A 71,779-nucleotide genomic window follows, 5' to 3' on the forward strand; every position below is an offset into this window, starting at 1 on the left:
CCTATGCGAATAATTTTTATAATTTTTATATGTATACATTTGTATACTTGACTGTATGTTAAAAATATCGATCTTACTCCAAACTTAAATTCGGAAGTCGTACTAAAAAAGTTGCTTAATTTACAGGGTACTAAAAGAATAATAATAGGAATGAAGTTCCTACAATTTAGGTGGTGAATTACTAACATTTTCCACCACACGACGTGTTACGGTCTAATATATGCATATAATTAAAAGGATTAAAAATAAAACTATTTTTTAAATATGGAAATTTAATCCCAAGGAGTGGTAGATTGACGCTGAAGAAGTCTTCGAACAATCAGGATACTATGTAAGACTATTAAGCTTTGGCGAGAAGAAAACGAAATTTTACGACTGCAGGTAAACTGCCAGCAGATAAAAAGTCATGAAAGCCTCGAAATGCAGAACGAATATGATGTTCATAGAAAAGGCGTTTAGTACACAGGCAACTGAAATGACGACCGGTATTTCGTTCTGCCTAATTCTTTAACTGGATAATATCAATATATAATAATAAAAGCGTTTGGTCGTATTGCTAAGCGACAAAGGGAGAACGCCAAATGTTAGAGCCCTTCTTTATACTATTTTTTAATGTTGTGTGATGTTATGAAATAGTGGTTCTGCTACTGCAGTATACTTAATCAAATCATAAATAAATCACAGCATTCCAAAGTATCTTTTATCCCTTGAACTATGCACTCATTGAAGTTTTAAACTTTTTCGAAAAATGTTGCTGTGGGCAAAAAATAGTTAGACTTTTTGGTTTGTGTGACAGTCAGTGACATCTGAGTCAAATGTCATATCAAAAAATCATTAGTGCTTAGTATACGCTTGTCTTTCTGAAGTACATAAAATGCGTTCGGCGATTCTTGGGATGAGTGAAATTATTCAACAAAGTAGTTCCGTTAAATTTTGTATGCAGATTCAAGTTTCTGTTGCCAAAATGTTCAACATGTTGGAAAAGGTCTTCGGTAATAGTTTTTTGTCGCGAGCGATTGTTTTTAATTGGTATGAATTATTCAAAGAGGATCCAGAACGTGTTAACGATGAACCACATTCAGGACGGCCATCAACATCAACTGTTAGTAAAATATAGGAATTGGTGCTTGAGAATCGACGAATAACAGTCAGAGATCTTACTGACAACGCTAAAATATCGGAAAGATGAGTGAAAACCATTTTGAAAGATAATTTGAACCTAAGAAAAGGGACAGCACGATTGGTTCCAGACCATTCTATTTTTTCGAAAAACACCGCCGCGTTAACGTCTGTGAAACAATGCTTTCCGACTACCAATATGATCAATCGGCCCAATATCGTGACAAAGGTAAGCCGAAGCCGAAAGGTGAAGGGGGACGACATAGTTTTTGAAGAACAAAGAATTTTAAAATTATGAACAAAGTCTTACTATTTTTTGTTCATAGTAGAGTACAAATGTATACTTGTATACTCCTCTATATAATGATCTACCAGTTTATTTGATTGGATCTATTGGTATGCTAAAAACAACCAACATTTTGGGTAATTAAATAATTTTTTTTTGTAATTCTCAAAAATCGCCTTTTAATAGGCTGCAATACTAGATGTGCCTCTTAAACAAACACTTGAGAAAAAAACGTTAATTATGTAAAGATTAAAATAAATCTCCTGAGATTTTTAAAACAGACAATTATACTATATTACACTCCAATAATTTATTTTTCGGTATGTTGAAGTAAGTGTTCGTTTAAAGGTTTGGTTAAACTGCCATCTTAAATAATAAACACAAAATGAGGTCATAAAAGATCTATAACATATTTCATAAAGAAAAATTTCATAAAAAATTTAAGATATATTATTCTCTATTTAATCACCTCACAACTACTGAATATCAATGAACTTAAATTTTAATGGCGCATTTGGCATGTTAATTAACATATTCTTGAAGACATTATCTGTCGGATAATGAAATTCAATTTGGAAATTTCGCACCAATCTGGCAATACCCAATTCAATTTCTAAATCACTAATTCTACGACCCAAACAAGCTCTCGGACCCACACCAAAGGGCAGAAACGCAAAGGGGCTACTGGCTTTCCACTGTTTAGTGTCTTCAATCGCTGCGCACCCTGGTTCCTCAACAGTTTCGCTACTTGGTCGCAGCCAACGTTCGGGTAGGTATTCCAATGGACGCGCGTAATGTTCCTCACTTTTTAGTAGCGTTGAGTGAATCATACTAATCACGGTGCCTTTAGGTACTCTATAACCGCTCAACACAACGTCTTTCTGTGGCACACGGCTATTTCCAATAGTCACTGGGTACATGCGTAGTGCTTCCTTCAAGCAGGCGCGTAAATATGGTATTTTACTTAGCGTATCAGCAGCGAAATCACCATTCTTTTGTGGTAGTATACGCTTTACTTCCTCGCGTAGTTTTTCCTGTTTGTCGGGATTCTTGGCCAAACAGAGTAGGACACCAACGGTGAGTGAAGTAGTCTATAATATAGAAATAAAAATATAACTCTTCGATTATTTTAAAATTTTAAAACTTACTGTATCGACACCGCCTAGCAGTAGATCCATTGCCATTACTGTGGCGATTTTCCTATCGATTTTCAGCAATTTCTCCAAAATGCTCTTTTCATTCTCTTCACGCTCGATACCGCGTTGTTGCTCCTCTTCTAGTTTGGCAATCGCCTCCATGGTATACTTCGATGTTACATCTTGTATGTCATCCAAAGCTCGCATCAAGCGTTTAAACTTCGGCGTTGCCACAATACGCCAAAGCGATGGTGTGTATTCTAAATCTAGTGTAAGATACATCCATTCCGTTAACGCTGCAAAAAGTTTTGAAGCATCGGCGAAATTTTCACTATTTTCACGCAGCAACCCGAGCTGCTTGTCCAGTGCCACCAGAGCCACCGATTCGAGTGTCCAATGCTGTATGTTCTCTTTAAAGTCGTCGGGCATTTCCAGAGTTTTAGTATCGCGTATCAAGCGGATTCTGCGGTAGTTAAAATATTAGGTATATAAAATGCCATTCGAAAGTACTTCTTAAAATACTTACCTCTCTACGAATTCTTGATTCACCTGCGCCATTTTGTTGAGATATATTTTAATATTTTTCGGCTGCATTAGCAATGGATTAACGACCGTTCGAAATGAGCTCCATTGCTCACCATGGCTGTTTAGTAGAAGAATGAACCGAATTTGTATGAAAAGTTCACCTTTAGGGGTTTGAGAAGGGTACTACTTTTGTTTTACTTATAGTTAGTAACTACCTACTTCGGAATTTCATATATTTTTGCAAGGCTTTGTCTTTAGCGAAATAGGTCAAAGAATGTTTTTTTGTTTTTTAAACAGTAACAAATCGAAGGTAGACTGGTCTCAGAATAGTACCTTTAGGTGGAAAACTAAAGTAGTTAATGGCTTATGATCATAACGTAGCTCACTGGAACAGTTTTGTGAGGTCTAAACTCAGTCTCTATGGAATATAGATGATAGTACTTGTCAAGAGAACACATCGTCCGTTATCAGATGGGTTAAATATAGGACGTCGTCCGTTATGGGATTTTTAAAATTTCGGACGTCGTCAATGTGGGTTAGTAAGGTGCTATAAGTGAACCTAGAAAATAGTATTGCTTCAAGTTATTGTCTGCAGGGATGAAAAGCTTTACTTACTCATCTTAATTGTTTAAATTTTTTTCATTAAAATGTGGTACAGATTATTGGACTATATCGACCATACACGTTAGCTTTGGTTGCGCCGAAGGGTAGTCCAAAAAACCGTAAGAACTTGATAATGATCGGTAGGTCTGTGTGGGATCTATGTTTATGCTATAGTAATCCGATCTAAATAATTTATTCAGATATTGTTGGACAATAATCCATGTCAAATAGCGCATAAGTATCTTGTCAAATAAAAAAGTTTTCGCTTTTGGATTAGTTCGATATACAAACCATAAGTCGGACGATTTAGTTCATCACGCTGATCATTTATACATGTATAAGTTTAAGGAGGGTCTCCGACGTTTCCTTTTGGGTATTAAAAACTACGTGGCAAAATGTGGAGGAGAGCTTAAAAGCGCTATAAGAGCTCTCGCATAACTATTAAGATCACATACATACATATGTATGTATTTCCAAAATACCAAAAACGACAGGAAATATGGTAGACTTTGTCTACTTTTTACTCTTATTAATTATATTGGTCTACTAACTATTACTCTTTTATATAATTTTACCAAATTAAATACCACCTCATTTTCACCTCAACCTGCAAACTTGTTTACCATCTAAATTTTCAATAATTACGTTGCAAGTATTCCCTCGACGTCCCCATAGAAATCAGCGCGCAATTTGTTACGATGATAACGCAGTGTCACCGAATTGGGTCTTATCGGCCAGACGCCCTCATTGCGAAAGACACGTTCGAAGTCAGCTGGATTGTGTGTATATAAGGCGTCAGGTCGGCCGAACATGCCAGGCATTATATAAATATCGCCATAGTCCTCTTGCATTGCCTTCAGCAATTGCGCGGAGTCTAATTTGTAATATCGGCCACCGGGCAGCAATTGCCGGAGAAATTTAAAAACGCTTCCTCTCGGCAACTGATTGAAGGGACGTGCTTGCTGCCACTCCGTAGTCGAATCAGCTGATTTGTCTGAAGGCGTGTGTGTGATTGCGTCGGCGGCAGTGCATTTGTGTGCGAGCTGTTGTGATAATGAGACGGCACGTGTTAAATATTTCGCAATGCATATGCATTCATTCGTAGCGCAGGGTTTATTCAACCACGCAAATATTTTTTTTTTTTGAGTAAAATATTTAAATATAAGCATATAATATCAGCTTATTTCTTCTTCCTTAATGTGCCGTGCTTGATACTCACATTTTGTATATTCAACCAAGAACTTGCGTTGGCGCCAATGACGCGTTTGCCGAGCAATACACGATTCGGATTGTAAGCGCGCATTTTGCGTTTGCCTTCTCATATGAACAACACGATACCACTGTTCTTGACAGACTAAAGTTTTATTTCGCTTCTTCGTGTTGATATCTATAAAAACTCAAATTCTCTTAAATATTTTTTGTTTGAAAAAAAAAAAAAACTTAACCCACTGTGCAACCATACTGTTTACAAGACAATATTACTCGTGTGTGTACTATATGCTTTTCTTCATACATACATATGTAAATAAATATAAAAAGTGAAGCATTTTCTATATTCGTTCCAAACCAAACTAAGTAAATGTTTAAAAACATAAACGAGTTCTGATGATTTTTACCGTTAATATTGACAGTGAATTTTAAGGAATTCGGACTGTCAATAACCCTAAGATTTTAGGTGTGACACTCGAAAGCCTAAACTCTTCACTCCTCACATGACCCCGACTATTGCCAAAGTACACACCTGAAACAAAACTCTCAAGTCGCTAGCCGGCAGCACATGGGGAAAAGGCAAAGAAACGATGTTGGCAACATGCAAGACAATTGGCCGGCCAGTCCTTAACTACCCCTCACCAATATGAATGCCCGGATGCAGTGAAACGCAGACGAGGAAGCATCAGACATGCCAGAACACTGCACTCCGGACTATAATGGGATGCTTCTTGATGTTTTCTTGCGAATACCTGCACAGTGACACCTATTTGCTCCCAGTTAAGAAGCATAGTGAACTTCTTTCCAAGCAGTTTCTGCTGGAGTGTTTTCATAGAAATCATCACTGCAGTCACCTGCTTAAAGCGGAACCTCCTAGGAGATTCAAGAGGTCCTTCATCAACTACGTCGACGACATAAGACGATGCTCCGACCAGATTTCGGATGCAACCAACTTCAGACATGCACTGACCGCCATTCATAATGGAACCATAAATACCTTCATCGACTTCCTAACACACTTACCGATCCAAACGGGGTTAGATCGCCGAAATAACAGCCCTTGGCCGGATAAAATCCGGGTCAATTCCGCTGTGTAAAACCGACTGTCGTGTTCATCGACTCCCTCTCAGTGAATGGCGTACTTGGAGTCAAACCAACACCCATTGCAGATGACAAGCTCGAGTTGCCAAGACTCGAGAGCGACCCTTGCACAACTTCGTTTTGTCTAGCGTGCAACGAGTCACCGCATGAGCACCATTCTGCAAGCCCAGCTAACCCTACACATCTGACACCCCTTTCCATATGATCCGACTCCGTCGAAACAGCACGTTCCCTGGGCCTACCGTTGGATGACCTTGATGACAACTTATCTTAACGTTATCACCCTAACGGGGCCAAATAACCGTTACAACAACAAAAAAATTGATTTAAGGAGTTTTACAAAAGGGCGACTTCCCAAAAAAGTTTCTACAAGGGTATGATGAAATTTACATTTTAGAACTGAAATTTTTATAAAAAGTAAAAGCCATTTTTCTTTCGTTAATCTTATTTGAAAAATAGTGTCAAAATTTTAATCAATAAATAATTGGTGGAGTTAAGGAAAGTGGTCTCTTTTTACCCTGCTACGAGAGGGTGAAACCTTGAGGTTTTTCAGTGGTTCCGTTTTAATCTCCTAAAATTATCAACTTTGATGCCTAAGCCATCTGCCAATTTTCTGTCTAGTGACTCCATGAATTTTCAAGACTAATTGAATAATGTCTTTAATAATATCATTGGCATCTTCTAGGCATTCATAGATAACTTTGCCAACAACTCAATTGCCTTAGAGGATTTTTTTACAAAGCCAGACCCTTTAAAAACTCAAAAACTTTTTTTGCGATTTTTTTCATATTTATTTGTTCAATAAACCATTATTGTTTATGAAAATAGATCTTAGTTAAAGTAAAAGCAAATAGCAGTATGTAAAAATTTCTTCAACATTTACAGTTAAGGTAAAAAAATCAGCTTTAGTCTCTAATAAAAATCTCTTAAAACCACCTTTTTACAAAATTTTATACGTTAAATCATTTTTTTTATAAAATAACAAAATATTGTTTATAGAATCTATTCAATATCCGAAAATTTAAATTTTAACGGTATATTTGGCATATTAACAAACATACTTTTAAATGGCTTATCGATTGGATGATTAAACTCAATTTGGAAATTTCTAACCAATCTGGCAATACCCAATTCTATTTCCAACTCACTTACTCTGCGGCCTAAACAAACCCTCGGACCAAAACCGAACGGTAAATATACAAAAGGATTACTCGGACGCAACCCTTGAGTACTCGCTACGGCTGACTTCTGCTCTCCGCCTTCTTCTATTGCACCCGAGCGCAGCCAACGTTCGGGTAAATATTCTTTTGGGCGTGCAAAGTAGTTTTCATTCGTGAATAACGATGTGAATACCATATTCACCACACTGCCTTTGGGTACTCTATAACCACTGAGAACCAGATCACTTTGTGTCACGCGTACGATGCTGACAGTCAGAGGATATATACGTATGGCTTCTTTGATGCAGGCGCGCAGATAGGATATGTTGTTCAACGCATCGGCTGTGAAATCGCCGTCTTTCTGTGGCAACACACGCATCAATTCCTTCCGTAGAATTTGTTGCTTTTCGGGATTTTTCGCCAGACAAAGTAAAATCGCTGTCGCGAATGAGGTGGTCTGCAATATAATTTAATAAAAAAACTTATAATATTTGTAGAAAATATGTCTTATTAATAATATTGTATAATTTTTACCGTATTAATGCCTGCTAGGAATAGATCTAAGCACATCACTGTCGCTATTTTCTTGTCGATCTTCAGTAGTCTCTCAAATGCGCTCATTTCATTCTCCGGCCTCACGATACCCAATTTCTTTTCGGCCTCCAGATTGGCGATTGCTTCGTCTACATATTTCAATGTGACCGTTTGCATGTCGTCTAACGCCTGTAAAAAACGTCTGAACTTTGGTGTGCGCACACGACGCCACAGTGAGGGTTTCCACTCCAAGTCAAAGCCGACTGTAAATATGGTGTTTAAGGCGGCCAATAATTTCAGCGCGTCCTCGTAATTTTCACTGTGATCACGCAGCAAACCGAGTTGTTTCCCCAGTGTGACAATGGAGAGAGACTCCAACAGCCAACACTGCAGATAATCTTCAAAGTTGTTCGGCATCTCTTGAGTGTCACGATCGCGTATTGCACGTATTCTGTAGAAGGCGACTTTTAGAAAATGAGATCTACGAAGTATCATGAATACTTGCTTACCTTTCGACAAATTCCTGGTTCACTTGCGCCATTTTGCCGAGGTACATTTGCACATTCTTGGGTTGCATTAGTAATGGATTGACGGCCGAGCGGAATGTGCTCCAACGCTCACCTTGTCTGTGAAAATATCACGAAACAATTAGTATTTCAAGCAAATGAAATGTGAACTTACGTTGTTAGCACCCCTTCGACCTGCTTAAAGAAATCGGCCTGCAATTTACTTCGATAATAACGTAATGTCGCAAACGGTCTTATCGGCGACACGCCCTCATTACGAAACACGCGTGCGAAATCTTCTGGATTGTGTATCACCACGGTGCTGGGTCGACCCATAAAAGCGGGCACTACAAAAATATCCCCATGGTCCTCTTTCATTGCCATTTCCAGGGCATTTGAGTCTAAATTTTTGTAACGGCCACCGGGTAAAAACTTAGTTAACAATCTGAAAACGCTATCTTGTGGTAACTCGCTGTATGGACGTGCTCGTTGCCACTCAAGGCTTGCATCTGTCGGCTGTTCCAAGCTAATGGTGGATTGTGCCGGGCAAACAGGGTCCTCTAGCTGTTGATATAGTCTAAATGATTAGTTTGCTTACATTTTTTTGTTTGGGTACACAGTTCTTATTGACATCAAACATATAGAAAGTCTACCATATTTACATACATGGTGACAAAATAGCACCCGGTAATTCTAAATAAAACGCAAAATATTTAATTATTTATAAATATTTATTTTGCCGCCTTCAAAGTAATCCCCGCCAGATGCAGTACACTTATGCCAACCCGGTCCTCGAAACACTTTTCATAAGCACTTTTTGGGATGGTCTTTAGCTTCTTCAGCGAATTTTGTTTTATCTCTTCGATCGACTGAAATCGGATTCCACGGAGTGGCAATTCCAGTTTAGTGAACGACACACGGAGCTAAATTTGGCTTTAAATTCGGTCACAATCGTCCTCTTTAAAAAAAAAAAGTAAGCTTTATAGAGACGCGTGGAACAAGACAGCGTTTCATACTCAAAATATCCATCAAAATCATTTAAAATGGACTCGCGGAAGATGTCGAGCTCTCTTTCCAACTCTCACACACTTGCCTAATGATTTTCAAGCACCATATCCTTCACTTTTTAGTCTTTTCATCAGTTGAAGAGGTCGAAGGTTGCCCAGAACGAGACATGTCTTCAACGATCTCTCGACCACCAGTTGCGTGTGGTTTTGTTAGAACTGAATAATCGTATGCCTTTGCTAACATTCGCAACGATTCCACACACGAAATTTGGTTAGAAATAAAAAAAAATTTAGACAAATTCTTTTTTCGATATTTTTATCCATTGTAAAAATCGCTACTGAAAGTCTCAATTGAATATTAAGTTAAGGGGTCAGTAGGGTAATCTGGCCTGTTTTTTTGACATTTTTTTTCATACAAATTTTTATTCTACAATACAACTTTTTTCACATATCATGAGGTATATCGTGGAGTGTATAAACAATTTTTTCGGTATTTTTTGATGACATCTGTCGGCGAAATGAGTGGGTGAATGAGATGCGTTTTTTCACTGGCGGTCACGATTTCTCATGATTGGCTCATCTGAAACACAAAAACCCAATTTATTCTTAAAAAGTACGTGAATGGTTATCGTTCCTATTAGAATCATGAAAAAATGTTGATAAATAAAAAAACTTTTTTTTTAATGTTTTTCAATTTTTTTTACATAAACTTTGTCATAACATTTTCAATAAATTATAAAAAATTATTATTCTAATATGGACAACAGCCAAGCGTTTTGTGAACATTAAAAAAAAAAATTAAACAAATCGGTTGAGTAAGTAGTTCACCGGAATCGTGTCCGCCAGTTTAAAAAAGTGTGTTTGAGAAAAACGCGTTTAAAGTTTGAGTTGCGCACTCCGAGCGCTCCGAACGTCGAGCGGTATTATTATTTTTGGGTTTTTTTCGAAACCTTCCAATGGTAAAGTGGATTTCTACATTAATTCTAAGGATATAAGGGAACAGAAAATGAAAAAAAAAAATTTGAAAAAAGATTACCCTACTGATCCCTTAAAGACAATATGGGAATTTAATTGATAGATTCAGCTTTTCCTTGGCAGCAAGTGTAGTTTTGACTCTCTCTGCGTTGAATGTTTTCTCGAATGGTGGCCTTGTCTGACACAGACCACTGACAGCAAATGCCATAATTCGAATTGGTAACAAATTTTTCATCAATATTTCATTAACACAAGAACATACAGTTTCAGTACTCAACATACTATAAAGCATGGACGAAGGTATTGTTTAATTGTGGCGAGATTTATGCACGTATTCCTTGTACGTTGAACTATAAAATGCCACTTTTGTAACAAACAGGAAGCACAATTTAACCTTTTTTATTGGTTTTGATAAACGCAAGTCCATATACATATGTATACTCATAAAGTTCAATCGAATGTAAACAATAGTAATACTTTTTTTAATTGTATCCACCTGTTTTGTTGCCAGCAAACGCTTGCTGATCGCCGTAAAGCTTTTTGTGAGGCCAGCGCATTCGCTGAGCGCAACACAATTTATTTTTGCGTAAAACATTATGGAATTAGAACTTTTGGAACTTAACACGAGCGCCGCTGCAGCTAAACTGGTTTTTCGCATTTGCAAACATTCCCATAGAACCAAATTTATACAAATAATATATATGTAAAAACTTGCACTTTACAAAGCATTATCAACCACACTGATACTGCAATAAATTTTTTATTTTTATTTTGTGATTTATTATCTGTTTTATATACATATGTTTGTATAGATACAAATTCATTTAATTTTATGGGGTTGTCGGTCTCCACACATATTTAATCTACACTTTGCTCTCTTGTGTAAATAAGTAAAGTGCAAAATATACGACAATCAGATAACAATTTTGGAAAAGAAAAAAATGATATTCGTTTAAAAGCACTTTCAATAATTTTCTCTTTCTCTCTTTTAAGCTGACGGCAATTTTGCCTTTACTTTGCAAATGTCTTCGATGATATCGGAGTATGTGTTGAGTGTCAAAAGAAGAGGTGTTCTCGGTCAGTAGCGACCGGGCGCTTGTGCGATAACCAAGCGAATAATCATAGAGGAAGGTTTCATGTCGATTGCAGCTCATCATTGCACTCAATTCCAAAGTTCCCTCTCACTCTCTCACTGCATCAGATGAATGTAATAAAGAGTGCGCAATCTTTCAAGTATATATTTATTAACCAATTAAAGAGTTAAACATGTTTTGGAAATCTGAGTTCAGTACGAATCGCTTCACACCGAAATAAAGCGCCCAAATAATGATGCTTTGCATTGAAAATAGTTATTCAGCTGAGTTAACTCCAGCAATGGGTAAAACTGCCATATTTGGAGTACAGAAAATACCTTCGAGAACCACTGAATGCTATTGCATGACCAAACAGTGATTTGAGGCGACTTTTTGAATACAGAAGGTTCAAGGTGGACTGTCCGCAAATGCTTGAAAAATGTCTAGAATTGATTACCGGCTTCAATATGTTACAACGCGAAACACGCTATACAGTTTCGGCAACAAAACTCCACTGCATGTCTGACATCAAAATGTGGTTGCCTTTACCTTGCTAGCACTGATTTACAAATTTGACCTCCATTGAGTCTTTTGTGAGGTAATTTGAAAAACAAACTCTATATTAGTAAATCTCAGATCATTGACCAGCTCAAGGTAAATATTCTTGCGGAAATCTCTATACTATATAGCGATGAAAGATTATGGTCAATAAAGGTGGTGGTGGGTTTCTTCTATGTTATTTACAAAGGATCAATTTGTCAAAAGATTCATAAAAAACATATGATCTTATTTTTTCAAAGCTATTCAATGCGTACAAGCCCGCTTAGTATATTGCGCACCCTTTAAATTTGATAGGAGTCTTGATAATTATTCTTACCTCAGTGCAATTCCGTTATCAATTGGGTTCCTGAGGTCTTTGAAACTCACAAGTATTATAAAAACATATTACGAATTGTCAACTGTTCATTATTTATAGATTAATATTATTTGTTTTATTGTTTACGATTAGTACATATATTTATATATAATATAGTCTTAAGACTCAAATAATTTATATACATACTAATATTATGATTACTCAATATCAGTGAATTTAAATTTTAACGGTATGTTTGGCATATTAATTAACATACCTTTAAATGCCTTATCGGTGGGGTAATTAAATTCTATTTTGAAGTTCCTAACCAATCTCGCTATACCCAAGCCCACCTCCAATTCACTTATTCTGCGACCAAGGCACACTCTTGGACCAAAACCGAATGGTAAATACACGAAAGGACTACTCGCCTTTATCGATTGTGTACATTCCTCCGTAACCTGCTGTGGCTCGTCGACTTCAGTGTTTGCACGTAGCCAACGTTCCGGTAGAAATTCCAAAGGCCGTGAGTAATAACGCGCATCCGATTGTATTGGCGCGAAAATCATGCTGACATACGTGTCTTTAGGCACCTGATATCCACTCAGTACGAGATCATTTTGTGGTACACGCATATTTCCCATCGCCACAGGGTAAACACGTAAAGATTCCTTGAGGCAAGCGCGCAGATACGGCGCATGTTTCAGTGGGTCCTCTATAAAAGCGCCGTCTTTTTGTGGCAACACACGCATCACCTCAGCGCGTAAAATCTCTTGCTTTTCCGGATTTTTAGCCAAACATAGTAGGGCGCCAACGGCTAAACTGGAGGTCTGCAATCGAAACATTTGATATTAGTGAGTTGGTTAGTTGGAATATAATGAATTTGTCTCTTACCGTATCAACACCCGCCATCAGCATATCCATAGCCATTACAGTGGCTATTTTCTTATCTGTCTTCAGTAATCTTTCCAGTATACTTTGCTCATGTTCGGGTCGTTCGATGCCTTGTTGGCTTTCCTTTTCAAGCTTTCTAACTGTTTCATTTATATATTTCCATGTTACACTTTGTATATTGTCCATTGCTTTCATAAGACGTTTGAATTTCGGTGTGGCTATAAAACGCCACAGTGTTGGTTTATAGTCCAAGTCTACGGAAAGTGCCATGAAATCATTCAAGGCCACTATAAGTTTCAAAGCGTCAGCATAATATTCACTGTCTTCACGCAGTAGACCGAGCTGCTTGTCAAGTGCCACAACAGCTACCGATTCCAGGGTCCAACGCTGTATGCATTCCTCAAAATCAGCGGGCATTTCTAAGGTTTCCGCATTGCGTATTACACGTATTCTGTGAAGACACAAACAACAATAAATAGTTATACTCGATCTCTACTTCGACTTACCGCTCTACGAATTCTTGATTGACTTGCGCTAATTTGTTGCCATACATCTCAATATTCTTCGGCTGCATAAGCAAGGGGTTAACGGCTTTACGAAAGGCGTTCCATTGTTCACCTTGCCTGTAGAATCGACTTTTCTGTAAAACCCTTTATATTTCATATAATCAAACCTACGTTGCGATTGCGCCCTCCACGCCTGCAAAGAAATCTGCACGCCATTTATTCCGATGATAACGTATAGTTTCCGAAAATGGTCTAATGGGCCAAACACCTTCATTGCGAAAGATATTTCGAAAATCGTCAGGATTGTGCGTCACTACGATATTGGGTCGACCCATCATGGCGGGCAACATGAAAATAGGTCCATAATCGGTACGCATAGTCGTTACCAAGTCCTGGAAATCTAGTTTGGCATAAGCTCCACCTGGTAAAAATTTACGTATCAATCTAAGCGCACCAACGCGAGGTAGCTCGCTGAATGGACGTGCTCTTTGCCAATCTAAATTGGGGTCGGGTTGTTCGGGCGTAGCTGTGTGTGAATTTGCCGAAGCGATGGTGTTGACATGTTGTTGATGCAGCGATTTCTGTGAAATAAAATTAAATTGATTCAAGTACGTGTTTAAGGGAACTGACAAAATGTTTCTTCGGTTCAATCGAAGTTTATGTTTTTTCTTGTTTTAAGTAAGCTACATATTTATTCAAAAATCCCATTATACTATTAAGCTTATAATTTACCTGTTCTGTCACAAACAAGCGTATAACCGAAGCTTTCTTTATCACAAAGCCTCCTTTCCTTCGAATATTTGCTAAAAACATTTTTGGAAGTAAACTTCAATAAACTTGGCACAATCACTGCGTAACATGAACTGAAATGCTTTAGTCTTTGCATTGTAGCTCTTGCATATAAGCCATAGCAGGTCTACAAGAATAAGAAATGCAAATCTCCTGAACACACACGCAATATATGTGTTCGTGTATGTACATATGTATATCAAAGTATATTTTGATAATATTCGATGCAGATATTTTGGTACTCACTTACTTTTATGGCTACCCATACCAACACTTTTTAACATAAGATGTGTGTAATTATAGCCATACAGACTCCAGTCTAAGTGAGTTGAAGTGTCTTCTCAATATTGCTAAAAGTAATATTTACTTTTATATGATAAACCCGTGTTTCACAAGTTAGGCAAATCCTGTGGCAAAATGTAAAAATATTCGTCCGCATAACATTTGAGTCTATACTCGATATCTTTCCATCACCAGATTTACGAACGTTCTTTATTTCTGATTATAGTACAGTCGAGTTCTTGATAATTCAGAAGAAGGTAGCGTAAAGTGACGAAGCTTTTGTCTCAGAGAAATAAAGACTTTTTACCAACTATACCCTAGTTGTATAGCAACATTTCTTAAAATGGTCTGATGACCAAATTGTTGACGGAGTCTTGACCATATTTCTTACTGAAGTAATAAATATTTTACAAAAATTAATGTTATCTGTCAGAGAGGTGAGTTCGAAAGCAAATTTTTATTAATTTTTTCACCAAAGCCATTTTCGTTAGGAGCAGGAGGAGCTATGCGTAGAAGTTCACGTAGGAAAGGTATCGGAGCGCTATTAACTTGGGAGCTCACGACTCCCGGTCTTAGACCAAGCATCCTCTGGGTAGCCAAAAAACGTCCATTTGAAGTCAAGATAAAGTGTGAAGGCGAAACATCCCTCCCGGAGCTTTTGAACCGCCACGTAAAAAACACCCCCAAAGCAGAAAACAGCCTGCTGTTGTAAACTCGCTTATAACCGTTCTAGTTCTCCATAGTTAATGCTCAAAAAATGCTTCCCATTGCCTTCCTACTCCAGACAAGAGATGCTAATTGAAATTTTGTAATAAGTTTCACTGCTCTTTCGTTTTCTACATTTTTTTTATATTTAAGAATCCAGAAATAATAATTCGTTTAATTGAAATATTGATAGTTTTCCATCCGTAGTTTTTCTAAATGTTCTCAGTTTAGTCATATTTTTTTCCAAATTTAACTTAAGCTTACATTTCTGAAAAATGTTGAAAAGTAATGATGTTATTTAACACTTGAGACCATCTTTTCCAAATTGTTTGCAGTGATTTTCAGTTAAAACACGCATTGACACAGCTTATCCAAGATGTAAGATATTCTCAAAGTTTCCACCGAATTCTAAGCATTTTTTTAGTCTTAAAGCCAACAGCAATTAAACTCTCTGAAATAACATCTACACACAGATCCTAAACTTCTCAATAAAATTTCAGATTTATTTTTAAAGATTGCATTGCTTTATTTAATTTTTTGCTAACATGTCGCTTGGAAACTATTCAATGTCGGTGAATTTAAACTTGAGTGGTTTGTTGGGCAAATTGATCATCGCAGTACGGAAAACATCTCCGGTTGGATAATTAAATTCTATGTGAAAGTTTCTAACGAACCGCGCAATACCCAATTCCAGTTCCAAATCACTAATTCTTCGACCAACACACATTCTGGGACCGAAACCGAAAGGCATGTAGATGAAGGGGTTAATCGGTTTAAGAGGTACAGCACCTTCACCATTTTCCGCCGAACGTAACCAACGTTCCGGCAAGTACTCCTTCGAGCATGGATAATAACGGTCATCCATAAGTAAACTGGCCGCTACCACACTAACCCAAGTATTTTTTGGCACTTGATATCCGCTTAATACGATGTCTTTTGGTGTAACACGTATATTGCCGGTACCTAATGGGTACATACGCAGCGCTTCTTTGATACAAGCACGCAGATAAGGTATGCGGCTCAGAGCGTCAGCGGCAAATTTGCCATCCCGCTGCGGCAACACGCGCATAACTTCCTCACGTAGCAATTGTTGCTTCTCAGGATTCTCAGCCAAAGCGAGTAAAATACCAATGAAGACTGTGGTGGTCTGTAAAATAAGAAATGGTTGTTTAAATATCATAAGGTTACGCTTTCGAACGTACCGTATCGACACCGGCCATGAGCATATCCATTGCCATAACTGTGGCAATTTTCTTATCGATCCGCAGTAATTTCTCCAACACACTCTGCTCCTGCTCCGGTCTTACGATGCCTCTACGCTTCTCCTCCGCTAGACGCTCCATGGCAGCATTGATGTATTTCAGTGTTATATTTTGTATATTATCCAGTGAACGCATGAGTTTCTTGAACTTTGGTGTGGCAATGTAACGCCACGGTGATGGCTTGAAATCCAAATCGAAGGGAATTGTGAAGAAATCAGACATGCTCCGAAACAGTGTCCACACTTCGGGCGACACCGCGCTATTCTCACACAACAGACCTAGCTGGCGGTCCAATGCGACGATGGAAACTGATTCGAGAGTAAAACGTTGCAGCCATTTATCAAAGTCGTCGGGCATTTCTAGTGTTTGAGGATCACGTATGGCGCGGATTCTAAAATGATTTTCGTAATTTACAGCAATGAATTGTTTTTGCTTTGAATATGAGCTAACCTCTCCACAAATTCCTGATTGACTTGTGCCATCTTATCGAAATAAATATTGATATTTTTGGGCTGCATAAGTATCGGATTGACAGCTGAACGAAACGAGGCCCATTTCTCGCCGTAACTATAATGTAAAGAGTATTCTACTTTTTTTACAGAAAAAACGTACAGTTTACAATATATTAACTCACGTTGATATAAGGCCCTCAACATCCTGATAGAAATCTGCGCGCAACTCGCTGCGATGGTAGTCCAAACATAATGAGCTCGGTCTGTTCGGCCAGGCGCCTTCGTTGCGAAAGATTTGCTCAAAATCATCGGGATTCTGCGTCAGTACTATATCGGGTCGTCCCAACATGCCAGGCATGAAGTAAATATCCCCATGCTCGGCAAACATCGCCTTGAACATTTGTGCGGCATCCAGGTTGTAGTATCGTCCGCCGGGCAGAAATTTAAAGAAAAGTGTGTAAGGGTTCACACGGTGAATTTCCTTGAAGGGACGCGCCTGCTGCCATTCCGGGTGTGACTCTTTACTCTCATTGTTAAGTGCTGCCTGATTATTCGCTTTCATTGTGGTGGTTGTTTGTTGCCCAAAACATGTCTGCAATAAAATATTGAATTTATCGCTTATTTTTTGAGATATTTTATTTTATTTTTGTTTCTTCTTTGGCGGTTATTCACCCAAGCGCCGCATTATCAGAATTTGTTCACCATAAATAAAGGCAAAATAAAGTGCTCATGTACTCTTGCAGCTAGCAGATCTTATAAATACGAGTATATGTATTTCTATATTTACTTGTTAATACAAAATTGCGGCACACCTTTTGCCGAAACAAATTTGACTTCAAAATTAAGAAGCCGATATTATAGAATGAAACTTGGGAACTTGAAACGACCATCTGAAGATCGATACTCTATCTAACCGGCCTATCGAAATCACTATATGTGACCTGGTCCACGGAAAGGGGGCTTAGGTGTCAAAAAAAAGGAGAACAATTAATGAGATAACGAGAAACTGACGATTATTTTTAACAGCTTTTCCCAGAAAACTAGTTTTCGCACGTTAGCTCCCTTTTCGTAGACCAGGTCACATACATATGTATATAAATTACTACTGCAACTAAAGACTCTGCCATGAATAACAGCAGTAACACAGATGATATTTTTTAATTCGTTTTTATTTTTTTGCTGTTCGTATAGTTACCGGTTGTTTGCTCAGCAGACGTTTTACAGCCGTGTTGTGTTTTGCCGTACCGTTACACTTGAATATTGATATCCACTCGCGTCTTCGGCCTACGAACATTATTGCTCCTTATACGTCTGTGTCCGGTTGCTGCTGCAAGCGAATGCAAACTGATTGCAATTCCTGTTGGAGCTTTTACCAAATCTTTGCTTTCTTACAAAATTAAATGTAAACGGTCCAACTTCTTAATTTAACGATAATCGGCAAAAAATCGTTATTCGCGCTCTTTCGAAAGAAAAACAAGAAAGTATATGTGTATAAATATTTATGATATAGGCGTGGACGAGTTAAAAAAGAACACACGTACCAGGGTGAACCGAAAAGAACCAGAATCCTTAAATTTGTTGGACATAATGTTGTCATTCGCCTATGAATAGTCCAATTTCTGATTGACATCTTTTCTCTTTGCTTTACTTTTCATCTAAAATTCGGTGCAAATCTAGTAAACTGGGAAAATTCATTGCCTACAAAATCAGCAGCCTGTGTCAAATTGTTTCATGTAGCTACCTTAAATTGAACATACTACATATACACAAGTAGTTAGTATTGTAAATAGACCGTTTGGTATCCTGGTTTGATGGTAATTCATGACAGAGTGATGCAAAGAAACGACCCAACGCATTGACTTTTCATTTACCTTGGCTTTGGTTTGGATTCTGCATCATTTTTAGTGTCCATTGCATACATTGGTGAGTAGTTTTAACGATTCTTAAGTCGACAGATCATTTTTTGTTATTAAAAATATGATGTGTTTAGTGTGTTTGAAAACAATTCCGACTTTCCAATTAAATTTTGAATAATTTTGTTTACTCTGCTTCTCGCTTTTACATCTTTTGAAATACTTTATAAAAAAAAAGCCACGCAAGCCACCAATGAAATTTGTGAAGTTTACGGAGACTATGCTGTATCAGTTCGTGTACCATAACAATGTTTCGCTCGCTTCCGTTCTGGAAATTTCGATTTACACTGATGAAAGTTTTAAACTGATGAAATAAGGTCTCTAGCGAAAAAATGGCAAAAAGTGGTCGACCAGAATGGTATATATTGTTATTTATTTATTTGTATAAATATAAACAAAAAAAAAATGAAGTTTGATTAAAAATACGAAAAGGTTTTTTCGACTACCCAAAATATATTAACTAGAATATATTGCAACTCGCTTTTCTACTAAATAAAACAAAATAAAAAAAATACTATGTTGTTTAAATATTGGAATCATGGTAAGTTTTTAGATGGATAGATACTTACACATAAGAATCGAGGTTAATATATGTTGTTGATAAAATTTAGAAAATTTAAGTTATAGTGGTTGGAATACAGTATTCAAGCTTTCTCATTTGAGAGTGCAAAAATACTAAATATTGACGATAAAATATCGTCAGAAAAATTGTAAAATAAGTTTGAAAACTTTAATATACATATGTATGTATGTATGTACATATTTTTTTTACTTTTTTAATGCCATATGTTTTGTTCAAATTTTAGATATATACAAAATAACTGAAGTAAAATCATTAAAAATTATATTTATAAATGATCATATTTATAGAATTTCGTATTTATATTTAAAGGTCTTTGTTAGGAAAGACAACAGTTGGTTACAAGACCAAGAAAACATTCAAAGTATTAATTATAAAAAGTAAAGAAAGAAGGGCTAAGTTTGGGCATAAACGAACACTCCATACTCTTGCAACTTGCAAAGATTAAAGCCTGGGTAATACCTTCAGGTACATAAGGCTTGTTAGTTATATGGGGTCTAGGACAAGTTGCACCGTTATAAGAAAAACAAGCTCTCTCAGTTAATATAACACACACATTGGCTGATATACATATGTGGTATGAAATCATCTGGATGTTCGAAAATCTTTATATTAGGTATTTGGGGGCTCAGGGAAGTATTGACTGATTCAAATTCATTTTTGATAAACAGGAAAGGAGGGGAAAGGATTCTCTACAAATTTTAATTATATATCTCTCAGATTGAACGATATTTTCGTTCAAAAGTCAACTAAAGATACTGGGGTCCACATATTCGGCAACTAGGCGTACTTCAATGGCAATATTCGTGCGAGTTTCATCCGGTTATATTAATTGCCATATTTATTTTTAGTTATTTTTTCGCGTTTTTAATAGTACTATGCTTAATATCCGATTTCATCCCTTTTCACACTGTCGGTAATAGTTCTTATGAAAATTGCTTAATCGAATTTGGCTATTGTAGTCAGACAGTCACCCGGATTTCAACTCGTCTCGCCGTTCTGATCATTTATACATATGTACATATATACACATATCTACATATCTCGATTAGTTTTAGCGGATCCGTTAGGTGAACAAAACTATTATACTCTGTAGTAACATGTCGCAAGAGTATAAAAATGAGAATATTACTTATAATAAATTTCTATGATCTTTCATACATTCATATAATATTCACTCAAAGCATGTATTAAATAATATTTATATATAATACATTATAATGTAACTAACTTAATTTAAATAAACAATTTGTTAAACAAAAATAAATAAATATTTGTCAATAAAAGAAAAATTTAATTTACTTTGATTTTTTAATAACAGAAAATAGCAAAAATATCGAACGTTATAAAAATAGTTCATAACATAATTTTTTTTTTTTAAGCTGCGTGCGTGCGTGTGTTGCGAGTTCGTGTGGGCTTCGTCGTTTTGCTCAACACCGGCTTTTCTACCAGGCGCGCAAAACAGCCAGAATAGCAGGCAGTTGCTGCGTTTGCGGCACAGGGTGAGTGAGCTGTTTAGAAATGGCGAATACACTTTGCCGCTGCTAGTGCTGCATACTTTTAGGCACCGGATGTTGGTATAGCAGCGGGTTAATCACATACACCCTGTTTACTTAACTTAGTTGTTGCGGCAGAATACTGCCGAGTTGACAGCCTTTGACTGGATGAAAAAAATTAAAAAGACTGTCGTGGGAATGACTTAGTAATATTTAGTGCTGCTAACTCAAAAATGAAACGGCAATAATTTTTATTTTTTATATCAAATTCATAAATATTCATTTATTCAGTAAACTGTTATACAATATATTTAATATTTATAATAACATATACATATATAGATTTATATAAATTTAAATTTATGATATTTCAAACACCAACTTATTGCATACAAAATTTAACGATACAAAAGATTTTTATCAATTACAATTTTTTTATGTATAATATATTTAAGTATGTTTGTATTTTTTTATTGATATTTATTTGTTCGCTTAAGACGTTCATAAATAAGTATACACTTTGCGAATTGAACAGAAATTAAACAAATTTTATACGATTACGAAATAACTGATTTATAGAAAATAATAAAATTTTCAAATAATAAACAAGAAAAAATATATGTTGGAAAAAATGTACACGAAATAAGCTTAAATATATATTTTCACAAAAATTGTGCGAAATCATGTTTTCTTCATTATTGGTATTTTTTATAAATTTTTACAATTTCAACATATTTTTGCTAGTAAATTTTAATAAATAAGGCAGATAAGTTTGCGTGATGAAAATTTTCGTACATCGATTTATGTTGTTTTCATTTAAAGTTGCCTTGTGCGATCACTTTTATCATATTTAATTGTTAAGATAACATTAAGGCTTGGAAAGTAGAGAGCACATGTAAATATGTTAACTTTTAAATTTTTTCTTTAATTTTTTACAATTTTTACTTATGTGTTTTTTTTGTGCATTTGATTCTTTTTGCAATATTTTAATAAATTTGGCACTTTACATAAGCGAAAGACTTCTAAATTTATTTTTTTGTTGTTTTTGCGGTGTAGCGAATGTACATATGTATGTGTATGTATACAACAACAAATTTTACTTTCGAAAAGTATTAAGTTATTGATAGATTTAAATGTGTATTTTTTGAAAACGTTTACGGCTAAAGAGCAGAATACGAAATTCTACTTCAAATCGTCGAAGCAAGAAAGCAATTTTCTTATTTTTGTTAATATTTTATAGAAATTTACACTCGGCAAGAGCTTGAAAGCAAAAAATTGCCACTGATTTTTTTTTGTTATTTTTGAAATTTAGATTCAAAAATAAAATAAATACAAAATATTTTCTAAAGAAATTACACTGACATCGAAATAATTAGAACTGATATTATTTAAAAAAAGTTAACGAAATTTTAATTTACTTAAAATTTTTACAAATTATGTTGAGAAAAAAATTATTTGAAATAATATCGAGACTTTCAGTTCAGAAGAAAAAATTTTCGAAAGTTCTTTTCCAGAGGCAACATTTATTTACGGCTAAATTTGGACTAAATAGTTGCAATAAAATGTTGCAAACATATTTTAAATTTGTTGCATACACATATATGTACATACATATGTTTATACACATGTATACAAACATTTTCGAACTGCGATTTAAATAATAATTTCGAATTTTTGTTGTTTTATTTTCATACACATTTTTCGACTCGAATTAAGAATTTCGAATTTTTGTTGTTCTATTTTCATACACATTTTTCGTGAAACATTTTGCTTAAATCTACATTTTTTTAAACTAACTCACACTACAACAACCACTTTAGCTAAAAAATTATATATTTACATACCCATCTTTCGAAACACTATTCGGCTTGTTGCCGCTGCTGCGACTGCGACAGTTCCGTCGTCGGTTTTTGATAGCTGCAGACGATTTTCGCCGCATCGTTCATCATTTTCGCCGTCGAACGCACCAAAAACATCAAATGACATTCATCATAGACGGTCAGTTCGACACGCGTGCGCACTAAACCATGCAACACGGTGGCGCGCTCCAAATCCAACCAACGTTGCAGCGCTAGTTCGCGCTCTTTCGTAGAGCCGGAGAGCACAACATCGGATGGACCCCAGAGCACAAATTCCAAGACGGATTTCGATTTCGATAACGATTCGGCGCGCTCTTGCAAGAGTATATCGGCTAGGATGGGCGTGATCTTGGTGGGCGGCAACAGTTCGGTGAGCGCGATGTGTGCGCATTTGCAGAGTGTGCCCATGGGTTCGTCCTCATCATTGTTGTTGCTGTAAATATGTAAAATAATATAAATATATTTGTACGAATTTTGGCAAGTTCCCCAACAGCACTCACCCTTGCAACACGCAGAGACGTGCCTGCGCATCCTTGTTCTCCACATCCTTCGACAGCACGACATTGGACAAGCTCAGCGGCATCTCCTCGATCGCCTTTGCTTGCAGATTCTTCATGCCGTTCACCAGTTGCAGCATTATGAAAGCCACTTCACGTGTCATGACATCGTCAAAGGCCGGCATGCCCGCCGCTGTGGCGGTATTATCTGCCGCCGACTCCAGCGACGCACCACCGCACTTTTCGAGCGAAGACTCCTCATTGAGTGTGCTCAAATTCTGCACGGACATCACATTGCGCAGTGCGTTCACGCCGGCGCTGTCCTTTAGGCCGGCAGCGGCCAAGTTCGGTATGGAGCCGCGGAAATTGAAGTTGCTCTTGTCGAGCACATGTGATTTGCCCTTCAATATGGCGCCGATCGACTGCAGCGTGTCCAATTGCAAGCGCGGCAGTACCGATATTGTGGCCTGCAGTAAGGTCACTGCCGTTGACGGCATGAGCGGCAAGTGATAGCTGGGCACTATGTCGCAAAATTCCGTTATGGGATTGAGTACACCGCTGACGCCACCCGACAGTTGATTCAATTCGCCACCCACACCGGAGAGTTGATTGCAGTCGGCCGAGAGCGCCAATGTGACGGGTGCTGTGGTCCAGAGCGCCGCATGGAATGCTTTCTTGCCGACCACGAATGCTTGTGCACCATCCAATATGGTGAAATCTTCGAACCGTAAATTAATGGCATTGGCTAGAGGTCGGAGCGCAGCCGGTATGACAGGGGTTTGTTGGAGCTGAACGTGCAGCGAGTCGAGAAAAGGGTTTGTGTGAGGAATGATCGTAAAGTTTAACAGGTAAGTTACTCACCTGATCAAGCACCTGCGCCAAGGCCTCATGGTTGGCTACAACTACGGCGGTGTAGTTGTCCTCGATGGTTTTGTGCACGACGCTGCGTCCTTTGCGCATTCGCAAACGATTTGTAGCCTTTGCACGATTTTTGATGGCCTTGAAGAAGAATTACAAGGTAAGTATTCGAATTAATAAGGCTTTGTAGAAATGGTATCTTGATTTCTCGAAAAAGAGAGGCGCCAGGCATAAGGATAAGAGATCATATATTTTTTTGAATCTGTTTTGACTGAAACTTTCCTTAGAACTTCAAGGAAGAACCATTAAAAGTCAATTGGGATTGCACCAAAAGACCATTTCGTAAAAATTTCAAGCCCGGAAAATGAGAATCCACTTACCGATGGTATGCCCCATACGCTGTCATTGATGTCTGTAGCTACATCACCGCCTGCTTCGCTGCCGTAATAACTGTACGGCGCATAAATCTCGAATTCACCGGCTTCACTGCCACAATAAGAAGCGGATATGATGCGTGGAATGTTGGCTTTAAGAAAAAAGCAATGTAAAGATAACAGTTTAACAAAAACAAAATCATACCAAAGCCCTACAACTCACCTAAACTATTGTTCAGACCGTAATTGCGTCCCGGTCCATACTCGCTGCGCGTGTAACTCGCCACCGACATGGTGTCCGAATATATATTGTTGTTGTTATTGTTACGACGTGGCGGCAACACACGCTGGCCGGCGTTCAAATCCACGGAACGTGTCGGCGGCAGCGGTGGCGACGAGGGACTCTTCACCATTTCATACATATTCTCATAATCGCGTTTGTCCTTCAAGTAACTGTCAATCGTGCTGTTAATTTTACGCACCGAATCCTTCAAACTGGTCGGACGCACTTCATTGTGACTGACAGTGGACGCCGCGCTGCTGCTGATGTTGCTAGCTGTGCGATTTTCGAAAATTTCCAATTTATTGGCGATTGCAATTTTTGGGTCGCTTTTGCGACGTTCGAAGGTACTCGTACGGCTGCCGATCGGTGGTTTGCCATCACCCACTGCGGTTATTGTTGTTGTGGGCGTGACAGCTCTATCAGCTGGCGAAAGTTGTGGACTCATTGCTTGAATGGAGTTGTTTGCGTTTGTGTTTCGCTTGTTGTTGTTGTTAGTGTTGGCGACGGTTGCACCATTGGGATTGGTTGAAGTGTATGCGTGATTGTTATTGCTGTTGTTGCTGTTATTTTCGTACGATACATTATCGCCATTTGACGAGCAAATCGAGATAGTATCGGCGTTTTCAATGCGCGTCCCGGCATGTCGTTTACGTGCCAATTCCAATTGTGCTTCACGCTCCCGCATGCTGGCCGTACGCTCTGGTTTGCGCGGTGCAATCGATGAGCGAATTTCGCCTGCAAACAAATGGTTGAGGAGCAGAACGTGATGTTGGTAAGTAAAAGAATTATATTATTTGGTTTTCGATACTTAAAATCATATATGAAAGTATAGTACAGGATGCAAAGGCGTTTTCGAAGAAGAGGAAGTAACATTATTTAGCAATTTAATTGTAAGCACATTACCTCTCCAATGTTTTTAGAAAAAAGAAAAGCTAGAATATAGCTATAGTTAATGTATTATAAACCATAATTAAACATGAAATTTCGACTTTGCAACAAGCGAGTCTTGAAAAGCCTGCTTCATTCTGCTGATACAATTTTGGACTCGACGCAAAAATATTCTTTTACAGTATATCGGAAGACTTAAGAGACGAAAGGTTACAGAAAATATAAGTCGTCAAGATTAGCAAATTAGTTTTGTGTTATCTAAATATAAAAAGAAATCGATTTGACCCATCATCTTTAACCTATCAGACTTATGGTAAATAAGGATTTTTTCGTTCGCTGAAAAACTCTTCTTTTATTCCAAAATCGGAACTCGACACATACATTTGACTACTAATTCCTCTCGTCTAATTTGAAACAGTCATTTACTGTTCTCGGTAGAAAATTTTGAAGCATAAGTACTTTTTCCAACTGCCAGATCACGCATGAGTCGTGTCAAGTCGTCATGTTATTTTTGTTCAGTATTGTTTGGAATTTTATCATGGAAAGACTAACGCCTAAGCAACGTTTACAAATTGTTGAACTTTATTATAAAAATTCACGTTCTGTAAAGATTGTGTTTCGCGCGCTTCGCTCAACTTATGGTCAACATGATCGCTCTACTGCGCGTACCAATCGCAACTCCATCTTGAGACCCATCATTCATTATTGGATAATATCGACTGAATAGGCTACATTCAGCATGCAGTGAAGAAAATATAGCAGCCGTAGCTGAGAGTATAAACGAAGACCGTGGATAGTCGATTTGGCGTCATTCGCAGCAACTCAGACTGACGTAAGGAACGACTTGGCGCATTTTACGTCGAGATCTTCAATTGAAAGCCTAGAAAATACAGCTTTTACAAGAACTGAAGCCGCTCGATCTTCGTAAGCGACATTGTTTCGCTCTATTGGTTCTTGAAAAGTTCTAAGAAGTTCCGATGTTTTCGAGGCAAGTTTTGTTCAGCGGTAAGAGCAACCTGAAGAGATTCATGAGCTGCCCTTTCATTCAGAAAAAATGGTTTGGTGTGGTTTCCGGGCCGGCGGAATCAGCAGTCCATATTTCTTCAAATGACGAACGCAACCTTTATCGCGCCATTATAACCGACTGTGATGCCTGAAATTCAAACTCGTAATCTGGAAGAAATTTGGTTATAACAAGACGGTGCCACTTCCCACATATCGCATCAATCAATGGATTTATTGAAAGAACACTTCGGTGAACAGATAATTTCACATTTTGGGCTAGTCGATTGGCCACCAAGATCGTGTGATATTACACCGTTAAACCTTTGTATGGATATGTAAAGTCTAAAGTATATACGGACAATCCCGCTTCGATTCAGGTCTTGGAGCAAAACATCACGCGTATCATTCACCATTTAGCTGTCGAAATGCTCGAACGAGTCATCGAAAATTGGACTCAAGGGATGGACCATTTGAGATGTAGCCGCGTTCAATATTTGAAAGAGATAATCTTCAAAAAATAAATGCCAAAAAATGTTCGTCGAATGATAATAAACATTCGCCATTAAATTTGAAGTTCCTTTGTGTTTTCTTTAAAAAAAATAGGAAATCTTGAAATGGATTATAATAATATAATTTCTTTTTCCTAAAGTGGATATGTAAAGGAACCGATTTTTGTGGATAAATAAGAAATATTATTTTTCTGAAAGTAAAGAATGTCTAATAAAAGAAAACTGTTAGTAGTATGACCAGCTTTTATGCACCAGCAATCATTTTATAATCATTTATAGTAAATAATAATGTCACTTTAACCATAATTTATAGTTATAATTTGAAAAAAAAGATAAACAACTTTTCTCACTCCATTATTTAAATGACCTATATAATTAAAACTCGGGAGGTATTTCTAAATAATTTGTGAAGAATCATCAGCATTAAAATTTCGCATTCATACCAGTGAACTAATAACCAAATCACCACACAAAAGTTGCTGAATGGCGCGAATAAATTGTTTCATACATCTGTATACTTACATATTACACACACAATTACACACTATTAAAACTATAAATGAATCTAATTTGCAAGTAGCTGAAATATGCTAACAGAATTTTGTTAGCTATAATCCGCAAGCGCTAAGTTTCTCAAGCCTTTGTGAAGCTGGTATTATACAATTTTCTTTGTTAGCTGGTTATTCAATGGGCATGACCAATGTTTATGAAATTTTATATCATTTATTGTCGTCTTCTGAAACGGAATGACATTTGTGTGTTTATGTTTATTCTTTTGTGACGTCTACCAGTTAAGTTTCGCGACCTACTTTCCTTATACCCTAAACAGGGTATACCAGTGTTAAGGGATCGTCTCAGTGTGATCGTCCGAAAAATCACTGATTTTCAAGAATTTTTTTTAATGTTGAAATTATCTAATCTGTAATTTATTGGGTGTGTAATACGAGTAGTTAAATAAATTGTTGATATTACACGAAAAAAAGTCTTCTACGATGTTTACCATTGTGGCCGCAATTTGGGTCTAAAACCAAAATTTCAAAAAGGATTTTTAATTTGTAGGAAAGTCGCTATCGCGCTATGAAAGCTTTTTTTGCTTTTTTGAAAATTGACAAAATGGCGGCGGTTTGAACAAAAAGTATCGAATTTAGCCCTTTTTTCGACAGTTTCGTAGGAAAAAAAGCTTTAATAGCGCGATAGCGAATGATGTTAAAAATCTTCTCTCCAAATTTGAATTAGATATCTTGAAAACTCTTCCTTTGAGATTGGAAACAGTTTATAAAAACATCATTCTAAGAAAAACGCGTTTAAGGGGGTATTCTCATGTAATCACTTCGAAAAATCGATTTTTTTGTTTTTATATTTTGACAGTAAAAGCTATTGAAAACATGCTGTGAAAAATTCAGGCCGAAATTCATAGTATTTGATTAGTTACAGCTCATAGTCGCCGACGTGTCGTAAGCGACTGTCTACCAGGCGCCATGACAAGTCTGCAGTCTTTTGAAACTTTAAGCGCATTTTTCTCGAATCATCATTTTCTGAAACTGTCATGGTCCTAAAAAAAAGTATTCAAGCGATTGTTTTAAAATTTACACATGCTCGTCTACTCATTTATAGTTATCGTCCCTACCAGAATTGTTTATTTTCGAAAATATTTTCATATTTTTTTTAAACGATTTTTAACGAAAAAAACAAGATTTTCGTGACTTCAGACTGATAGAATCTCAAAACAAACAACAACAAAAAAAACAAAAACAAAGCAAATGTTAAACGATTTACTTGAAGATCCTATCCTAAAATTCAAAGTCCAATATTTTTAAATGCTTCTTTGTAATGTTTAACACATGGAGAATTTCATAAATCATTGATTTTCTAACTTTTGTATATGTATTTTTTTAAATTGTTTAAGGAGCTTTTTGAAGTGAGAAAAATTCAAGGATTGAGCAATACTTTCAGTGAATTATTCAAGCCATAATTATTATTATTTATTTAAGTTTTAATAACTTCACCTAAATTGCAAAAAAAAATCTACACCACACTTATTTCTGCATGGACGAATGTATATACATATATTTATATACATACATACATACATATATACTGTGCACATAAGTCGTAAGGAAGCTTAGTCTCCCGTGTGTACCATACATAGAATGCAATTGAAAATTCATTTAACCCCAATCTAAATGCGAATCCGGTCGAGTGTGTATGCAAATAAATACATACATACATATGTACATATTTCAATTTTGCTAATGTATATACACGCGTACCAAGGTATAAATGAATGCTAGTATATGCAATATTCTATATGTACATATATGTAAATACGACGCTTGTATGCATGTACCTTTATTTGACTGTACAGTTATTTTCATTAACCTTGTGTGAACGGTTAAAACGGCAAATGCCACAGCATGCGAAAACAACAACAACAAGTAACTACATGTACTGCCCAGAGGTGCCCACTGCTGACCAAGAATCATTAATCTTGAATTAGCCAAGTGGCAGTAACAGCACGAAAAACAACACCGGTACAACAACAACAACAACGTCAGCAACAGCCAGCAGCGGCAGCACCGGTAGTGGCATAACAGTAATAAAAACATCGAAAATATGTAAGAAAATAAAAGCTGTTTTCAATACAAAAACAAAACAGCCACGACTGCAACAACAACGAACAGCTAAGCCAATTGTAATTGTGACCCAAATTCGAAACAAATCACATAAAGATGCGCGCTCTGTCAGTTGCGCGCAAACAGCAATACACACATACTAAATATACACACACATGTACATGTGTAACCACAGTGGATAATGGCGGCTTCGCGCTTATGAAAATGAGCTCTCGAAATTTATGCGGCAGCAACAAACAGCGACGGCGAAGAATGCGTGCTTTAATCCGAACTTAAAGATTTCTTGTTTGCTTAACTGCTGGCCAAGTGAGTGGACGCTTCGTTGGTTTGCCGCTTACGACTGCGGCAAAATGGAAGTGGCACTCAGCGGTCGAGGGCTGCAGGTGCAAGAATATTAAACATATTCTATGTATATAAGTAAGTAAATAAGCTTAAAGACGACTTTTTGGAAGTTGTTCGCTTCCACGACATTACAAAATTACCTAAAGTTTGACGATTTACCTGTACAGTGGGCTATTTTTGGAATCTTATTGAAACTAACTATTATTATAAAATTTTTGATAAATCGTAACCAAAACTTAAAAAAAGTATAAAAGTAGTATTAACTATACTGAAGTAATTCTTCATAGCGTTGCCAACATGAATTCAAAAAATTTCTAAAATAATTTAGAAATAAGAATTTGGTTTAAATTTAGTGTCTTTGTGATTGGTTAAAAATATATGAATGGTTAGGAAGAACTAACTAAAAATGCATTAATCATCATTAAAATAAAAAAAATAATATAAAATGATTTCTGGGGGACGGCATTTCAAGCGCCTTACGTACAGCGGCAAACGAAACCGAAGCATACTCTTATAGAACACCCAGAGGTGATCTAGTCACCGATGCCCAGAGCATACTAAAATTATGAAGGGAACACTTCTTCAGCTTGCTGAATGGCAGTGAAAGTACAACATCAGAAGATGGCGTACCCGACTCCCCAATCGATAACGATAAATCAGACGTTACATTGCCCGACCATGAAAAAGTTTGAATAGCAATTACTCGTCTGAAGAACAAAGCGGCGGTGGCCAATGGATTGCCGGCCGAGCTATTCAAATACGGCGTCGAAGAAGTGATAAGGTGCATGCATCAGCTTCTTTGTAGAAACGGACTTTGTCGGACGCAAGCATGCCCACCGATTGGAATTTAAGACTGCTCTGCCCAATCCACAAAAAGGGAGACCCCACAATCTGCGTCAGCTACCGTGGCATAATCCTCCTCAACATCGCATATAAGATTCTATCGAAAATAAAGCCGCCGTCAACAAAATGATTGGACCTTATCAGTGTGACTTTAGGCTTGAAAAATCAAGAATTGACCATGCGCCAAATCTGTGAAAAGAGAATCGACACGCACCACCTCTTCGTCGATTTCAAAGCTGCTTTTGACACCCCGAATAGAAGCTGCCGTTGTGCCGAGATGTCTGAATTTAGTATACCCACAATACTAATTCGGTTGTGTAAACTGACGTTGAGCAATACCAAAAGCTCCGTTAGGATGCACTCCTTTGGAAAAACCAGTTGGGGAAGAACCTCGCTTCGCTTGGAATCTCCAATTGGAGAGGAAAGAAAAAGGTAAATACGGAAAAATCTTCTAATAGAGAGTCTTTTAGGTTTCATACACGGAATTGGCCGGAATCACTGTCACACTAGATTATATATCCGGAAAAATGTATTATAAACAGTGACGTAACGTCTTTGGGGATCTATAGTATAATTCTTCTTTGATTCAAAAAGGCATTACGCACTTTTTCATAAATATTCTTCGTCTTGAAAGGTACTATTAGAGACTTTCGTAAGAAATTAAACAAAAATTTTTTGAAAAATATTTACATTACTACTGTATGTTTTTTCGTTTGACCTTTAATAAGTCATTATCAGTTATATCGTTTTAAAAAAATTTATAAGTGGCTTACATATTTATAAATATTGCATAAAAATTTCATATGTTCTGAAAAACAAAATATAAATATCCATATTGAAAAACATTTTTCAAAAGATATTCAAAGAAAAAAGTAAATATTTGACAATTCAGTGCATTTGAACAACTAAAACTCAAAACTAAATTTGGAAAATAACATTATATTTTTCTTAAGAGTTATGCTTCCAAAATATATTTCATTGACTGGTACACCCGTAAATATTTTATTCGTATATACATACACATAACGAACTATAATTTCGATTCCGTTAACGTTTCGGTACACTGTCATTTCCGTTGTAATTACGGCTGCTGATGAACCGTATCGACCGGCCGGCCGGCTCGTTATCCGCTACCGGTAATCTGGCCAACTAAGCCCGAAGCTTCGATTCTTGGCATTTACGAGGCTCGTATTTTCTCAATTTTACACACATATGTTCAAGGTATCCATGTAAGTATGTATGAAAGGTTATTTATTATTAATTCACGTGCATACATAGGTAGCATACTCTAAGTAGGCTCTGCCACAATGTTGCTTAAATAAAAGTTCGCCTGCTAGCTTCGGTGTGTGCTTAAATAGCAACCGAAATTTGTAGTAAGCGTGTAAGTGTGTGCTAGTCCGCATGTGCTCTTAACCCAGTTAAGCCAGCCGACAGTCGTCGTTATATACATACAAATTACCGTTACATTTGGGAATATGTGCGACTACCCATTACATATAGCATAGCATACTTGAAATAATTCTTCACAAACCGGTAGCCATACAAGCACATAACTTTAATATGCATGCTTCGAGCTATGCACTGATGTGTAGAATATTTTGTACGTATGTATACGTGTATGTTTGTGTATTTGTAAGTAGTCGAAATTCTATTCATGCCATTGCATTTTTATATTTTCGTATTTTATGGCAGATTACGACTTGGATGATCGATCCAAGTGCCCTAGGTACCAGCTAATCAGGTATGCATCGACATATGTTATGAGGTATGTTTGTATGTGTATGTACATACATATATATCCACTTCTTCTTTTCACACTTCGGTTTGCATACTTTTTTCGTGTATAGATTTTTACTTTTGGTTATTTTCAGTAGTTTTGTAGGTAAATGGGTTGCTGACGAGGCTGTTGGGCACTTCGTTTTTTCTATTTTCCTCTCGAGTTGGCACATGGCTTCGCCTGAATTTGAATTGGGTTCACTATTATCGTTAGTGTTTTCAGTGGTTTTGTTATTATTTCTTATTACATACTTTGTTTCTAGCATTTTGAAGGTCGTATGTGTCTAGCTGCGCTAGTGCCGCGCTGAGCTTTTGTGTGTGTTGAAACGTGACGTGTTTTTCTGAGAAGATTTACTTGCGTGGTGTCGCGTTTCCCCTTATTGTCCCAACGATCCCGCCGTCTGAACTACGCCTGTGCCAGGAATGCCATTTCGTTTTTTTTTTGTATGTGCACGGGCAACTTTAATCCATGAATGCTAAGCACAGTTATGGAACGTACATCTTCACTCACACACATACATACAATGTCCCAATATTTGGTTGTCTACGTGCGATTGAAATTTAGTATTCGAATGTTATTTGCAGTCGAAATTCTTCATCGGTATTTTATTTTGCTGCAAATATTTGCTGTTCCTGTGTATGTATGCATATACATACATCTCTTATGTATGAGTGATTTGTGTGTCGCTTGATTTATGCAAATATACGTTGCTTCGATATCGTATACGAAATAATTTGAGCCAGCATTTTTTGTTTGGTACGGCAAGTAAAACTTTAAGAATTTAAATAATCTAGTGCCGTAATTTAAAAGTTTTGGGATTTCAGCAAACAAAATTGCAAAATCCCAAACTATGTACATATTCAATTTTAAGAGAATGTCGAAGGTGTGCCAATATTTCTTTCGGAATGTAAATTTTGACCCACAGAGTTGGTTCGATGTGTCAGTTAAGCTCAATTTAGTAGAAAGTCAATCGCTGCTCTAAAATTTTTTATATGTCTTAATTCCAAATGCACAACTTCGAAGCATTTTCATACGGTATGACGAATTCAAAGACTATATCTGTTATTTTGAGTGACAGAAAATCAATTTAAGAAGTCTGCGACATTGATTAGCCGCCCAAAACTGCAAATTCGACTATCCCGACTTTTTCTGGAAATCGTTACGTTATCAATAGTCAAACCATTGACGAATACAATGAAACATTCATTGCTATACCGCCCAACATGCTTGAAAAAGTAATAGAGAATGAAGTAAAAAGAGTTCATTTTGATTGGGGCATAAAAATACTGCATTCCACACATGTTTCTGAAGTCTTTTTCAGTCTGAAAACCTTAACAACACCTTGGCTATACTTAGAATTTCCAATTGGCGCCAAACATCGAAAAGAAAGACCGACTGGTGCGTTGTTGTAAACTCGGCTATAACCGCGTGACTTATAGGGTTTGGTCTTTGTTCGTCGAGAGAGGACTTTACTTCTCAATTGAATACTTAGTCTGAAGTAGCACTTGTTGGAAAGAGTTATTCTGCATTGGATTTCGATTGTAAAGGCTTTTAAGATCAGAAAAGCTCTTGGAGGTTTTACATTAATTACATGCAGAGGATTTCTAATAGTTTGAAAAAATTAACTGCAATTTTAGGTTTTCTCTCAGCGTAGATATGTTGACAGCAGTCGATGTTAGGTCTTATAAAAAGGTTAAGAGTTTCGTATTCTTGCTAACTGAATTTGAGTTAGCATACTAGAGATCGGAGTGACTTGTTAAAGTCCATTTTGTTGAAATAGATGAAAAATCAGCTGTAATACCCTCCATAAATACAAAAGGTTCCTGACAACTTGATTTGAAATTGTCAATTTGTATGGCAATTTTATGCTATAGGCTCTCGATCTGAACAAGTTTTGTTCGTTTGTTATACCGTTGCCTTTGACAATAATCCATGCCAAATTTCTTGAAGATATCTCCTCGAATTAAAAAAGTTTTCTATACAAGCACTTGCTTCTGAATACTCAGTTTATAAGGCAACTATATGCTATAGTAAACCGATATGACCAATTTCTATAGAGATTATACCCATTGTCTTAGGTAATAATCCATGGCAAATTTCGTGAAAATATCTCCACGAATTAAAAAGTTTTCTATACAAGCACTGAATCGGCGATGTGGACGAATGAGAAGCTTCTTGGAGAAAAATGAACATCTTCAAAATTTGAGATCGATATTTCAACAACTGACGGACGGACGGATATGAGTAAATCGACTCGGCTCGTCGTGGTGATCATTGGTGATCATGGTATATATATTTTATGAGTATCAAAGTAAGGGTCCTCGTAAGGGATTATTCTCTTAAGATGGTTATCTTCGACTATAACGTAATTTGTAGTGCAATTATGGTATTGTAAGGAAAAATCAAAATAGGTTACTATTATACAGAAAAAATGGGAGAACTGAGAGAAGAAATGCAACTATGCAAAAAATAAAATCTTCATAACTCATACGCTTGCTAAAAATAAAGCTATTAATTTCTAATAAAAATGTGCAAGACACTCACCTAAATTGGCATAAACATTGTCCGACTTTGATTTTATAGAACCACCTGCATCGCACGTACTTAACACGCCTGGTTTGCGTCCAACCGGCGAGTCCGTCACTGACATAGACACGGCATTTAGACCAATGCTTGCTTGCTTCCGACGCAGCTCGGCGCTTTTTGGCGGCGGCGGACGTGCCGGTTTGTTTAGCTCATGCGAACGTTGTGCGTCCATGTTGCGTAAGGGCGGTGCTGGTGGTTTGGCCGTCACTACGGCCACTGTTTGCGCTGTGACCGCGTCACTGGTCTTTGTTATGTCTTTGACCACTTCCACGGCGGTCGGATTAATGTCGATCGGATGAATGATCACTAAGCGTGGCTTACCCACCACACCCGCCTCCTCGCCCGTACAAATCTCCGAGTAGATACCATCTTTTTTGTGCAGATTGTCGGTTGTTTTGCTGGCACCCATGCGCAAGAATTTCTTAATCGAAAATTTCGTCTTGGTCTTTTGTGGCGGCGTTGGTTGCTGCTGCGATGCCAACAATTTTTTGTCACTTGTCGGCGGTAATGTTGGCAGATTCACCGTCATATTGGTCTGTGTCACATCGGGCAGACATTCCTCGGACAGTGACAGGTTCTTGTGATTCTTCGGCAGTGGCTCTGGTGTAAGCGATTGCTTGAGACTGAGCGATGATGTGGCCGTTTGCAACTGCATGTTCTTCAGCGCATTGCTGCGTTGCGTCACAAATGTATTGAGGCTGCGAAATTTCGGATTGACTGTGGCGCGCTCACGTTTGTCCTTCTCGCGTATAACCGGTGAAGCGGTGTTCTTCGTGCTATTCGTAAGACTATTGAGTGCAGTGTTCGTTGCGGTTGTTGGCGCTACTTTACGCGTATAAATGCTGTTTGGATTAGCCACGGCAGCTACGGCCGCATTGGTAGCGGCTGCTGTGGCGGCTATGGCTGTTGCCGTTTGTTCGCTTGCCGACTGAGAAGATGTGACATTCGACTTCTCTGCTTCTGAGCGATCAACTGACATTTTAGCGTCAATACTCTGCTCATTATTTGCTTTCTTCTCGGCTTCAGTTTGTGGTTGAGCTGTTGGCGGCGCCGATTGTTGTTCTGCATTGGCGACTTTTTTGGTAAACTTCTCCTCTACGGCGACATCGACTGTTGTGTTGCGTGCTTTCTCGTATTCTAGCGCAACATTATAGTCGCGTTCTGGCGTTGGTGGCGCGCTAGTTTTCTGCTCGGGCGGCGGATTTGGCGCTCTGCCCTTCTTTAGCTTTGCATCGTCTTTCAGCACCTCTGGCGTTACAGCGCTCAAGTTCAGGTTTTCATTGGATTTTGACATCACCAAGTGTAATTGATTGATGACTTGTTGTTCGGCATTCGTTGGCGTGCGTTTGCTGACAAATGTCTTTAATGGTGTGCATGTTGGCGACACCACCGGCTTTGCGGGAAGATCCGGTTTCTTCAGCAAAATTGGTGGATGCTGCTTCTGCAGACCATGTAAGAAGGAGGGACGCGCATCGATCAGTTTCGTGGGTGGCGGCGATTTAGGCAATGCTGGCAATTGTGTCGCATTTGACTCTTTGTTTTCCAGACTGCCATCCGGATCTGCACTGCCGTCTGGTTCACCATGTAGCTCTCTGCTCTTTTCCAATATGAAAGCTGTCTTCGCTTTGGCTGCTGCTGTTGCTGTGGTTGTCACTTTTGTTGTGGCTTTGCCTGTGGTTGTTGTGTTGGTTTGATTCGCCACTTGAATATCCTCGTAGTCTGAATTGTTGGTACTCACACTTAGCTTCTTCTCGACACGCACGCGTTCCTTTTCAACGCCACTATTCTTGTACTCGTTGCCAATGCTGATGCCGATGCCAGAGTCCGATTCGCTGCGTATCATATTGTATGAGGTCTCCTCATCACTGCTGCCATCGAAACTGCTGCCCGTCGAGTCGAGCGCATCGTCGGAGCTGCACTTGGTTACAATCAGTCCGTCGGATGTTATTTTGCTGGTCATAAAGTTGCCTTCGTGCAGATTGTATGAGGCAGCGCGTGTCTTCGACGACAATAACATATCCGTGATGTATTGCGAACTAGAGAAGATGGAAGTGTCGTTCTTATTGCTTGCATTCTTGCTGCACTTATTCTCCGTGGCAGCTGCGGTTGTGCCTGTTCCCATATTGGCCGCACTTGGCTTATCTTGCGCATCACATTTGCCGTCAGGCAAATTCTCGTAGCTTATTTGTGTTTCGACAACATCATAGTATGCCGAGATGCCATTCTCGTTGTCCGAGCAGTTGCTGTCGCTGTCCGAGTATTTATGGAAGACATTTATTTTGGGTTTGGCATGATCCTTTGTAATAGGTGGATTGCGTGCGATCGGCTTCTTAAGCTCAGGAAATGGCTTATTCTCCACAGTGTCGCTCAAGCTGCTAATCTCGAATTTAATCTTTGACGGTACGGCAGTGGAAGCGTTTGTAGCTAAGAGCGTGCCGTTCATGGCGCTGGCCGCGCTTACACTACCGCTGCTTGTGGCTGAGGTAGTGGACATCTCCTTTTCACTGGCCAGTTTTTTGCTCTCGCTCTGTTTCTTCTCCAACGTCTCGGAAATCTCGTCCAAAAGTGATTTCTCCATGGCGCGTTCGATGGGTGGACTATTTTTGCCATCGCTATCGCTCGCCGCCAAAGCTTCTTGCTTAGCTTGCGCCGAGCTCAACAAACTGCTTGCACTGGCTGTCATGTAAGATGTTGTTGTTTTCGTCGATGCTGTTGTTGTTATTTTCGTTGCATTCGCTATGGCTGTCGCTGGTGGTGCTGCCGTTGTGGTCTTCTTTATTGACTTAACAACGGTTGCACACTGTTTGACCACCATTGTCGGCTCACTCGGTTCACTCACTTTCGTCTCAAATTTAGCCTTTGCTGTTGTGGCGGTTATCGATGATGTTGCTGTTTTGGCGTTGTCAGTGGACGTTGTGGCTCCAAATGGTGTAACATTTATTTTAAGTGTTTGCTTTTTACCCTCCTTATCGACTTGTGGTGCGCCGAGCTTGAGCGCGGCAAATGAACGCTTAATATTCTCTTGTGCATCACCCAACAAATTGCCATTGTTCATGTTGAAGTCGGTATTGGCACGCGTGATGCGCTTCAGCTCGAGTGTTTCCTCGTCGTCGGTGCTGGTGGCGGCATTATCGTCGCGCTCATTGCCAATATTCATGAAATCATGATCATCATCGTCATCCGAATCGTTGTCGGACCATTCGCCGCCAACACCAATAACCTCGGAGATGTTCTTCGGAAAGGTAACCTTGTGCGTTTTGCCTTTGCCGGTTTTGGTTTTGAGCGAAGCAAAGGACTTTTTCATAATGCTTTTTGCGGGTGATTTATGCTTGTTAGGGTAATCAGTCTTTTTAGTATCCAAATCGAGTTTGGACATTAAATTCGTGGTGAATTTCGATCTATCCATGGCGCTGGTGTATTTGTAAGTGGAGTTGCCGGCCTTGTGCTCGTCTTTAGATTTGAAGCAATTGGAACAGAGATCCTTCTTCCACGCGTTCTGCGTGAAGTGTGGACATATCGAAGAGGACATGTTGTGGTGAAAGTCGAATCCGATTATTCGTTTGTGTTTGTATGCACGTAAAGCAAGAGGAGGCGGTGTTTAGGATTGCAGAAACTCTCTGGCCATAGTCTGCGAATAAAAATAATAATTTATTAAATTATATTGTTTAAATTCTTTGAAAAATTAATGATATATATATAACATTTATATTTAATATTAAATTTAATTGTGAATAAAATTTCTTATCAATAAACTATCTTTGCGGAGCAGTCTGATTTATGTCACCGAAACGGTATCGGATTTATATCTTGGAAAGGCCAATCCACTCAGAATTGTTCCCTGGAATAATTTAAGAAGTATTTTAGGCCGCTATAACATTACCTCAATGAGAGCTTTTTATATTATTACTAAATATTAAACCAACCACATATTTTCGAAGAATTTATGAAGGTTTTACTGTTATAAAGAATACAATTTAGGACCCTCACACAATAGGATTATTTCTAGAAAGAAAAAATAGTTTTGCATATAATACTTAAAAAGTAAATAAAAAACGGCTTAGTTATGAAGCACAAAAGTTCTTTTCATAAAGAAAATAGAACATTTATTTCAAGGAGGAATTTTTAAAAATTAATTAACACAAGGCTATCATAGTAGAAAGATCTATTTAGAGCGATATCATTTAAGTTTTAAGAAAACATTTTATCATCAATGCTTTCACCCAAATGAAAACTCTTCGACGAAATTTCTAGAAACCTTTGCAATCGATTTCACCATTTAGAATAATATTTTTTGAAGCTTTAGTCTCAACTTTGAAAAATTTACTTTTACTCACATAGTCAGCAAACTTTTTTCCCTTCTGTTGGGTGCAATAAATATCTCTTTTTCAACTTCTGTAAACAAAAGATGTTGCTGACAAACGAGTTTACAATATGTTTGAATACACTGATAACGGTTTTTTAAAAGTCAGAGTAATTAGAAACTATAAAAGAAGTAAAGAATTGAAATGAATATTCAAATTTTTGACAATGTATTTTAAGAATTGAGTGAAACTCTAAAAAATTAAGATAATGATATTATCAAAGACACACACTAATTTCTCAGTCAACACCGGGTAATTGTTTCGAAAAACAAAAGCCACAAGCAAAGCGGTCATTAAAAGCTTTTTATGGTTGACTTGCGGTGGTTGGGATAGAAAAGAGAATGGGAAACTATAGAAAAATGTAATTAGAATTTTCTATAAAGCATTTTGAATATGATTTATTTCATTAAACACACTTTCAATAAAGTGAAAGTGCGTTTGGAAAGTTGAGAAATTAATTTGGAAGAAAGGAATTGCAAAAGCAAAACCTTAAAACGATACAGTAGCAAGAATGTTAAAATTTTTCGCTGAACTTTAATTAATTGAAAACTAGCTTTGTTTTCAAAGAGATTTTTTCAGAAAGAGAAAGATAAAATTCTAAAAAAATCAATATACTTAAAGTAGTTAATAGCTTAACCTTGAAGTGTACACTGGGGTCTGAGGGACCTTTGTGATTTATTTTCGTATTTTTAATGCTTTAATCTGAGAAATTTCTGAATACTTTAAACGCTTCTTTAATATTAAGTAACAATAACGGAAGAAAATGATCAAAATTTTGCAATATTATATTATTATAGTCAAGTCCCACAGTTGTTGAGTAAATATTTCTTGCGCAGTTTCTAAAGAGTTAAGATTAATTGCAGCTTGAGAAAATCTTGTGATTTTACTTAATTTATGCATTATTTATTAATTTAGCCTTTAGATCATCTCTACAGCCACAAATCAGCACAACTTCTCACAAAATCCCACATTTGGTAGAGTTCATCAACTCTTGTGGGCAAATCTAGCCGTTTCTGAATGAAATTTATCAACCAAACGAACTTTTAGAAACCCACTAATCCGGAAATATGATTATAACAAACGAAATTAGCTAACTACGATTTTCGCTGCCAAATAAGTCTAAATGAGCAAATGTTGGCTAATGGATTATACATGCGCGCCCACGTCTGCGAATTTACACTGTGAGAGTGACCAAAAATAGAAAGATTTGCGTGAGCGCAGAATGGCACGGAGGTAGTTTGATAAAACAATGAGAGTTTAAAAATTATTTGAATTCATACATTTTACTGATCCAAATATTTGAGATTTTATCACTTCCAGAATATATTTATATGAGGTAAGTCGTAAGAGATTTCGAACTCGGTAGGACTTGCCTTTCTCTTGTTGTAGAGGTTTTGTCTGGACATTGCTCAAGCGGCGTCCAACGGGAAGGTTAAAAGCCTTACTCGTTATCTTTCAATCAGAAAAATATAGAAATATGTAGCAGAATCATCTCAACACTTCCTTCTTGGATTTCACACCTCCAGGTAATCAGGTGAACTATTGGGAATATAAATAAAACGCAAACGAGATCTATTATGTTCAAGGAGAATTGTCGATATAACTATAAGAGCAGTTTTCTAGCTTCACAAAGGACATACATATATTTTGCCCTTCAGAAGTATTTCGCATTTCGCAGATCAGAAGAATGCACGAATGTTTTCCTTTACAACTCTTTCTTAGTACGGTGGTTAAAGGCTTTGGTCTTTTGATTAGAAAACCTTTGATATAGCAGTCCACAAAAATTTTATTGAGAAGCTTATTGTTTTGTAAAACTACCCTCGTAGAAATTTTTTGTTTTTCAAAAAAGTAAATGTACAAAGAAACCAGAACAGTTAACAACGCCAAATGAATTCATTAATCATGAATGCTGAATGTTGGAACTGGAGTAGGTACAAATAAAACAAATATAGTACAACAACAACATTTCTTTCCAAATTAAATAAGTAAACAACAATTTGATTTTTGCATTTGTCTGGCTGTAGAAATGTAAAAAATAGCGCATGAACGTGAAGGGGAGTAGATGAAAGCAAGAAAGGTAGGTGTGAAAAAATGTTAATGAAACCGAATGATGCCAACACCAACAGCCGGAAGAGGCGGTGAGCGGGTGACACCTCAGCGCATTCACACCTCAATGCTTTGGAAAGTTTCAGCTCAGGTTCAACGCTGAAGAAATGAAGAAGCGTGCAAGGAGGTGAAGCAAAAGAAATTGAAAAAGTTGGCGGCTCAAAGTATTTTAACTTGCACTTGAGCTGCATGCAACATTATTATCCGCCGCATTATCAGTTATTAAGTGGTGGTAAGAAGAAAAGCAAAGCCAGCAAATCATACAAAAGTGTTAAGAAAAACGAAACAAACAAATATTTTTATTTTTTTTTTTTGTGGCAGATGGGAAGTCAGGTTGAAATTGTAGCTGAAGCTGCTCAAATTGCCAAAAGTATGCGCTTGGGTGCACATTTGATGACTTATTTGTTATGGCTTGCTGCTGGTATTATTTCTTTATGCACTCTTATTTTTATTTATTTATTTCTTTTTCTGCTTACAATAATTTTTAGTTATTTATTTGTTGTCGAAAAGCTCGATTTTCCACTTGCCACTTGAGTGTGATCATTGCTGCCTCAACCATGGCCAGCAGTAATAGTCTTCGAAGCAACTTGAGTTGCTAGCTTACTTGGCCAAAGTGGCAACTACATATAGCATATACCAATGCATAAATAAATATATATATACGTATATACTTGTACATATGTATATGAACATGCAAGCTAGCTATTTAGTTGCTTACGGTATAACCACAGCAATGCCGTCAAACTGGCTTAGATGGGTTCTAGAGTTGGGATTTGGGTCAGTTATATTTGTAAATAAATGGAGGCATTTATATGTATGAGTGTATGTTTATAATATATGTGTGTACGTGTTGCTTGCAATTAAATAATATTTTTGATTTGCTGGTTATGATTTTTTTCGCTTCGTTGTTTTTATGAACTAATAGTGTTTTTGGTTTCGGAACAATATTTCTTCTACTTAAATATTCTACTTTTTTGTTGTTTATTTGTTGCTAGCTACAACCAGGATAGCCAATTTTTTATGAAAAAATTTGGATTTCCAATTTCGGAATTAAAAATTAAATTAACATTTATTTTTAATGCATTTTTTGCAACCGTGGTTATAACAAGATATTCTATTGTATAGACAAACTCGTTTTGGTTGAAATATATCATAAATTGCGGATGCCTAAATATTTATATTAACAATATCGCTGACAACTCTTATGCTGCTCATTTTAACTCAAATTGTCCTTAGTCGAAGTTATGACGAATAATGACAGATGGTGAGACAAACATGCGAAATAAGTCCTTTCGCCTTTCCGATCCCTATATGTGGCCTGGTCTACGAAAAGGGAGCTAACGTGCGAAAACTAGTTTTCTGGGAAACACCGTTATCTCGTTATTTCTCCGTTCACCGTTACTTCTCGTTATCTCATTAATTTTGACACCTAAGCCCCCTTTCCGTAGACCAGGTCACATATATTGATTATTTTAAGCTAACGTGGTCTACCCATAACTATCAAAAGGTACTTTTTACAATGCTTTTAATAGCCGATGCATATTCCTGCCAAATAGCGGGTGCTCCAAGTAGAAATATATTTTTCAATAAGATTTTTTCGATTGATCACGTGAGAGTCGTGTCAAGCTGTCATGGTATTTTTGTTCAGTATTGTTTGGCATTTCATCATGGAAAGACTTACTCCTGAATAACGTTTACAAACTGTTTAACTTTATTACGAAAATTACGTCCGGTAAAAATGTGTTTCACGCGCTTCACTCAACTTGTGGTCAACATAATCGGCCGATTAAACGTACTATTAGCAACACCATCACCCATCTTGAGACCCATTATTTATTATTGGCTAATATTCAACCGATAAGACCATGTCCAGAATGTGAAGTGAAAGTGAAAAAAATATAGCGACTGTAGCTGAGAATATACTGGACGATTGTGGCGAGACGATTCGGCGCCGTTCGCAGCAACTCGAACTGACGTATGAATCTTCCAAAGCGACATAGCTTTGCTCTATGGGCTCTTGAAAATTTCTAACAAGATCCGAAGTTTTCAAGTCAAACTTTGTTCCGAGAAGGGGCCCATTTCTGTCTCAATGGATATGTAAACAAGCAAAATTAACGCATTTGGGACGAAGAGCAACCTGGAGAGATTCAAGAGCTGCCATTTCACCCAGAAAAAACAAAAGTTTAGTATAGGCCGGGGTAATCATTGGTTTATATTTCTTCAAAAATTATGCCAGTGAGAACGTAACCATCAATGGCGACCGTTATCGCGCCATGATAATCGACCATTTGATGCTTGAAATTGAAGTTAGTGATCTCGACATCATTTGGTTTCAACAAAGCGGCGTCACTTCCCACACATCGCATCAATGAATGGATTTATTGAGAGAACACTTCGGTGAGCAGATAATTTCACGTTTTCGGTCGGTCGATTGTACTTGTATTTTTGTTTTTGGGAAAAAGGTTATATATTGGTATGTAAGAGCATTCATTTCTCAACTACTTTTAAATTTTAAACTTTTTAAATTAAGAATTTATTAAATTTTTTTTTGCCCTTTTGACCTTTCGAAATCATAATATTATTATCTTTCTGACAAACACATCAACAATCGAAAAGTAAATCCCAACTGACGCATTTGTTTAACCAACCGGCTAAATAAATAAACATTATTTATTCCTCAAATGAGTGGGTGATTTTGTTCCGCTATTTGAAATTACATATCCACGATCAAAAGATAGTAAAGATAGGAGCACAAGTGGTAGACCAGAAACTATAAAATAATTGCGCCATTCAGATGGAAAATATGACTTCAACTAATCAAATACTAATACAATACCCCAAACAATAAATTCGCCTGTCAAGAAAGAAAACCAAGAAAGAAACTAAAGGCACAAAATAAAAAAGAAATATCATAAATACTTGTATGAAACGAAAAAATCGAATGTGGCACTTAAACTCCGAAAAACTAAACAAAACTCTCTCCGCCAACAGCAAAGTCTAAGCCGAAGCAACAGACTACACTTACAATTGTTGTTGTCATTACACTGGCGGCACCAAAGTTTCGCAACGGAAAAGTAAGAGAGCAACTAAACGCCCGGCAAACTGGCGCACTTCCACGAAATATTAATATCTATAATTCATATCTTCAAATTGGCGGGTAAATGTAGACATTACGAGTAAATTGGCAAAAACCGAAGCAGCCACGGACAGCAGCAGCCGCCGAGGGCAGCAGTGGCCTCAGCTGTGTGGCGAAACTGTTGCATTGCTGCATGCTGTTGGCGGAAGCGACAATAAAAACAAAATAGTTTGGAAATCGCAAGGACAGTTGGCAACTTCCGCTTGTGTCTGCGATGTGTGGTCGCTGGTCGCTTGGTTTCTTTGTGTTTCCCCACCAGATCGCCACAACGGATAATGTTTGCATTTTGTTTCGCATTGTTGTTGTTGGCATTGGGAATACGTGTTTATTGTGACAATAAATTCATAAATCAAATCTTGCTGGAGATTTCGTTTTATGAGCTTTTGGCGTTTTTTTCTAATTTGGTTAGTTGTAAGAAAGATTTTATTTCTGGTTTTATTGGCCATGAGTTAATTAAACGGGGTTGGGAGTTGAGCAACTGTTTTGGTGTTAATGGCAAAGACATAAACTGAATTTGAATTGTGCAATAGTAATAGATGGATAATGGCAAACGCTAATTTAAAATGGAGTATAAATAAATTTTTTATAAAGAAAAAAGAAAAACACAGAAACTTTAAATATAATATCGTTCGACGTACATTTTATGGCATTTATTTTTTTGTTGGCTGCGGCTACGACTCAGATGGTTCATCCGTTGAGTCCAATTTTCGATGACTCGTTTGAGCATTTTGACTGGCGAATGACAAGCGTGATGTTTGCTCCTATACCTGAATCGAAGCGGGATTGTCCGCTTAGACTTTAGACTTTACTCATCTTCACAGGAAAAAGTCTTACGGTGTGATATCACACGATCTTGGTGGCCAATTGACCATCCTTCTCTCAAGAAATCTATTAATTGATGCGATGTGTGGGAAGTGGCGCCGTCTTGTTGAAACCAAATGTCGCCGAGATCACTTGCTTCAACTTCAGGAATCAAATAGTAGGGTTACTACTACGTCACAAATGCGCAGATTTTGCTTGTTCACATACCTGTTGGCTAGAAAATCTCGGATATTCATGGAACTTTTCAAGAGCTCATAGAGCGAAGCGATGTCGCTTGGGAAGGTCGAGTGGCTTCAGCTCTTGATAAAAAAAAAAAAAAAACTCCTTAAAAGAACTTGATTCCGTAGCTAAATGCTTTAGTGATCCGATCTGAACAAATCTGAGACTGAAGATAACTCGTCAAATGAAAGAGTTTTCCATGCAAGCACTTGAACTCGGTCTTTCAGTTTGTATGACAGCTATACAGGCATATCGGAGGTCCGAACAGATGTGTAGCTTCTTAGGGAAGAAAGAAGTGTACAAAATTTCAGAGCGATATCTTCAAAACTTAACGACTAGTTCGCGTATATACGACAGACAAACGGATATGGCTAATTTGACTCAGCTTGTCACGCTGATCATTTAGATGTATATTTTATAGGGTCTCCTACATTTTTATCTGGGTGTTGCAAACATCGTGGCCGACTTAATTTACACTGTTCAGGGCATAAAACCATAAACTGTGACAAAGCCATAACTGACGATCAGAAAGGTTTTGCTTTGTCATTGGGGGAGTAATCAGGGAATAACTTGTGAGCTGCTCTCCTATAAGAAACTCCTTATTCAGTCTTATGCTATCAACCATTGGACTGCCTAAAGTTATCAGCTTTGACCAATAGGAGAGGAATTGTGTTTCATGAGCACAAAGCCAGCTTGGCACTAATTGATTACTATTTCATCCTGTCAGTGGCGAATGATTTGCTGGTGAAATAGAATTTTGTGAAAACCGAAATCTATTCACTTTCAAAATGGCAATAAGTTACTGTACCGAGCAAATTTCACTTAGACCGCATCATTGCAACTATGCTAAAGAAACAAGCAGGAGAAAACCTGAAAATGACTATTAAATAAGCGATCCTAAAAGTTTTAATCGAACTGATATATTACCTCTCATCGCACAAAACTGAACTATACACATTAACTTATAATTGCAACGCGTTAAAAAGCAACAAAATAGCCATAAATTTATTTCCAAACCCAAGTCAAAAAGTTTGGAACAAACTGCGGTAAAATATTTTATATCCGAAAAGAAAGAAATAAAGCGATTAACTGAAATTTAAAGTAGGTTCTCTTATATACATAGGCAATAATTTATTGAAACACAAAGCGCATATATTTTAAATGTATCTGAAAATAGACAATTTATTTTAAAATGCAACGCTGTACATATGTTTGTGTGTGCATTGGAAGTGACCTCAACCGCCTCGCAGTCTGGTTTTCATCGACGCTTGTTTTACTTTAATTTTCCAGCACAATTTTTGTTTCTAAATATAAACGAACCACATTTAACACGCTCAAATTTGAATAGCAACAACAAAAATAAATTCAAATGCGGTACAAACATGTGAAGAGAACAGCTTTTTCCAAAGTATACAGTATATGTGCACTGAAATGTCTGATTAGCTTCAGATGTAACATGGGGCTGAACCCAGTGAGCAATTTATTCTACAGAAATTAACATTAAAAGTAGTCAGGGAATTTCAGGGTTGATATTGAGGTATTCAAAAATTAAATCGAAAGCTATGGAAATGTTTTAAGCAATGATACACAATAAATTTCTGTGTATATATCCCTCTTTACGTTATGAATTATACTTTCAGTGATTCAAAGTACTCAAAGCGTTTGGTTTATTGGTTCCTTTCAATACTGATAGACTTTTCTGACGTAAAAACAAAAAACAACAATAACAGCTACAACCCAGGATTAATACCCTTCAAAAATACAAAACATTGTAAGCAATTGAGTGTGATCGGTCAGTTTGTTGGACAGCTTTATGCCATAGAGACTTGACCTGAACAATAGTCAGACATCAGCGTTTCCGACAAATGAGCAGCTTCTTGGTGAGAAGAAAGCAGATGTAAAATTTCAGATCGATTTTTCATGCTTCTCATTTGTTTATGATATTTTGTAGGGTTTCCCTCCTTCCTTTGTTACTTCGCGGCAAACTTAATATACCCTGTGCAAGATAAAAATACTACTTCATAGCCTAAACAGTCAAATGCATTCATTACCATTCCATTTATAAGTATATGTGTATATAATAGGTTGTCAAAAAAGTCTTGCGGTATTTTTATTGAAATTTTTTTTTTATTGAAATTGAAATTTGACGACTCATGCCCATCTCTTGACCGATGCTATGGCTGCTACAATGCCGGTCTCTTTCGACCAATTCAGCGATTTTATCGCAATTTTCGACGACAGGCCTTCCGGAGCGTGGCGCATCTTCGACCACCTCTACACCAGAACGAAAACGTTGAAACCATAAACTGCATAAATTTTATTGGCGGCTTGAGATGCATTTTTGCCTTTATCGTAGTAGTACTGTAAAATATGCCGTATTTTGTCTTTATTTTGCTCCATGTTTGCGACGAACACGTGTTAGCGCATGAAATGAGCTTTCCAAAAAGGTATAGCATGACCCGATGCGACGAATAAAACTAGAACTACGAGTACGAGCTTTCAGCGCCAACTAGCGAAAATGCCGCAAGACTTCTTTGACAACCTATTATATCCTAATTCTAAATTTTCTTAAAGGGTACTCGACTCAATGTCGGCAGCCTCCCATTGTTTCTGCTGCCTCGATCAATTCAATCACAATTGAAATGTGTTTGCCCTAATTTTAGATAAATTTTGTTCTCGCAGCATTTTTGATAAAGCACGCGTCAATTGAAAATGCTTTGATTTACACTTTCCGAATGCGGCACATGCAAAACATTTTGTATGCAACGCCAATGGAATATCTTTTTATTGAGTGGTATATGATGTAGCATTGTATCTAAATCAGCTTATTTATTTATACACGTGGTTTTTAGAATATACAAACAAAGTATAAAATAAAATATTTTAAGTGACGGCGACTCAGTCAAGAGGGTGTAATGGGATGTAAAAACTAGCTCCCAGAAAGATAGTTCAATAAATGTGTCTTCAATAAATTGGAAGGGGATTTTAGTTTGCTTCTTGAATAAAGCAAATATCTCATTTTATATTCTAGGTACATAAGGGTAATATTCGTGAGATTAAAAATAATATATTCTTCGGTTTATGTTCGATTAGGTTCTTCCCAAAAGCTCATTATAATATAATAAGCACATTTTCTTCATTTTTATCAGTCAGTTTGAACAAATGTGCGGTTTCTGGCGGAAAAAAGAACGTGTGCATAATTTCAGATTGATATTTCAAAAGCTTAGATACTATTGCCCGCACACACATACAGCAAGAGGTGCGTGGGTAACTCAATTCAGCTCTCGATGATCTTTGGGTGGTCTCCGACCTTTCCTTCTACATGTCAGAAATTGTTGGGAAACTTAATATACCCTGATCAGTGTATAACTATTTAATGTAGTTTTATTTCCCAAAGTTTCAGAAACAAAACTTTACAAATTATGAAATTAAAGCTCATCAACTCAAGCCTAACTAACCCGCACACATTCAGAAGCATGCTGATTAAGCATAAAACATGCTGAAAATAGCTCGGGAAAATTCACAATTTCTGCACACATTCTCTCACTCATCAGTGAGTTTGCATAACCTAAAACACAAACCCCCCACATAAATATGGAATTACTGCTTGCTATGTAGTTTTCATACTTAGTAGTACTATAGTATACATGTATGTATGTGTGCATCAAGCCTTCGCACGCACTTTAATTGAATATAATTGGCTTAAAGTCTCAAATTGCTTGCTATGGCGTTGTGTTGGTATAGCAAATCCTTTGCTACTCATATTACGTTGTTGTTGTTGTTGTTTAACACTTTAGGCGTTAGAAATCACAAAGGTGGCTGGGGCGTATAAGTAACGCAGGAATTGAGATGAATGTAGGTGCAAGTGTAGATTTATATGTACACGCAATTCAGTTGGTGAAAGTGCCTGATGCTTGAACACTTTTGACGTATAAAGGTATATAAATATATGCTGAGCATTAGCATACTACTATGTATGTAGAAGCCTTCGTAAGCCTCTGCATATGAGTATAAATAAAGTTTAATTTTAACCAGCCAATGTGTAGACCATTTCCTTGAAAATCTATTTCACACAAAACGCATTTTCAAACAAATTGCTAACAGCTAGGAATATTTTTAGCTGCACACCGCAAAAACTCAAAGGTCAAAGGCTATTTCGGTAGCATTTTAGAATGGAGCTGCAGACGGAGTGACGTGCGTGTGCAATAAATTTTAAATTTTAAGTGGAAAATGTTAAAATTCGTTAACTTTTAAGCAATATTTTTTTGCTAAACAAGCTCGCTTACAATGTTTAACTCGTGTGCTTTTAATTAGTAGTGCGATTATAAAGTAATTTATGCTGTTGCAATAACTCACCTCAAATGTATGCTAAAATTGTATATTTAACCACCGCTGCTTTATTGAGGAAATCTGTAAGAGACAAGAAGAAAAAATAGTCAAAATTAAAGTAATTTACTTAATTATTGCAAAAATGAGCGATAAGCGAGCAAGAAATAAAAAAGTGAGTAAGCGTATGCATTAAGTATAATTTTGTGTGGGTAATTTGAAAGCTAAGCGATGCTTGAACGCATGTGGCGCTCTTTTTGATTCAAGACATGATTTTAAAGGCAACAAATGTATGCATTGTATGTGTACTTATTAATTAGGGTGTCCGTTTTATCACAAGTGGATTATTTTACAAATCCTGAACAAAAATCCTACGTAAGCAAACAATTTGCTTTTAATTTAAGGGGTTACATGAATTTCCTCGAGTAAAAAACAGTCTTCTTCGAAACATTTTTTTCTCATATAAAAAATTAAATATTTTGTCAGAATTCTTTATTGTTAAAAATATACACAATTAACAAAGAAATGTTTAATTTATTGAAAAAAAGAAAAATATTTTAAGCTCGGCCAGACATTTTTACAAACAAAAATTAAAATTTCGATGAAAATTTGCAATATTTTTTTTTAATATTTAAAAATTTTGTCTCAAGGACTTGTGTAAAATTTCATTAAAATCGGTTTAATAATTCACGAGAAATCCTGGTAACCGACTTTAAAAACACCGTTTCGAGAATACTCGTACTTAGCCTAGCGAGCCCCGAGCGCACCTGTTCTCAAGGCTATGTCTACAAAACTAGTACACGGATCAACTTAAAAAGGGAGTTTGTGGAAATTTTGCATTAAAAACAAGTTTCTGAATAATTTTTTATAAAAATATTCCTTAAAAGGTTATACACAGTTAAATATATAGAGCAAAAGATTAAAAAATCCAAGGTAAGTATGTATATAGGAGAAGTAAGACAATTTTGATTTTAAAGTGAAATTCAAAAGTTTGATTATTTTAGGCCAAAAACTGAACCTTCAGTGGGTGTTTGCAAAAAAAGCAAGAAAAAAAGTTAACTTCGGTTGTACCGAAGCTAATATACCCTTCACAGGTGCATTTATTTTAGTAACTATGTGTTCAGTTTGTATGGAAGCTATATGCTATAGTAATCTGATTCGACCAATTTCTTCGGAGATTACATTGTTACTTTAGAAAATAATCTATACCAAATTTGGTGAAGATACATTGTCAAATGTGAAAGTTTTCCATACAAGAACTTGATTCCGATCGTTCAGTTTGTATGGTAGCTATATGCTATAGTTAACCGATCTGAAAAATTTCTTTGGAGATTACATTGTTGCCTTAGAAACTAATCTGTACCAAATTTGGTGAAGATACATTTTCAAATGTGAAAGTTTTCCATACAAGAACTTGATTCCGATCGTTCAGTTTATATGGCAGCTATATGTTATAGTGGTCCGATATCGGCCGTTCCGACAAATGAGCAGCTTCTTGAAGAGAAAACGACGTTTGCAAAATTTCAAAACGATATCTTAAAAATTGAGGGACTAGTTCTTATATATACAGACGGACGGACGGACGGACAGACAGACAGACGGACATGGTTAAATCGACTCAGCTTAACATACTGATCATTTATATATATACTTTATAGGGTCTTCGACGGGGTGTTACAAACATCGTGACAAAAAACTTGACAACTTGAGAAATAACACACCCTAATATACAAAGTGGAAAGGGTAAACTCAGAGACAAAACGATATATTTTGACAAAGACATTTTCATTTCATTTAAACTTGCTATTCCAAATATTGTACTCATATTTGTTAATAATGTCTCATATTATTTTCGCTTTGCTGTCTTTGGTGCGGACGAGAGTCACACCGGATGCAGCAGGGTAAGATACGCAGTATATCATTATAGCAGCACACATTGCTCTCTCTTACAACTCAAGTCTGTTTTTGTACGGGAACATATGTACTTAGCTCTTCAAGTCAATTTCAGAGCTCACTTATATATACTCGTATACTTACAGATGATAGACACACTGTAGTGGCAGAGATGATATTTAGTGAATATATTTAATCGCTAAACTAGTAAGAAATTGTTGAGAATTTCAATGCAGACAAATTACCAGCTATGTTAGCTAAATAACAGAAGTTATAAGGTAAAATATTATAGTAGAAAACTTATTGGAGTTATAGCATATAGTCATTAGATCCTGTCGGTTTGATTATATGACAAAATATGACTTTTAAAGCACCTCTAAATACATTTCATACACATATCTCTAAGACGAAGTGGTTCGATTGTGTTTTAGCATATAATTGGAAAAATTAAATTGGTAGCTGGGAGGAAAAATATCTCGACACATGTTGCTTTTCTGATAAACTCAGTATAAAATTGGATTAATCTAACCATTTTTCGATCGAAATGATAATAGTGCTGAATAAAAAGCTGGAAAAAAGAAATCAACTGCCACTCACTCAAGCTAAACTTCCTGAAAACAGCTTTTAATTAAGAACTACAACTCTTCTTCAATCATCACGTAAGTAGATATTCCACAAATCCTTTAAAATATCAACGCTAGTCCAAAAACCACCAGTTCTGCAATAGCCTACGTTCAATAGACTTCACTGCTGGTCTCCTCTGCTCAATTTACCTTATATATGAATGAACTTTAGTATATCTTTTGCCAATGTCAGCATGTAATTGTCACTTACCACATTAGACACGCTCTTTGTTGTCAGTTTGACAAGTCTAGCATTGGTAGCCATTGCAATCTATTTAGCCGTTGCTGCAACTAAACTACTACATACAGACACTTATTTGCTTTTGCAACTGCTTCTGCTTCAAGCAAGTGGAGATGGTTTTGTTGTTTTACTTCTGCGTCTTCTTCTTTCTTTAGGGCTACTTAAGCATGAAATGTGTTTGTCAGTTGTAAGTAGCACACACATACAGAAATATCTATATACATATGTCAGTCATTTAGTCTGTCTGTCAAATCCAAACAACTGTGGAGTGCAAAAACACTATACACAAACGAGTGTACAGACATACATATGTGTTCAAGCTCCTCACAGCTCATTGTTTAAACATTAGTTTTGTGCTAAAAAATTTCGTAATGTTTATTTAACACTTTTGGGAGTAGATTTTGAGCGTACGATATGTATTACTTAAATTTTGAGTTAAGCAATGGCATTTGTAAGTGTTAATGTTGCAGTTGGAAAGGCAATTTAGTGAAGTTTGTATCGAGGCTATGGAAATTCACTGCCTACAGAGCTCCTTCGCCTATATATAATCCTCAAGAAGTGGTGTAAGACTAGGCTAGGGGTAGATCCAGAATTTGTGCAGGAACCTTATTTGATATGGGGTAAATGCCAAATAAAAATATGACAGTTAAGTTCAGAAGTACGCTAAACTATTCTTCTATTCTTCAATGACGACGTTCAAATATTGATTTAACGGGTTCCAAAATGGTCGCTCATTGGTTTCTGATTAGCGATGCTAAATAGTGCCGCAAACGATTACCACGGAATTACATAAATATTTACATTTGATTGACCTTTTCCTGTCTCAACACATGCTCCAAGCTGTATATAGATATCTCAATTATCATTAAGCTGAGCTCCTTGATCAAAAACATTTTTAAAACAATTTTGAGGACTGCCGCCAAGTTGACATTTATTCACTGGAAATAAATTCGCATCAATTCCGAAAACATAGATACAAGTGGTACTTTTGAACTTAACAGGTCAATTGAAAAGTGCCCGACCTTTCATTGTAAAACCAATTTTATGGCAAAATTCCATTTTTTATTTAACATAGTTTCCTTCAAGGGTGATACACTAATTATGGCGACTCTGCAAATTTTCGATTGTACGATTTGCTCATATTTTCTTCAAAAAAAGCCCTAAATTTCGATAACCCCTTCATTCTACGAAAATTTCTTCCCAGCGAATATTGTTCCTCGATTTTTGCCATCGTTTTCACTGACTTGTGCCCTGGGTCTTGGGGAAATAGCACTTTCTTTTTCGTCAAATGCGATTTCGTTCTTCAAAAGGTCCAATAACGCTATGTAGTAGACGCTGTTGATGTTTCTTCCTTTTTCAAAAAAATAAAAAATCTGCCTTGCGCATTCCAAAATACAGACGCTATATCTTTGTCAGCAGAATGTTTAGTTTTTCCACGCTTTGGTGCAGGTTCATCGTGTGCAGTGCACTCGGATGACTGTCGTCTGAATTTAGGACAGAAATGATGAAGCCATGTCTCATCTACTGTTACATATAGACACAAAAACTCAGGTTTATTACGCTTTTATATTTCCAGCAACGACTTCACTTTACGGCCATCCAAAACTGTTTTGTGGACTTTTTTGATGTTTTCGTCGGTGCTCTTTTCACCACGCTTAAACTTAACATACTAATCCTTGTTGGTTAATTTTCCTGAGGCAGAAACTCGTCAAATGATATAACTCACAAACTTGCTAAACTTTATACGCGCGACTCTTGCAGGTTAGGGTTAGGTTAAGGATAAGGATAAAAGTCGCTTCGATTTAACTCTAGTAGTGTTATCTATGTGTTAGGCCGGAGTCTTTTCAATTGACTTGTTATGTGTATGGTACAGAGTCGTGATCGTGGGCAGCTCTTGAATTATCCGAAGGAATAGTTTCGCGAAACTTTTATGGATCTTCAAGCCTTGGCAATGATAGATATTGAAAAAAGAAATGCATGAAAAATGAAGAAAAATAATAACTAAATATTTATAGGGAATATTCAAGATTAGTTTGCTGCCCAGAAGAAAATACGAGTACGAAACTACAAACCGAAATATAAGCTGGCAATTAGAAATGAAGCAGAATTAATGCAGAAACATGAGTTTTGTATGGCTTCTAGCAAATGAAGTCAAGTATGTGCGCCACAACATGTCAATTTCACACCACAGTAGCTGGAACCAAGTGGTTATTTGAACTCATAGTTTTCAATTTCCAGTCCGCTCTATCCGGCTGTCAAATGCAACCACTGTGCTACAACAACAAATACAGGAAATATTTGAGCGCATACAACTCCATGTGCATTTATATAGCATATTACTGATGCGCTTAGCTGCCAGAGAACTCATGCTGCCGACGCTGCTATAGCAATAAGCTTCAGATAACTTCTCGAAATAGTACGAGTTTTTGCTTTTGTAATTTCATTCGCAATGTCTTGCTTACTGACAACTCCGCTTGCATTTGCGGCAACTGAAACATATGTTTACGCTGCATCTGCAGCCGGACTGTCATATACTAATTAAGAGCGAGTCGCAGTGCCATGGCAGATAATGAAAGAAGAAACTTCGCTCAGCACATTTATGCTGAATGCGAAGAATTGTGGCAAATGTGTCACTGACTGACGAGTCGACTGACTGACAGCCATTGTGTGCGGTAAACAGGCTGCGGTTGCCCCATATGAGATGCTGCCAACAATTCTCCCCTCGAAACAAGCGCGTTGCTTGACTGGCTGCGCAAATGAGCAACACAATCGATGGCTGTTTTTCCCATCAGCGCTGATTGTGGCAAGAATATGTCCAACTGCCTGATAATCCGCAGACAGTTGGCGAATTGTTGTAGTGTTGAAGTGTGTGGGCGCCATGAAAATTTACGACGCTTTTCAGGTTCATAAAAATCTGCCCATACACACATGCATACATGCCTTCATCTACATAACTGCAGCGAAAATGTCATAAAAATCTGCTGCAGTCCACATATTAACGTTTGTTGGAGTGCGCCAATACAGGATTTCAATCAGTCCAATATTGAAAATCGCTGCTGCAGGCAACTCGTTGGCCGTCAGCTGCCGCTGCTGCTACTTCTCTGCTTGCTCGCCCGCCAGCTGTGCCGTTGGCAGTTTCGCATAGCAATTACTCATATTTCAGTTATGCAGCATTCACCAGCAATCGTGGGAGTTTTTCGAGCTTTTCCGCAAATCTCCTTTGTCGTTATTCGTTTTTCGCTTTTTCATTGGGAAATAGTCTGAAAATCAATATGAGTCTCGGCTGATAAGCCAGCGGTGCTCAAATTGCTTGCTCTCGACACAAGTGCCATTCATTCTCTCATTCATTGGTTTTGTGGTTTATGAGTATTTTGTTTTTTTTTGTATAATTTGTCGCATATTCCATTAAATCTATTCCAAGTGGCGACTGGTGAGTCACCCAAAAACCGGCCGGCATGTTGCTTATGTATGTTGTGAAAACCGGCTAGATCTGGGTACTTTAAATGCCAGCGCTTGTTGTTTGTATTTTAATTTATAAATATGTGTTAATATGCAGAAACCGCTTACGAATTTGCTTTTAGGTCATAAAATTTGCATAAATATTTGTTTTTTTTCATAAAAGTCATAACCATAAAAGTATGTCATTTAGGTATGTGCGTGGCAGAAGTAGTAATTTTTGGGTAGCAAATCCGACAAACTATATGAAAACGTCTTTGTTTTGATAAAAAAGAATGTTAGAAACAAAATTAATAAAAATCTACCGTTGAAAAGACTTCATTAAGAGGTTATATACAGAGAATTTTCAAAAAATCGATTTTTTCTAAATTTTTTTTTAATGTACATACAAGATTTAAGAATACACACTGAAAATTTCATATTGTTCAGGTGAATATTTTTTTTGAGAAACCGCCATTTTGTCAAAAAAATTGTATTTGCTTGTTCCTTCGATTAACTAATAGACCTAACCTTACTTTAACGAAATCTGTTGTTTTTTTTCAGAGGATTCAGTACAGAGATGTAGTATTTTTTGAAAGGAACTCCCGAAGATCAGCTCTACTTCCTTTCGAAATAAATATTTTTACTGATACAAAGTCTTAAAACACTGTTGAAAAGTACCATAATATATGTAAGTCAACATTTTTGGATCAATAAATTTAAAAGTTTTCTCAGAAAAAAATCTGCAAAGTTCGCTTTTTTCGGCTTATCAAATGTATATATCCCCTTAAATATTTTTCAAAATTCACTTAACTCCAACTTTTTTAATTCTTTTCGGATTTTTTTTTTCCATTACATTACGCACACAATTTAATACTCCAGAAAACAAATCTTTTGCAAGAACTCTAAGAACAGCATGAGTAAATAATTTTTCAAGTTTTTTGGGTAAGAAAAAATAATAACAAAAATTTAAATGTGCTATTTATTATATCAAAAAATTATTTATTTAATATTTAGTATTGCACTCACTGCTGTAATTTAATAAAATTTTTCAAAGTAGTCGGTTTTTTAGAGAATATACGTGAAAGAGTGGTACAAAGCATTCACAGACGCTCGTGAAAAACTTGCTTCACCTGAGCCGCTCATATATTATTGCCGATAATATGGGAAAATTGTGGTATAGAAAAAATATTTGTGAAGGAAAAACACTTAAAAAGCTTACTACTATTAATTTAGTTGAAATATTGATGTGAGACATTTGAAGAAAACCCAAGCTTTCTTACAAAACAAACTTCGTTGTAAAATCGCAAAATTGAGCCTTCCCAATAAAACCTAAGCCAATTGAACGCTTAGCCACTATATACATGAGGTTTTACTCTCCTAAATGGAAAATAAAGAAAGGAGAATCGTTCAAGAAGCTAATTGCCAACATGCCAGAGACCTTCAAGTAGTGTAAAAAAAATTATTAATTGCTTTAAAATTTTAAGGTATAATTAATTTAAAAAGGTTATTCTTCGATCTCCAAAGGCTCTAAGCAAGGTCTTCCACTGCTGAAGTGATTCCTAGCAGGGCTGCAACTCAAAAACTATTTGAAATATCGATTTAAAATATCTTTGTGTATTTTTGAAGGCAGAACGTATTGAAACACGAAAAATCTATTTTTATTCAAATTATAACCCAACGTTTAATTTCAAAAGCTAAGATTTAAAATACGTTATAACAAATTATTACGATTTTATTTATTGAGAGAAAGTAATATAACCTTTTGAATTTCGAAAAGTGAAAACGATAAATCAAATAAGCAGGAATTAGAAATAAAATCATGACATATGCAACGGAAAAGCTCGTAAACTGAAAATTTGATCTAAAAGATGTTAACAGTAAGGGTCTAAACTGCCCCGAAAAGCGAACCGTGATATTAAATTTAACTTCAGACAGGAAAAAGAAACTGCTAACTGTTCCATTCAGGATTTTTACTTAGAATATAACACTAAGCATTTCTCTACTACTAGTAAGTGTAAGTAGATTAATAAGTCTTAAACGGCTAGTGTATGAATTTGGTAACTAAGGTTATATATAACACATTCATATTCCAAGGTAGGTCTAACCAAAGGTGTAAAAAGTTTTTTAGTAACAGGCGGATCTCTAAATTCTTTGGACTAACAAAATATATTTTGCTCTCTAGACTATGGTATCGTATGGAACTCCCAAATCAACAAAGTTTAAAACATGCTCTAGTAAATAGTATTTTATTACATAATGAGAGAGAAACCCAGATCCACGAGAAAAGTACATCGTCTTACATTTTTTAACATTCAATAGCAAATAATTTTTATCATACCAAGCAATCAAATTGTTTTAGTCTGTTTGCAACAGACGCCTTTTATCTTTTGAAGTACGTGTATGATTTAAAAGGCTTAACGTCGTCGGCATATATTAAAATATTTGGGAATTCTATGACAGATGACAGATTATATGTGTAAAGCAGGTTGATAGTTGCTTATATCGATATAAAAGAAGCTTGCTTTGAAGATGAAAATAAACATTTATGCATAGTAACACTAAAAATCCAAAAAAACTGTTGTATTGTAGGAAATTTTATGATATGGTGTAAAAGAAAATGTTAATTATATTACAATATTTTTTTCATTAACAAATATGTTTATATTGCATTACAATTTAAAACCAAAATTTGATGACTAATCTCTTCAATTTCATATTGTGGTTTCACATTTCAAACATCTACGCAGAAGTATGTTCGCCGCAGATTACTCATACGCCATGTATACTCGCACCAAAAGATAATACAATTTTCCTACACATATATACATATGTATATGTACTACATAGCTCTCTAAGCGACACTAACTCTAACGAATAAAAGTCGTAAAATGGAGTGAATGAGAGATATTACCCAGTATAGTTGCAATGTAACTACCACCAAACATATTTCTTTCCTACGTACATGTATACTGGCCGTTTCGAGATAAGCAATTTTAATCCACCGAGTGTATTCCTGGCATAGAAAATATTTTTTATCAGAAAAATTGGAACGTCTACTATACTATTTTTAAATCAAGAAAAACCTTAGAAATATTAATAAATACCTTACTTTTTTATAATCATATGTCTTCCAATCTCTCTTAAAATAATTCGTTAACAATTTTTACGTACAATTTTAATAAAAATTTTGTGAAAGCATATTGTTAGTTCAGAATAAATTGACTTGAAAACTATTTGAATTATCGAAATTGTTAATATTCGTCACATTATTTAGAAAAATGTATAAAACGTTCGAGATTCAACTTATGGTTCAATGGTGCAATGCCTCGAAATTTTAATCGTAATTAAAAAAATTACTATTTCCATATTTTATAAAGGACACACCAACGACACGCATATGAGAGTGGTTCGATAAGTTTGAGCTTCTAATATTGCTTTCGACTAGATAATAGAAATAGAGAAATATGCTGAAAAAACCAATTATTTATTATCCAAACATTGAAGGATATTTCGTTTATTCGGCAAGCTTCGGCGATTTGTATAATGAACGGTAAAGTGAAGGAGCACAAAAAATTACTTTTTAATGGTAACATTTTTTGGCAACTAAATGTTTCATTCGAAAGAAATATACCTTATACAAGAACTCGTATTTGAGATCCAAAGATTCGTTTTGGTACCAAAATCTTGTCGAGAACGAATCAACAAAATGTGGAAAATATGAAACAGAGCATGGAGAAAACTGAGCAAGCTGAGAGAGTGCTGACAGAGAGAAAGATAATATTATTTAGTTAAGCTATGTTATACTGAATATATCTGAAGAACTTCTTCGAAGTTTGTTCCGTTATTTTGGGCAGTAATCTATGCCAAATTTTGCGAAAATATCTCATAAAATAAAAAAGCTTTCCATACAAGGACAAAAACCTGATCGGTCAGTTGGTATGGTAGCTATATGTTATAGAGGTTCGATATCGGCGGTTCCGACAAATGAGCATCTTCATGCGGAGAAGAGAAAGTGTTCAACATTTCAGATTGATATCTCAAAAACTGAAAGACTAGTTCGGGTATATACAAACGGACAGACAAACAGACGTAATCCGTCGACCCATCTCATTACGTTGATTATTTTTATATACTTTTTAGGTCTTTCACTAAAGAACAAAATTCCTATTGATACTCGACAGGAGAGACTGCAGGAACATGATCGGAATACTAACTGGTCACTGGTGGCGAGAGATGCCCGCAGAATGGGGCTGACAGGTCGAAAAGAATGCAGAAAATGTCAATGAAGCATCTTTTGTGCACTTGTTCCGCGTTGGCAGGTCTACGTTGTAAGCATCTGGGGACCGCACAGTATGACACATTGGAAGAGGTATCGATAGTGAGGCCACAGAGTCTGTTGAAATTCGCCCAGTAGGTCTTTCACTTTTCTAAAAAATACATATATCTAAATTTTGTACGCTTAACACGCTGACCTCGTATCCCTCTACGCAAAATCACTATCCTGACAAATTCTAATTAGATTGTGTGACAAATTGGATTTTTAATGAACAATAGCGAGCAGACAGCAGTTGATAATAAATAGGTGGCACAATAACACCAACAACAAATATATCGACTTTATTAACATGAACTATATTTGGGCACGCACCAACACACAGACGCACACCAACAAGCGCAGAGGCACTAACATTAACCTCAGCCAACATGAATGACCCAACGTTTAGTTAACAAAGTTTGCGTGAACTCGACAATGCGTGGCGGCTAAACCCTGGCGGCTCTGGGTGGCGTCGGTGTTGGCGGGCCAATAAAATGTTGCAAATTTCATTAAATTTCGAAAACTTTTTTCGGCGCTGCTGTAGCTGCGTTTGATGGCTGGCTGTCGAGCTGACAACTGTGTGGCACGCAGGAGGATCGCGGGTGAATCGGCTGTGGACTAATTTGGATACTTATTTCGTAGAGTGAACGCGTGTGTCTGCTTGTATAACAGATTATAGCTGTGTGTACGTGTGTTTGTGCGCTGGTAATTTCCTCATGCCAACGCCAATAAATCAAGACACAATTTTCATGTCTCACTGTAATTTCTCGTGGCATTTTCCTCGGCGCACCAAAACAAAAAACCTGCTTTTTTGTCTATTTGAAATTTACTAGTACGTGATATCATTTTCTTTGCCATGCTTTGCGAGCTTACCTTTTTTAAGACGCAAGTTACCGCTCGCAAAAGCAAAAGAAGAAACAATAAAAAATGACGCTGAAAGCAGCTTTGTCAGGGATTTTTTTTCTTTTCGTCAATTTTCCAGCAATTTGTTGTTTTTTATTGCGATTTTTTTCCCCTGAAAGTTTGCCTCGTGTCGTTTTAATGCTTTAAAAAGCGTTGCTTCGGGGAATATCGCGCTGCACAGCCGTTGGACTTTACTGGTAATTATTACGAAATGCATAAAATGAGGAAATTTCGTTCACTTCTGTTTATTTGGTTGGCTTGTGCGATTGATATGCCTTTGAAGCTTGTGTAGAGCTTACAATGTAGTGAGCGCAAAAAAGAAAATATAACGGTAATATGTCGACTTAATTATAATGCGTTGTTTAAACTTAACTTCACACGTTTCTCACTTTACCAAGCGAGGCAAGAAAACAATTAATTGCCGCAAAAAATTTTAAACAATAAAGACTCAAAAAAGTGCTGAAAAAGTAAGGAGAAATTGAAAGAAATGAGAAAAATTATAAACTGAAGAGGTAAAAAAAGTAGGCTAAAATATTGCTATAAAATTTAATTGGAGTAACTTGAAGGTTGCTTAGCTGTTTTTAGTCATACAATATTGTACCATGTTGGAAGATTCAGTAAAATTTAAACTTTTTGCATACATATATACATACATATATTTCCCGTTACGAGGGAGGAATTTTATGTTTGAAAGCAGTTAGGTAAGATGAAAAAATAAATCTATAGTAGCAGATGCTGAGAACACTGAGAACCCCAGAACAGACCACTTTGAATTTTGTTTAATAAAATGCTGTATTGTTTTTCCCCAACATAGTGTTTTATTTTTTTATACTCTCGCAACAAAGTTGCTAAGGAGAGTATTATAGTTTTGTTCACATAACGGTTGTTTGTAAGTCCTTAAACTAAAAGAGTCAGATATAGGGTTATATATACCAAAGTGATCGGGGTAACGAGTAGAGTTGAAATCCGGATGTCTGTCTGTCCGTCCGTCCGTCCGTCCGTGCAAGCTGTAACTTGAGTAAAAATTGAGATATCATGATGAAACTTGGCACACGTATTTCTTGGCTCCATAAGAAGGTTAAGTTCGAAGATGGGTAAAATCGGCCCACTGCCACGCCCACAAAATGGCGAAAACTGAAAACCTATAAAGTGTCATAACTACGCCATAAATAAAGATATTAAAGTGAATTTTTGCACAAAGGATCGCATTAGGGAGGGGCATATTCGGATATATTTTTTTTTGAAAAGTGGGCGTGGCCCCGCCCCCTACTAAGTTTTTTGTACATATCTCGGAAACTACTATAGCTATGTTAACCAAACTCTATAGAGTCGTTTCCTTCAGGCATTTCCATATACAGTTCAAAAATGGAAGAAATCGGATAATAACCACGCTCACCTCCCATACAAAGGTTATGTTGAAAATCACTAAAGGTGCGTTAACCGACTAACAAAAAATGCCAGAAACACTAAATTTTACGGAAGAAATGGCAGAAGGAAGCTGCACCCAGGCTTTTTTAAAAATTGAAAATGGGCGTGGGTGGCGTCACCCTCTTATGGACCAAAAACCATATCTCAGGAACTACTCTACCGATTTCAATGAAATTCGGTATATAATATTTTCTTAATACCCTGATGACATGTACGAAATATGGGTGAAATCGGTTTACAACCACATATACATTAGGAACCAATGATGATAGCGGAATAAAACTTTACACAAATACGGTATTTGAAAAATATGTAAATGACGGATAATGAAATCTCGATTATCACTTTATCATGTGAGAGTATAAAATGACACCCGAACTTCTTTACTTGTTAAGTTAGGCTTTATAGAATTTTTATGGATGGTATGTATTAAAAAATCTATGAAAATTCCATGCAGCCTTACTTAAAAAGTCGAACATTTCGAGAAGTATTAATGGTAGCGATTTTGACCCCAGACATTCTTTATAGCAAATAAAATTTCCTAAAAATTTGTCAAAGTAGACATAGCTTCGATACTACCGAAGTTAACGATTTTTTTTTTGGTTTTCTCATCTCAATTAAATTGTTATAAGGAATACGAGATCCTTAGCATTTAGTAAAAAAAAAATTAGCAATAGAAATGTGAAAATCATCAAATCATTCAAAAACAAAATTGTTATACACAATATTCCTTATTTCCTTATTTAAGATTAAAATATCCCATCCTTGGAACCTAAACGCGCGCCCTAATGTTTGTATGAAAGCATAATTTGAAACAATATTTACCAAGGAGTTAATAATATGAGTATATGAAATTAAAAAACCATTCAAATCTTTAAAATTATAACAATATTATTTAAATTCTGCACCTGGGGTAAATTTCAAAAGTTTCCGTTACCCAGGACTAGAACCCAAGACCTACTAAAAGCTAGCCCACGCACTCAATACACATTATATAAATTCAATACACTTTTCCGTAACTTTAAAGCATTTAAAAATTTGCATGCTCTGCGGTCGGTTGTGTGACGGCTGCACAATATCACCCGCAACTTTACTGCAGACTCTCCACCGCTGTGTAGAGTGTGTCTAAATATGCATGAACACGCACGCAATACAGCAAGCAACCCCACTACCCGTCACACACTCCCAACTGATTCATTCATTCATAGGTTTTGGTGAGTTTTTTCTTGCTTTTAGCTATGTCTTTATTTTTGTTTTTGATTCTCTTTCACTGTCAGCCGCTGGAAAGTGCAAGTTGGCGCATATTGTGTTGGCAGCGAGTCATGCCAAGGTTCATTGGCCACACACACACACAAGCGTGCATTCACTTCAAAGTAGGGCCAAGCACATGCATACACATAAACAATTGTGTATATATGTATGAGTGTGTGTTTGTGAAAATGTTGTGCAAGCAGCCACAAGTGATGCGCCACCGCGCTGCAATGCCACTTGGGCGCCATTACAAACAATAGCAACGATTACATAGTTGCAATAACAATTATTCATGCTAATGCGCACATATACTACATATATGTATGTACATACATGCATAGATATAGTACGCAAAAGGAAAAAATGCTTATTTTGTTGCCTCAGCGCCGGCGCTTTGCTACAATGCCGCCAATCACAAGCGTTTTCATTCTCATTGCAGTTGCTATTGTTTTTGCAGTGCTGCCTTGCGACCCGGCTGTAATCAATTTAACCGAAAGTTGACGTTTAACATCAGTAGCAGCGCTTTGTTGTTGTTGCTGTTTTTGCTATTACTATTACTTTTTCACTTCTGCTACCAACTGCCAGGCCACTTTGGCCTATTGTTTTCGTTTGCAATTTTCGGTTGGATTTTCTGCTTCCTCTTTGCCAATTTCAGCCAATGCAATGGTATGTGCACACACACACACACACACACACACACACACACATGTATACAAACAAAGTCGAGCGCACATTTCGCTTGTCGTGGGTTAATTAGCCGTTTAGTCGCTTGAACTCTCACATTTCGGCTCTTTTGTGCATTGAACTATTTGTTTTGTTGTTGTTGTGGCTGTTTCGTAGAAATTTTCTGGTTTTTCGGGTATTACTTTTACGCATCAAAGCGTGCGAAATGCTTGGATATTTGTTAATTATTTACAATTGACTTTTTGCTTGTCTGGGTTAAATGTGGCGACTAAGAGCTTTTAGCTGCGGGTTTATTTTCATTTTCCTAAGCTTTAATCGCATTTGAGCGTAAAATTTTTAGTAATCTTGAGTAGATAATCGGTAATTATGCTTAATGTATTGGATTTTAGACGTGATCAAAGGCTGCCTTGCGAGTTATTGAGAGGTTCATATTTTTCTGTTGGTAGTACTGTTGATGAAAACTTGGCCGCTGCCGAAATACTAGAGATAAGAATGTAATTTTCAGAACCAAATAGGTCCGAAACGATCCTCCTTCCGCATTTTTGGACTAAGTGAGCAGCTCCATAGCAAGCTTTCAATGGGCTTTAGACATTCAGAGCTGGATCATTTTCCCAAGCTAAATAAATGCTGACAGCAAAAATGACCGACAAGACCAAGCACACTTAATTTTGCTTCCGTCGAAGCCATTCTGATATTTTACTTGAATTAACCCAAAAAAAACTTCAGAATCGAATTTATACCTGTAAAATGCTGCTAAATCGCAACGAAAGGGATACATTTCGGAAACGGATTGTTACCGGGAATGAAAAGTGGGTTATTAACAACAACCTCAAACGAAAATAGTAGTGATTGAGGCGCGTTGATCCGGCGCAGTAAGTGGTCAAGACAGAATAGACGGTCAGGAAGGTTTGCTATGTGTTTGATGGGTTCCGAATCATCTAGCATGGACTACCCCCCTCCTACGACCGAAGGGAAGCAATCGCCCAGAAACGACTAGCTTTGGCCAATAGAGAGGGATTGGGTTTTACTCAGAGAACGCCAGGTAAACATCAATAGTGACTCACCAGAAGCTCAGCGAGTTGAAGTGGCAGGTTCTCATGTATTCACATTATAGTCTGAACCGACAATTATCACCTGCTTCTGATTATGGCTTAATATAGTATTAGTGCCTTTATTAGCTGTATTAATTGTAAGTCTGCAAGTTTACTTGCATTCGGAGCGGCCAATAGGACAAAGACTTGACTTTGTTCGATGATTAAAAATCACTATTGTCTATTTTAATGTATAAATCGTCTAGACTGCTTTAGTGTTAAAAAAGAAGAATAAGCATTACGCACTCGAGGCGAATTGTTTAATGCGCAATTAATAATTGAGTTGTCTACGGAATACATAGCAGCGCGAAAAAAGTTTCACGAAAGTAAAAGTGCATGATTAATAGTTGAAACAAGAGAACTACCGTTAAAAAGTTAAGTGCGAAACTTTTGCATGAGTGGCCATTTAAATAAGAAAAATGTGTGGCCATTGAGTGCGCAGCTAGCCGAATAGACAGTAAATTACCGTTATAGCCACAAAAGTAGGCAATTTGAATCAAAGTTAAAGTTGAGACTAAATCTGCAAATATTCCACTTTGCTTTTGGGCAATTAATTTGTTGAATCAGCTTATTTACATTTAGCAATTATATACAAACTTTAAATACATTTCTGCGAAATTGTATCAGATTCGGTGAGTAAAATTTTTCAAAACGACTTGGTTGGTCGACTTGAAGGAAAAAAGAATTTTGACCACATAAAACTCCTTTTTAATTTGGGAAGCCGCTATTTTGCCAAATTTCTCCAGATCTTGGATTACTACCTGTCTGCATTGTAATAATACATTTATTTAGTGTTTGGACTTGAGAAAATTTTAAGCAGAAAAATCTTCCTCATCGCCGGACATCTTTTTTCGGTGGTCGTCCATAATATTGGCTTCGTAATCAAGGCAATTATGGAGGGACCACTTTTCCTGCCTGCGGAAGGGCAGTGAAAGTGTGACATCTGGAGAAGGTGGATAGATTGTTTATTGCACGACTAGCATGAAGAACAACAAAGCGGTAAACCAGGAAAATCTTGTACTTTCGAATGCAGTAAGTCGTGGAAAAGACCCGTGAATGGAAGATCGACACTCACCACCTTTTTGTCGATATCGATATTGATATCATTGGCCTCAACAACCGCGCCGTTAGTTCTAATTTCTCCCAACAGGATAAAGATGCGTAGCATATGGGTTTGGTTGTGAACGAGGACAAAACTAAATAACTCCTGTCATCAAACTAACAGTCGTTTTCTCACACGTCACTGTTGACAGTCATAACTTTGAAGTCGTAGATAATTTCGCCTATCTTGGAACCGGTATCACCACCAACAACAATATCAGCCTTGAAATCCAACGCAGAATCACTCTTAGCAACAGGTGCTACTTTGGACTGAGTAGGCAATTGAGAAATAAGTCTTCTCTCGTAGAATAAAGACAAAACTCTATAAGTCACGCATTATTCTCGTCCTGCTATATGGCATGGACCATGCAGAGGCATGGAAGATGACAACATTTGATGAATTGGCTTTTGGTGTGTTCAAGAGAATGGTTTTGCGCAAGATTTATGGTCCTTTGCGCATTTGCCAACGGCGAGTACCGCAGTCGATGGAACGATGAGCTGTACGAGGTGTACGGTGAGATTGACATAGTTCAACGTATCAACGTACCCGGCTGGGCTGGCTAGGTCATGTCGTCTGAATGGATTACACTACTCCGGCTCTGAAGGTTTTCGATTCAGTAAGCGCTGGTGAAAGAAGAGAAAGACCACCACTCCGTTGGAGAGATCAGGTGGAGAAGGACCTGTCTGCACTGGGAATTTCGAATTGGCGCCAAATAGCGAAAAGAAATTTAGTCGTGCTGTTGTTAGCACGGCTGTAACCGCGTAAGCTGTGTCTACGCCAGTAAAGAAGAAGAATGGAGTCCAAAATTTTTAAAATTTATTTGATTTTAATCGCTTTTATTAAAATACATTAAATTCTGCAAGTGCATATTTCTCTTATTTATTTATTAAATAAAATGCCTCTTAAAAAAAAAAATAAAAAAATTTCTCTCAAATAAAAAAATAAACGCGTGAATATAACCCCTTAAGGCGCGAATTTTATAGTTCAATTAATGTTAATTTGTTTTTGTAGCCATTTATTTATTGTGTGATTTACAGTAGTTTCGATTAAGTTTTGTTTTTGTTTTCAATTTTCACGCCGCTTATCGTGTCGGTCTGCATTTGACGCTTCAACGTCACGCGCCTTCACTATTTCGTCACGAAAGCCAAAGTGAAGCAGACAAACTTTCACTTGAATTAAAATGTCGCCTGATGCTCATCAGCTAAGTGGCGCTGAGAGTTGCCGCCGCAACAAGCTTTTTTTAATTTTTCTAAGTGTCTTTTAATTTTTATGGCTTTTTGTCGCTACCTTTTTGTTTCTTATTTTTGTTTTCTCTCACACAGCCTTGTTTGCACTGTAATTTAGTTGCTGCGACTAGAGTATGTATGTGTGTGTGTCGTTGTTGCTTTGAAAGTCAATACAATTGACAGTTTTCAGAATCAGATTGTCGCATAGCTTTGGCTGCGGGGCGGCTGGAAGGCAACCTGAAAAATCTGCACAAAGTCGCCGACATAAAGCAGTTACCTTGGTGACCATGAAGCAGCATTAGTAACTGTGTGTAGGTTTGTGCAAAATATAATTTGTTGCATGCGCGCTGATTTCCATAGTTACCTAGCTCAGACTTAGCACACACACACACACACACACACACACAAAGCCATATTTGCGTTTGTTTTTGGAATCAGGTCTATGCATAGCAACCAATTAACTGGCTTTGGCGTCGCTGAAGCTGCATTTAAAATGTGTTGCGCTTTTCGCTGAAGCTGTGCAAATTTTTTCGCTGTTTTTTCGTTGTTTTTTTGCAACTTTTTCTTCAACTGCCACATTGCATCGTACAACCTGTCGCAGACAGCAGAAACCTTTTGTGGCATGCAACAACCGACAGCCAAAAGTGGCCTGCATTTCATATACTACAACTACGTATGTATGTTAGTGTATGTGTATATTATTAACGGCACAGTTGTGGCATCGGCAGAAATTTCTCGTTCATTTCGTGCACTCGCCTCTTTTTTCGCCAACAATGTCACAATGAAAGTGCAAAGAATGGCGAAAAAAACAAACAAAATGAAATTGAAAAATTGTCACAGTGAAAATACTAAATAAATACATGAAAAATTACAACAAAAAAAGAGTAGAGTACCAACAGTGTGTGTGGTGCAACAATGGCGGTGTACATGGCGTATGATTGACGCGCAAAGTTCATGCCTCAAATATTTTATTTGTTGTTGTTTGTTTTGCTCTGTGTCGCAGTTGCTAAGTGGGCGTGTGTGCTGTTAAATGGGCGTACTCCGTTGGGCACTTAATAAATTTGTATCATGACAATGAAATCATGTGCATTGACAGCCTTTTTGCTTGTATCGCCGAGGGTGACCTTAAAAATCCATGCGAAGGCTTGCTCTTAATGCTCAAACGCTCAAAAAGTTGTTGTGTCGCATGTGTTGCTCAAGTATGGCTGTATTTGTGTGGGGCTTAAGTATATTTGGACGTTTGCTTTATACATATGAGAGAATTTATAGAGAAATACTTAAGCTTGTTTGTTAAAAATTCATTTTTTAATGCGTTTTTTGAAAAAGTTCGCGACAATAATATAAAGCAAATTCACAATATGAGTTCAGATGACCTAAAAATATAATTGATCGAAACAGTTTCCTGTATTAAAAGGAAATTTAGGAATGCGATAGCTTTGTGCAAAGCAGGTGGCGAGTTCGCTCACAATCAGGATCATATATAGTGACTCAAATCAAAGAAAACGGTAACAAAATTGGAACACAAATCAGGATCTCACTTATCGACTTTATCTTGTTCTTAGAGTTTAGCCAATAAGGCTCGCCGAACAGAAATTCAGCCAAAATGAGGACGTAATCGTTGGGGCTGAGTCTTTTTTTGAAACAAAAAAGAAATTGTCTTCAAAATTTTTGACGAAAACCGCTTAAATTGGTGTATCGACCTCGATGTTGGATCATAAAAGCAAATTTTTACAAAGAAAAATGTTATTCGTCAAACGTTTTTTTCAGTCTGTCTACTATAAGCCTGTCCGAAGAGAGATTTCTTTAACAAATATGGGTTTGTTGGGTCAGATAAGCTGGTAGGGTTTATCCTCGCGCCTAATGTAGCGCTATAAATCATTTGGACAGCTGTGACCTTTGGTCATTTGTGATACCTAAAAACTTATAGAAAAATTACCAAAATCTCTGAGTTTAAAGCGAACTTCCAAAGAATGTGTTAAGGGCTGTTAATATCAATCCCAGCACTTTGATAGGTGTGTTTAGCGAGTTCTCAGTCTGAGAAAAGCTGAGTGTAGAGGAGAAAGACCCTAGATAATTCCACCTCTTCTTCATTCCTAGAACTTTGTGAGATCCTATTGGTCATCGTTCAATCAGATAAAAGCAAGTAGTTTAGAGGACATCACTCTCAGGCAGAAAGATTTCGCAGCCAAAAAGTTCTGGTGTTTGACCAGCGCTTGCCGAGTTTACGGAAGATCCATAGTTCATACTCTTGAATACAGGATAACAAATATACGCCGAAGCGTTTCCAATCTGATGAAATTGAAATAAAAGTGCAATCTTTGGTAAGCCCTCTGGCTTTGCAGCTTCCGTCAATTTCGCTAAGACCAGGCACCCAAACAACTAATAATACGGAAGAAGCTTGATGTTATTTTTAATGAATTCATGCACTTCTTGAATATCTTTGAACAATCAGTGAGCCCAAAGCCAGTAGGTCAACCCTGCTATCGGAATGAATATACACCTTTCTGAAGGAGTCTGCAATTCGGAGCAGTACATCTACTACTACCTTCATGGCAATACCTTTCACTTGAAAGACACAGTCTGGTAGGCAGTTGTATGATAGACTGAAGCTGGAGTTGATAGGGAGTTTGTTAATCAAACCTGCCAATTTTATGTCTAAATCAAATTAATTATATATATTAATATTAAGTCATAAAAATACTAACAAACGATAACTCACAACAAATAGAATACTGTGGTTATTAAAGCCCCACAGTTTTTGAGATATCGTTTTGAAATTTCGCACAAGTCCTTTTCTCCCCAAGAAGTTGCTGGCACGCTGTTCGGAACCACTGATAACAGACCACTATAGGATATAGATGCCATACAAACTAACCGATCAAACTCAAGTTCTTGCATGAAATTGTGTGAATAGTTGAAGCTTCGGTATAATATTTTCTCATTTCTTTGTATGAAAATATTCACTTTGGAATGTTATTTTAAATATGTAAAATTGAAGCAAATAAAAATATTTTGAAACCAAGTATTGCTTGCTTCATTGGCAGCTTGTTACATATCTTTAATTGACACTTACTTATTGGCAGCCAACGAAACTGTCAACGTCAATCAGTTGTGAAGCAGCAATCAAATTAAGTTTGAGGGACAACCGTTGAGTTGCGAGGGCTAACTTACTATATAACGCTTGCTACTCA

The 71,779-nt window shown here is 36.9% G+C and overlaps 5 protein-coding genes across 5 annotated transcripts; all 5 read right to left on the reverse strand.

Annotated features, from left to right (window-relative positions):
* Positions 1 to 1,875: 1,875 nt before the first annotated feature.
* Positions 1,876 to 4,972, reverse strand: LOC120781464 (probable cytochrome P450 12a4, mitochondrial). The gene is made up of 5 exons (XM_040113691.1): positions 4,889 to 4,972; positions 4,315 to 4,712; positions 3,068 to 3,184; positions 2,554 to 3,004; positions 1,876 to 2,496 (listed from the first exon to the last, which is right to left on the reverse strand). Exons 1-5 carry the CDS (start codon positions 4,970 to 4,972, stop codon positions 1,882 to 1,884), a joined length of 1,665 nt encoding a protein of 554 aa, XP_039969625.1. The 3' UTR covers positions 1,876 to 1,881.
* A 1,848-nt stretch (positions 4,973 to 6,820) lies between these two features.
* Positions 6,821 to 10,845, reverse strand: LOC120766404 (probable cytochrome P450 12a5, mitochondrial). Its single transcript, XM_040091854.1, has 5 exons — positions 10,658 to 10,845; positions 8,355 to 8,743; positions 8,183 to 8,299; positions 7,674 to 8,124; positions 6,821 to 7,596 (listed from the first exon to the last, which is right to left on the reverse strand). Exons 1-5 carry the CDS (start codon positions 10,817 to 10,819, stop codon positions 6,982 to 6,984), a joined length of 1,734 nt encoding a protein of 577 aa, XP_039947788.1. The 5' UTR covers positions 10,820 to 10,845; the 3' UTR covers positions 6,821 to 6,981.
* A 1,463-nt stretch (positions 10,846 to 12,308) lies between these two features.
* Positions 12,309 to 14,303, reverse strand: LOC120782738 (probable cytochrome P450 12a5, mitochondrial). Its single transcript, XM_040115171.1, has 5 exons — positions 14,223 to 14,303; positions 13,662 to 14,071; positions 13,491 to 13,607; positions 12,985 to 13,435; positions 12,309 to 12,920 (listed from the first exon to the last, which is right to left on the reverse strand). Exons 1-5 carry the CDS (start codon positions 14,301 to 14,303, stop codon positions 12,309 to 12,311), a joined length of 1,671 nt encoding a protein of 556 aa, XP_039971105.1.
* A 1,324-nt stretch (positions 14,304 to 15,627) lies between these two features.
* Positions 15,628 to 18,411, reverse strand: LOC120782231 (probable cytochrome P450 12a4, mitochondrial). Its single transcript, XM_040114398.1, has 5 exons — positions 18,176 to 18,411; positions 17,163 to 17,572; positions 16,979 to 17,095; positions 16,469 to 16,919; positions 15,628 to 16,413 (listed from the first exon to the last, which is right to left on the reverse strand). Exons 1-5 carry the CDS (start codon positions 18,272 to 18,274, stop codon positions 15,826 to 15,828), a joined length of 1,665 nt encoding a protein of 554 aa, XP_039970332.1. The 5' UTR covers positions 18,275 to 18,411; the 3' UTR covers positions 15,628 to 15,825.
* Positions 18,412 to 22,702: 4,291 nt separating this feature from the next.
* On the reverse strand, positions 22,703 to 38,970 carry LOC120782234 (mucin-5AC). Its single transcript, XM_040114401.1, has 6 exons — positions 35,382 to 38,970; positions 24,781 to 25,575; positions 24,564 to 24,709; positions 24,187 to 24,324; positions 23,329 to 24,113; positions 22,703 to 23,261 (listed from the first exon to the last, which is right to left on the reverse strand). Exons 1-6 carry the CDS (start codon positions 38,950 to 38,952, stop codon positions 22,829 to 22,831), a joined length of 5,868 nt encoding a protein of 1,955 aa, XP_039970335.1. The 5' UTR covers positions 38,953 to 38,970; the 3' UTR covers positions 22,703 to 22,828.
* Positions 38,971 to 71,779: the final 32,809 nt, after the last annotated feature.

The sequence above is a fragment of the Bactrocera tryoni genome, chromosome 1 (genome assembly GCF_016617805.1).
Source record: "Bactrocera tryoni isolate S06 chromosome 1, CSIRO_BtryS06_freeze2, whole genome shotgun sequence".
NCBI classification, from domain to species: Eukaryota; Metazoa; Arthropoda; class Insecta; order Diptera; family Tephritidae; genus Bactrocera; species Bactrocera tryoni.

Excerpts from the sequence above, each read along its gene's own strand:
- LOC120781464 (XM_040113691.1), bottom strand. The coding sequence starts at position 4,972 with ATGCGCGCTTACAATCCGAATCGTGTATTGCTCGGCAAACGCGTCATT. Across the intron at positions 3,005-3,067 it reads AATCAAGAATTCGTAGAGAG|AATCCGCTTGATACGCGATA; the intron begins GTAAGTATTTTA and ends TAACTACCGCAG. Across the intron at positions 2,497-2,553 it reads TGCTAGGCGGTGTCGATACA|ACTACTTCACTCACCGTTGG; the intron begins GTAAGTTTTAAA and ends TCTATATTATAG.
- LOC120766404 (XM_040091854.1), bottom strand. The coding sequence starts at position 10,819 with ATGCGAAAAACCAGTTTAGCTGCAGCGGCGCTCGTGTTAAGTTCCAAA. Across the intron at positions 8,744-10,657 it reads GTTTGCTGGCAACAAAACAG|CTAGAGGACCCTGTTTGCCC; the intron begins GTGGATACAATT and ends CTATATCAACAG. Across the intron at positions 8,125-8,182 it reads AACCAGGAATTTGTCGAAAG|AATACGTGCAATACGCGATC; the intron begins GTAAGCAAGTAT and ends CGCCTTCTACAG.
- LOC120782738 (XM_040115171.1), bottom strand. The coding sequence starts at position 14,303 with ATGTTTTTAGCAAATATTCGAAGGAAAGGAGGCTTTGTGATAAAGAAA. Across the intron at positions 13,608-13,661 it reads GTGGAGGGCGCAATCGCAAC|GCAAGGTGAACAATGGAACG; the intron begins GTAGGTTTGATT and ends TCGATTCTACAG. Across the intron at positions 12,921-12,984 it reads TGATGGCGGGTGTTGATACG|ACCTCCAGTTTAGCCGTTGG; the intron begins GTAAGAGACAAA and ends TTTCGATTGCAG.
- LOC120782231 (XM_040114398.1), bottom strand. The coding sequence starts at position 18,274 with ATGTTCGTAGGCCGAAGACGCGAGTGGATATCAATATTCAAGTGTAAC. Across the intron at positions 17,096-17,162 it reads GTTGAGGGCCTTATATCAAC|TTACGGCGAGAAATGGGCCT; the intron begins GTGAGTTAATAT and ends TTTACATTATAG. Across the intron at positions 16,414-16,468 it reads TCATGGCCGGTGTCGATACG|ACCACCACAGTCTTCATTGG; the intron begins GTACGTTCGAAA and ends CTTATTTTACAG.
- LOC120782234 (XM_040114401.1), bottom strand. The coding sequence starts at position 38,952 with ATGTCCTCTTCGATATGTCCACACTTCACGCAGAACGCGTGGAAGAAG. Across the intron at positions 24,325-24,563 it reads GCGTATGGGGCATACCATCG|GCCATCAAAAATCGTGCAAA; the intron begins GTAAGTGGATTC and ends TTCTTCTTCAAG. Across the intron at positions 23,262-23,328 it reads CGTCTCTGCGTGTTGCAAGG|CAACAACAATGATGAGGACG; the intron begins GTGAGTGCTGTT and ends ACATATTTACAG.